General features: G+C 54.2%; 5 protein-coding genes across 12 annotated transcripts in view; 4 read left to right on the forward strand and 1 right to left on the reverse strand.

Moving 5' to 3' along the window:
• KIAA1683 (KIAA1683 ortholog) overlaps window positions 1–5,586 on the forward strand; it is a 12,753-nt gene extending 7,167 nt beyond the window's left edge. Inside the window, exon 2 of the mRNA XM_021083531.1 lies at window positions 4,567–5,586. Coding sequence (XP_020939190.1) covers window positions 4,567–5,502 — 936 coding nt within the window. The 3' untranslated portion in view covers window positions 5,503–5,586. The remainder of the gene's footprint in view (window positions 1–4,566) is intronic.
• On the forward strand, window positions 6,416–11,810 carry LOC100736865 (PLASMODESMATA CALLOSE-BINDING PROTEIN 4-like). 3 transcript variants are annotated; one of them, XM_003480756.4, is made up of 4 exons: window positions 6,416–6,567; window positions 8,955–9,323; window positions 11,419–11,564; window positions 11,670–11,810. In XM_003480756.4, the coding sequence occupies exons 1-4, from the start codon at window positions 6,498–6,500 to the stop codon at window positions 11,715–11,717; spliced, it is 633 nt and encodes a 210-aa protein (XP_003480804.1). In that variant the 5' UTR covers window positions 6,416–6,497; the 3' UTR covers window positions 11,718–11,810. The 3 variants fall into 3 exon arrangements, with proteins under 3 accessions (XP_003480804.1, XP_005654951.1, XP_005654950.1); XM_005654893.3 differs by having other exon boundaries at window positions 6,471–6,593; XM_005654894.3 differs by lacking the exon at window positions 11,419–11,564.
• PDE4C (phosphodiesterase 4C) lies at window positions 15,153–45,907 on the forward strand. 5 transcript variants are annotated; one of them, XM_021083502.1, is made up of 17 exons: window positions 15,153–15,222; window positions 15,606–15,670; window positions 23,121–23,326; window positions 34,847–35,035; window positions 35,594–35,630; window positions 35,718–35,791; window positions 36,073–36,125; window positions 36,401–36,513; window positions 36,594–36,687; window positions 37,489–37,652; window positions 37,845–37,943; window positions 38,721–38,885; window positions 38,972–39,071; window positions 39,979–40,133; window positions 43,154–43,276; window positions 43,802–43,984; window positions 44,508–45,907. In XM_021083502.1, exons 2-17 carry the CDS (start codon window positions 15,629–15,631, stop codon window positions 44,898–44,900), a joined length of 2,190 nt encoding a protein of 729 aa, XP_020939161.1. In that variant the 5' UTR covers window positions 15,153–15,222; window positions 15,606–15,628; the 3' UTR covers window positions 44,901–45,907. The 5 variants fall into 5 exon arrangements, with proteins under 5 accessions (XP_020939161.1, XP_020939160.1, XP_020939162.1 ...); XM_021083501.1 differs by lacking the exon at window positions 15,153–15,222 and having other exon boundaries at window positions 15,587–15,670; XM_021083503.1 differs by lacking the exons at window positions 15,153–15,222; window positions 15,606–15,670; window positions 23,121–23,326 and adding an exon at window positions 31,449–31,644.
• Window positions 50,599–57,282, forward strand: RAB3A (RAB3A, member RAS oncogene family). Of its 2 annotated transcripts, XM_005654887.3 has the most exons (5): window positions 50,599–50,753; window positions 51,898–52,125; window positions 54,057–54,175; window positions 55,438–55,562; window positions 56,422–57,282. In XM_005654887.3, exons 2-5 carry the CDS (start codon window positions 51,898–51,900, stop codon window positions 56,610–56,612), a joined length of 663 nt encoding a protein of 220 aa, XP_005654944.1. In that variant the 5' UTR covers window positions 50,599–50,753; the 3' UTR covers window positions 56,613–57,282. The 2 variants fall into 2 exon arrangements, with proteins under 2 accessions (XP_005654944.1, NP_001116651.1); NM_001123179.1 differs by lacking the exon at window positions 50,599–50,753 and having other exon boundaries at window positions 56,422–56,612.
• Window positions 57,325–60,671, reverse strand: MPV17L2 (MPV17 mitochondrial inner membrane protein like 2). Its single transcript, XM_003123505.3, has 5 exons — window positions 60,190–60,671; window positions 59,461–59,631; window positions 58,432–58,508; window positions 58,173–58,301; window positions 57,325–57,850 (listed from the first exon to the last, which is right to left on the reverse strand). The coding sequence occupies exons 1-5, from the start codon at window positions 60,419–60,421 to the stop codon at window positions 57,752–57,754; spliced, it is 708 nt and encodes a 235-aa protein (XP_003123553.2). The 5' UTR covers window positions 60,422–60,671; the 3' UTR covers window positions 57,325–57,751.

Below are 60,948 nucleotides of genomic sequence, written 5' to 3' on the forward strand. Positions count from 1 at the left end.
TCTGTGACTGGTGAGGGGGCCCCCAGCCTTGCCCAGCCACTTGTGACTGGTGAGGGGGACCCCAGCCTTGCTCAGCCGCTTGTGACTGGTGAGGGGGACCCCAGCCTTGCCCAGCCACTTGTGACTGGTGAGGGGGACCCCAGCCTAGCTCAGCCATCAATGACCGGTGGGGTGGACCCCAGCCTATCTCAGCCATCAATGACCGGTGGGGTGGTCCCCAGCCTAGCTCAGCCATCAATGACCAGTGAGGTGGCCCCCAGCCTAGCTCAGCCACCTGTGACCGGTGGGGTGGCCCCCAGCCTTGCCCAGTCACCGGTGACCAGTGACGGAGTCCCCAGCCTATCTCAGCCATCAATGACCGGTGGGGTGGTCCCCAGCCTAGCTCAGCCATCAATGACCAGTGAGGTGGCCCCCAGCCTAGCTCAGCCACCTGTGACCGGTGGGGTGGCCCCCAGCCTTGCCCAGTCACCGGTGACCAGTGACGGAGTCCCCAGCCTAGCTCAGCCATCAGTGACTGGTGGGGTGGCCCCCAACCTAGCTCAGCCATCAATGACCGGTGGGGTGTCCCCTAGCCTAGCTCAGCCATCAATGCCTGGTGAGGTGGCCCCCAGCCTTGCCCAGCCACCTGTGACCAGTGAGATGGCCCCCAGCCTAGCTCAGCCATCAGTGACTGGTGGGGTGGCCCCCAGCCTAGCTAAGCCACCTGTTACCAGTGGGGGAGCCCCCAGCCTAGCTCAGCCATCAGTGACTGGTGGGGTGGCTCCCAGCCTTACCCAGCCATCCATGACTGGTGAGGGGGCCCCCAGCCTAGCTCAGCCATCAATGACCGGTGGGGTGTCCCCCAGCCTAGCTCAGCCATCAATGACTGGTGGGATAACCCCGAGCCTTGACCAGCCACCTGTGACAAGTGGGGTGCCCCCCAGCTTAGAACAGTCATCTATGACCAGTGAGGTTTACCCCAGCCTAGCCCAGGCACCTATGTTCAGTGGGGGGGCCCCCTACCTTGCCCAGCCATCTGTGGCCAATAGAGTGGCCTCAAACCTAGCCCAGTCACTTGCGACTCATGGGGTGGCCCCCAGCTTGGCTCAGGCGTCTATGACTGGTGGAGTTTACCCCAGCCTAAACCAGTCATCTAGGGTTGGTGGGGTGGCTCCCTGCCTTGCCAAGCTTCCTATGACCAGTAGAGTGACCTCTAGCTTAGCCCAGCCATGTATGACCAGCAGAGTGGCCCCCAGCCTAGGCCAAACATCAGTGGCTGGTGATGTGCTGCCCAGCATGGTCCAGCCATCTAAGATAGATGGGATGACCTGTAGCCTAGCTCATCCACCTGTGACTGGTGGGGTTGGCCTCAGCATAGGCCAGACATCTAGGGTTGGTGGGGCAGCCCCCAGTTTAGCCCAGTCATCTCTGACCACTGGCATGACTCCTAACCTAGGCCATCCGTCTTTGATCATTGGAGTGGCCCCTTGCCTAGCCCAGCCATCCTTTGCCGTTGGGATGGCTCCTGGCTTAGGCCAGCCTTCTATGGAATATAGGGAGGCCCCCTGCCTAGGCCAGCCATCTATGGCTAGTGGGGTGTTCTCCAGCCTAACCCAGCCATCTGTGGCCAGAAGGGGGCCCCCCAGCCTGGCCCAGCCATCTATGATCAGTGGTACGGGTTGTACACTTGGTCAGCCAAGTTGGTCCTCTAGGGTAGGTTCAAATCTGCCATCCTCGAGGGTGAATGCAGTGGCTCCCAGTCTGCACCATTCATCATTTGCCATTGATGTCACATCATGTACACCATATCCAATGGTGGCTAATGGCAGGGGCCGAGGTCTGAGCCAGCCAACTGTGTCTACTAAGGTGGATCCACATCAAGATCCTCTGATGATTAGTGGGGTGGCCTCAAATCCTCAGGCCCCTGAGTTCAGTGAGGTGTCCCTTGGGTTTCATCAGCCACCCAGTGTCAGTGGGAGACCCTTAAACATAACTGAACAACCTTCTGTCACTGTTGCAACGCCAAATCGCTACCAGGCATCTGCGGCCAGTAGAGAGGACCCTGGTCTGGGCCAAGGACCCGGTATGTCTCAGGGGATCCTGTTCAGGGGCATGGCTGCAAGCATGTCCCATGGCACCATGGCTGCTGGCATGCTCCCAAATATGTCTCAGGGGACTCTGGCTGCTGGCATGTTTCTAAGTATGTCTCGGGTACCTGTGTCACCTGGCATGACAGGGAGTATGGGCCGGAGGAGTGTGGCAACTGGTATGAACGCAAGCCAATCGCAGGCGGCCAGAGGCACCACTCCTATTATATCCCGGGCCTCTGTGGCTGGTGCCCCTTTGACCTGTGAACCAGCCTCAGGGAAGGGACCTGGTTTCTCTTGGGCTTCAGGGCCTTGTGGACTAGGTAAGACTTCATCTAAGTTCTCCCTGATCAGCATGGGCCCCAGCACACAGGTCAAGGTGGATCTTCCAGTACCTTTGGACTACCAGTATCCTGGGTCCATGTCTAGCTACCAACCAACACATGCTGTCATCCAGGAGCCTGGAATGGGCATGGCCAGTGCGGTGGTTCCAGGTTCTGTAACCAGTAGGATAACTGCAGCTCTGGTGCCAGGTACTGTGGCTGGTGGCATGGCCCCTAGTTTTTCCCCAGGGTCTGTGGGCAGGGGCATGGGCCAGAGCCTAATTCCTGGGTCCATGATGAGTTCTGTGGCCTCCAGCCTTTCACCAGGTTATATGGTGAATGGTGTGGTTCACACGTTTCCTCCAGGGTCTGTGATTTGTGGCGTCGGCCAGGGCCTTCCTCCAGGGTCTGCGATTGGTGGCATGAGCCAGGGCCTTCCTCTAGATCCCATGACCAACCCTGTAGCCCAGAGCCTACCTCCAGGTTCTGAGGCCAGTGGCATGGCCAGAACCCTGCCTCTGAGTTCGTCGGGAACTGGGGTGTCCCCAGGTCCGATTGCAGCATCTGGTGGTGGTGGGAAGAGGCAAGATTTCTCTGTAGGACCTTCAGTTAGTCTAACTGCTCCAAACTTGCTCCCAGGTTCAGTGGCAGGTGGGGTGGACCCAAGTGTCCCTATAGCCCCTAATGTGGTCCCAGCATCTACGCCTGGGGGACTGAATCAGAACCTGCCTATGGCTAGTGCACCTGGTTCACCCTCCACAACTGGATATGTGGCCCAGAGCCTTCCCCAGGGGTCCATGCTGATCGGGCTCACTCCTCGGCCATATCATGGAGCCCTGGCAGGAGAAGGGCCTACAGCCTCCTTTCATGCACCGCATGACACTGGCCCAGCTCAAGTTCATCCCCAAGCCCTGGAAGCCAATGGCACAGCCAAGGGGGTGGCCCCAGTGCCCACAGTTCTGCAAAGAGCCTCACAGTTGAGCCAAGCTCTTGGGATGATGCCATTTGAGACCATAGGCAGGCAGTCTGTTAAAAAGTCAGAGGACCCAGACAAATCTCTGCCCCAGGGCTCCCTTACTAGGACGGAGTCCGAGATCCTTGAGGCAACCCCGTGGTTGTACCATAGTCCCCTGGCAACTGATATTGACTACAGCCAAGAATTCCCTGCAGAGGATGAGACACTTCCCAAAGGTCAAAGGCCACTGTTGGAGGAGGTGGCTCCCAGCCAAGCTAAGACTGTGACCAGTGGCGTGGCCTCTGTCCCTTCCCAGTCCCCAAGTTTTGCCAAGCACCCCATGGCCAGTGGTGGTCCCCCAACTCTGCAGCAGAGGTCAGCAACCAGCTGGAGGGTCCCCAGTTCCCACTTTGTGGCTGCTAGTGGGGTTCCTGATGTGCAGATGGAGTCTGTCAAGGGCACTGGGGCCCCATTGGCTCATCAGCAGGCATCAGTGCCTCCTGCTGCACCCCAGAGGCCCTCAGTGGCTCACATCACACCCCAGAAACCTTCAGCTTATCAAAAGTCTTTGGTGGCTCACATTGTGCCCCAGCGCCATTCCCATAAGATGATGGCTTCCACCGCGGTCTCAGGGTCACCCAAGCCGGCCCATAGTGATTCTATGGCATCCAGTTTGCACCGAGGGTCTGTGGCTGGGATAGTGACTCCAAGCACCCCCCAGAGATCAGGGTCCACCAGCATGGCCTCACAGGTGCCTCTTCATCCATCTCTGGCTAGAGGGGTAGAGGCCGGGGGGTTCCAGAAGCCAGTGTCCAGGGGTCTGATTCAGAATGGCCATGGGTCCCTTGGCCCTAGAAAGTCCTACAGGGCCATGCATGATATCCCTGCCTCAGAGATGCCAAGCAGTTCTGAGGCCCATACCGTGCCCCCCCATCAGGAGCAGGAGGATGCCCCCAGGTCCTTACAGGAAGTTCCACGCCCTTCCACAGGTGCGGTGCCGGCCATCATGCCAATAATCCGCACTGGTGAGGCGGCACACGGCGTGGCCATCACTAGGCTGAACCCGGGGGTTCGCAGGGTGTCTCTTGGCTATGAGTCTTCACCAGATGGTTCCCGGCGGCCCCTTTTTAGCCACGAGTCGCCGCTGGTGTCTCAGGATTCTCTTAGTTCCAGGGCTCCTTTGGACAGTCACCAGCCATCCCTGACTCCCGCTGTACTCCAGGGCCCTGAGGACGCTGGCGTGTCTGGTGGCCAAGCGTGGAACTCCGCCATCCCCAGTGTCGCAGTCGGGCCCAGGAACAGCACCATAGTCCCTGGTGGCACATGGGAGCCAGCCAGGGGCACTGTGCCATGGGAGGCCACGGGCGGCAAGGCGGCGGTGGATCCCAGCCAGCCAGGGGAGCTGGTGGCGTCGGTGCAGGCTGTGGAGAAGATAATCATCCATGCCGCGGTCATTATCCAGGCGTGTACGCGCGGCTACCTGGTGCGCCGTACCATCAAGGTGTGGCACCAGTGGGCCATCATCATCCAGGCTGCCTGGCGAGGTTACTGCGTGCGGCGGGACTTGGCCCAGCTCTGTAGAGCCGCCACAATCATCCAGGCTGCGTGGAGAGGCTTCTGCGTCCGCCGGAGCCACACCCAGCAGATGCTGCTCCCAGCTGTGTGGGCTGCAGTGGGCGGGGGTGGGGGTGGGGCCAGGTCAATATCTGACCACCGCTGCTACCAGTCCTGCCAGCCACACGCTTGTAGCCTCTGCCAGTCCCTGAGCTCTGGGCTGGGGAGCCCACCCAGCGTGGTGATGCTTGTGGGTTCCAGCCCCCGTACATGCCACATGTGTGGCCACACCCTGCCCACGCGGGTGGTGCAAGGTACCGGCCGGGGTGCTGTAGTCCAGGCCAGCATGCCACGGGGCTGCAGCATCCAGCCAACCTCCCGGAGCCCCCCGCAACCCCATAGCCAGAACAAGGCAGCCACCACCATCCAGTCCTCCTGGAGGGGCTTCAGGGTACGCCGCCAGCTGAAGCAGCAGCAGGTAGCAGCTAAGATGCTTCAAGCGAGCTGGCGTGGTCGCTGCACCCGGGCCTCCCTCACCACGGATGCGCTCTTGGGCCCAGCAGCATGGGACAACTCACGGCACACGCAGTGGCCAGGCGTCTAGGACATTGGCTTACCGGTGGGGGGACACCAGGGCAGGAGCCATGTGGCTCTCTGGGTCTAATGAATAAAGCCCTCCACAGCCTGAGTCTTGGTCTACCTGTGCTTATGGGGCATCTTGGGCATGGTGTGTTGGGGGAATTAGGGGGGCATCTGGAACATCCTGGACAGGAGGGCCCCAAAACTTCCAACCATGGAGTTGGCACTTGGGGTCTGTGGCTGGGGAGCCCACCCCTAAGCCTTTCCTGGAGGTCAGGGCTGCCACTGTGGCCTCAGTGTGCCACGATATCCATCCATGATTACAGGAACAGTGTCAGATGGAGGCCATCCCCAGTGCCTTCCAGAAGCCAGTCTCTGGGGACCTGACCTAGAAGGGCCGTCATGAGTCCCTTGGCCCTTGAAAGTCCTATGGGTGCATGCATGTGTGCCTCATTCAGGAAATACCAGAGAGAGTTCTAGCCACATCTTGATCCAGGGCATGGGGGGGTGGGGGGAGGCTGGGTCTACCTCAAGGGACCCTAGTCTGGGTGAGGGAGAGCCAGACACAGACATCCTTAGTTGGTGGGATCAGGGACAGGGCAGAGAGGGAAGGCAAGGGCTGGGGACACCCAGAAGGGGCAGCCTGCCCAAGAGGAGGTGCAGCGGGCGGTGACAGCATGAGTTTGGAGCAGCCACAGAGGGGGACCAGAGCGGCGGGGGCACCAGGGGGAACTGGAAGGGGTAGAGGTGTCCTGAGGGACTAGGCAGAGTGTAACTGCTTCAGAGTCATGAACCAGGAGAGTTCGTTAGGAGAGGTGGGTAGGCCAGATGGAGAAAGGGGGTCAGGAGTGTCACCTCTGGTGAGCAGTAGCGCCCCCTGGAGGCCCTATGTCCCGAGGGTCCGCCTCTGACGCTCCCCTGAGCAGCCCCGCGTGCTGCCAGCAGGGGACGCGCAGGGGTAAGAAGCCGGCACCTGCCACACACCTGTGCAGAGCCCGCCCTCCGCTTCCCGTCGCAAGAATGGCGGGCTCCCAGCTGCCGCCGCTGCCTCTTCTGCTGTTGGTTCTCTTGCTGCCGCTGATACCTTCTGGTGAGAATTTTCTACTGACATTTCAGGTAAAAACAGGTAAAAAGGAGATCCGGCTTCCACGAAGCCGGAGAGGGCGTATGGCCTAGCCACACATCTGGCGGCTAGACTTCTCCCGCAGGCTGGTCTGCAGGTGCCCCCTATCTCCCAAAGGGCTGTTCTTTCTACCAGAAGTAAGGTGGGGAGGTCACGAGAACAGTGGGAACACTACAGCGTCTCCACCCCCTACCCCAGCCCAGAGAGCTCCCAGTTTTGCCAAGCCAGCGTGACCCGAACCAGGGAGAGGCTAGTTGAGTGCCTCACACCCAGTCTGAGGTTCTATTTCAAACCTCAGTTTCTCCTAGCCAGTCCTCAAAGAGTAGGGACGCCAGGACCATGAGGAGGCGGGGTGGGCAGGAGGAGGGCTCACTTTTTGGTCACTGAGCATCTATGGCCCCTGGGAGTTCTTGGCGCCTGACAGTTACTTTCTGCTTCACTTTGAGACAGTTCCCAGGGCAGAGAAGAAATTATTGCAGCCCTTCCCATCCCACCAAGTCATCATTCCCTCTGACCCACGTCCCCACCCCAAACCTGGAATGTCAGAGTGGCGGCCACCAAGCCTGAGACTCTTACAGCGAAGACTTCACTCAGAAGGCAGTACATTTGTCCCCATTTCATAGCTCAGGAAACTGAGGCTCAGCCTGTGGTGGACCCAGATTAGAACTAGTTGACTTGGCTCATGCCAGCCTCCTGGTCCAGGAGTCTCTGGGCAAGGCAAACTCCTGGCACAGTGTGCAGAAACAGCCCCACTTTACCTTCTGGTCAACTCTGCTCTGTGCCAGGTACTCAGTGGAGCTTGTGCCCCCACCACCACCTCCTCTTTCCAGGTCCATTAGTTTTCCTCCGTTCAATTGAAAAATTTAACTCCTCAGACGTCTGGTTTGGCTTAGGGTCCACTGTGGCCCGAGTCATCTTCATTTCAGCAGAAACCTCTCGTCCTCTGGATTCATCTTCAAATGATGGTGGGAGGCAGTTTGGGGAGGCTGGACTCTTAAGTCCTTGGTTTCTTTGAGGTCCTTAAGGGGCCCTCTTCCCTCTCTCTCTGTCACCTCAGGCCAGATGTTAAACTATTCTAAGCCTCAGTTCCCCACCTGTAAAATGGGGATGAAATAAGGCTAGTGCACCATGCTACTTCTAGACTCATCTGTCATCCCCACAGGGCCTGGGAAATTGGACCGAGAAATGGAGGTCTGTTTATGAACCAAGCTCCCTCCTGGGCCCAGTACTGGATGTTATTTCCGCATTTCTACTGCTTGGGGTGAGGCAGGGTAGAAGCACAAAGATCAGTACAGGGCAGAGTGGGTAGGGGTGGGGCAGGGAGTAGTTGATGAATGAACTTGCAAGCAGTGAAGCTGCCCAGCAGCCTGGAACTGGAAAGGAAGTAATTGTGGGCAGTGAGTCATGAACTCTTTACCCACCCTCAGCCTGGCCCCGGGGCTCAACGTTTAGGATGGGGTAGGAGCTAGGGAGTAGCTGGAGCAAGGCAGTGGGGGCTTCAGAGCCTTGATTCACTCACTGTTCCTTTTGCGTCCCCTTAAAACTCTGAGTTTAGCCATGGGACCTTCCAGGTACCTGGGGAAGAAGGTTAGGGCTGATCCTCCTTGGGTGCTCAGAGGTGGCTCTGTGCCTGCTTGCAGCATTGTGTCGCTATGTGCCAGACACCTGTGTGACTTCTCAGAGTCTCTGACTTCCTGTGATGTCCATTTTACAGACAGAGAAACGGAGTCCCAGAAAGTTTAAAAGAGTTGCCCAGCGTGCTGCCTGCGGGTGTAGCCATTCCCTATATCCAGAGGGCATCTATCTTCAGAGCCCTGAATAGGGGGCAGGGAAGGTCCAAGCCGGATTGGATGTCAGATAAGAGACTTCAGACAAGGGCACTTTGGTTTCCCACTGAGCACTCATATGGTGCACTAAGTCCTCCAGATCACCCTAGGCAGTGGGTGTGTACTGTCTGGTGTAATAGGGAAAGAGGCATCCAGAGGGAGGTGGGGAGTTCCTGTTGTGGCTCAGCGGGTTAAGAACCTGACTAGTATCCATGAGGATGCAGGTTTGACCCCTGGCCTTGCTCAGTGGATTAAGGATCCAGTGTTGCCATGAGCTGTGGTGTAAGTCACAGATGTGGTTCAGATCCCACATTGCTGTGACTGTGGTGTAGGCTGGCAGCTATAGCTTCAATTCGCCCCCTAGCCTGGGAACTTCCATATGCCATGGGTATAGCCCTAAAAAAAGCAAACAAAAAAAAATGAAAAACAAACAAACAAAAACTGCGACAGAGGGTGGTTGGGGCCAGGGTCACACAGTTCTGTTCCTCATCATATGCTTCCTGCACCACAATGGTGTTTCCTTTCCAGATACTATGGCCTCAGATGCTGCAAACTCATCTTCTTCCTTAAGCTACCCAGCAGAAGAGGGCCCAGAGACAAGCGTCATCATGCACCCTAGCACCTCTAGTTCAGAGGCAGATTCCACAACCTCCCACCCTGCTTCAGATTCATGGGCAACCACCACCCTCCAGCCCACTTCCCTACAACCAGAGTTAAGCTCCCACACCAGCTCTGGCTCCCCGAGTACAAAGCTCCCCCTCACCTCCCACTCCAGTCCCCCAAGTTCCATCTCCTTGACCACCCCTCACTGGAGCTCCACTCACTCCAACCCCAGCACAGTGCCTTCCTCCATGTTCCCCGCCTCCACTGACGGGACCACCTTAGCTTCTGGCCTTGGTGAGTATTGACACATGTGGGCAGGGAGGGTGGGGGAGCGAAACAGTTGTGAGTACTTAGTTGCAGTTCTGGGAGTGGACACCAGGGGGAGACACAGTCCAAGAATATGCTGGGGAGGGCCTCTTCCTCCACCCTTCACCCGCCCCCACCCCAGCACCATCTAATCCTTTTCAGGCTTTCTTGGTTCCATACGCATTAGTAAGTGCCTGGTGTGTATCACAGTTATAAGTACATGTTTGTTTATAAAAGAACATGGAGTTCTCTTTTGACCCAGCAGCTTAAGGATCTGGCATTGCCCCTGCTGCATGCAGCTTGGGTTGCTGCTGTGGCTCAGATTTGATCCCTGGCCTGGCCTGGGAGGTTTTATATGCCCCGGGTGCAGCCAAAAAACAAAACCAAAAGGATAAGGAATTGGGATAGGAATGCAAAGGACATGAAAATTTTAAAGACTGTTCAGCAGAGGTCTTGGTTTGAAGGAGATGGAGGGAACCAGGCAGGTGGAGAACAGCCCAGGCAGTGATCACAGCAAGTGCAAAGGCACTGAGGTAGGACTGTAGCTGGTGCATCTGAGGAAGAGTGAGATGGCTGGAATGGGGCTAGTGGTGTACTAGTGGGAGGCAGTGAAGGTGGGGAAGTTGCAAGGTGTGAGTGAATGGGCCCCAAGGCCACACATTTTTGGGGGGTCTAGAAAAATTTATCATTCAAATAATATATTGTCTCCAAAACATGCAAAGAAGAATGCAAACACTATGACATTTTGCTTCAAGTCATAGAATGTAAGCCATCTTCACAGAGTGTCAAATTTTGGGATTTCCCATTGTGGTTCAGTACATTAAGGACCCGATATTGTCTCTGGGAGGATGCGGGTTCAATCCCTGGCCTTGATCAGTGGGTTAAGGATCTGATTGTCCTTGCTGCAAGTCATGGCATAGGTTGCAAATGCTGCTCAGATCTGGTGTTGCTGGTGTGGCTGTGGTGGAGGCCGGCAGCTGCAACTTCAATTCGACCCCTAGCCTGAGAACTTCCATATGCCACAGGTGCAGCCCTAAAAGAAATTTTTTTTGCATGTGTTGAGGGTCACTGCATTTGGGAACAGAGTTCTAGGTTGTTGGATTTTTTTCATTTTGCAAGAACCCCTGAGAGTGGTCAACAGTGGCAGTAGAGGAGTTCCCATAGTGGCTCAATGGTTAACGAATCCGACTAGGAACCATGAGGTTGTGGGTTCGATCCCTGGCCTCGCTCAGTGGGTTAAGGATCTGGCATTGCCATGAGCTGTGCTGTAGGTCGCAGACGCCACTTGGATCCTGCGTTGCTGTGGCTCTGGTGTAGGCTGGCGGCTACAGCTCCAATCAGACCCCTAACCTGCGAACCTCCATATGCCGCAGGTGTGGCTCTAGAAAAGACAAAAAAATAAATAAATAAAATTAAAAAAAAACACCAATGGCAGTGGAAATAGTGATCAGAATGAACTCCTTATAGACAACAGATTCAAAAGAAAAAGAAGGCGTTCCCTGGTGGCTCAGCTGGTTAAGGATCTGGTGTTTTCTCTGCTGTGGCTTGGGTCACTACTGTGGTGCAGGTTCAGTCCCTGGCCCAGGAACTTCCACATGCCATGGGTATGGCCAAAAAGAAAAAAGAAAAAAAAAAAAAAAAAAAAAGGCAAAAGGATAAAATGCGTTTGAGTAATTCCATTTGTGGCTCGTCAAGTTAAGAACCCAACTAGTAACCATGAGAACCTGGGTTTGATCTCTGACCTCATTCAGTGGGGTAAGGGTTCGGCATTGCCATGAGCTGTGGTGTAGGTCACAGACGAGGCTCGGATCTGGCTTTGCTGTGGCTGTGGTGTAGGCCTGCAGCTGCAGCTCTGATTCAGCCCCTAGCCTGGGAACCTCCATGTGCCACGGGTGGGGCCCTAAAAACACACACACACACACAAAAATGTGTTTGAAAAAAACAGTCGCAGCAGCCACCAGAGAGGGAAGGAAGCACAGCTTTCTAAGCTGGGACTTAAAAGGCCCTGGGCCCTGGGTGGGTGTCTCAGCCTTAGGAGGGGTGGGGTCCAGGGCTGACTCAGGGTTCCTCCCCTCAACTCCAGGTGACACTGGGGCCCCCGAGTTGCACAGAGACCCAGGTGTGGTGGTGGCTGTGTGTCTGCTGGTGTCTCTTTTGCTCATTGGGTCTGTGGTAATGGCCGTGAGGCACTGCCACAAGGGCGTGTCTGAGTTCCAGGAGCTGGATGAGGTATCCAGGGTGACGGGAGGCAGGGAGGGGGGCTGGGGGAGTTCCCTCCCCAGCTACGAAGCCCACTGGTGCCTGAACGCCCTCTTGTGTGTGTTCCTCCTTTAGGGGCTTGTGAGTCGAAGGTCATTCTCTGCCCATCACCCGATGGAGTGATCCTCAAGAGCCTGGGAGAGAGGGAAGCTTGGATGGGGCTGGGGGTGTCTGGGGAGGGGCAAGGCTAGTGGGAATAAAGCCCTATTCCTCTGAGGCCTCCTGAGTCATGGATTCATTTGACAAACATTTCTTTTCTTTCTTTCTTTATTTTTTTTTTTTTTTTTTTTTTTTTTTTTGTCTTTTGTTTTTTTAGGGCCACACCCGCAGTATATGGAAGTTCCCAGGCTAGGGGTTGAATCGTAGCTGCAGCCACTGGCTGAACCACAGCCACAGCAACATGGGATCCAAGCTGCATCTGTGATTTACACCACAGCTTATGGCAATGCTGGATCCTTAACCCACTGAGCAAGGGCAGGGATTGAACCTGCAACCTCATGGTTCCTAATCAGGTTCTTAGCCCACTGAGCCACAACAGGAACTCCTGACAAATGTACAAATGTTTCTGAGTGCCTACTCTGTGCTAGAGTCACGGAGACCATTTCTTTCTCCACCCTTATGGGGACAAGTCTCAAGCAGAAGGACTGACGACAGCCAAGGGACCCAATGATAGAATTCCAGATGGTGCTGAGGGCCACACAGTCACAAATTGGGGCTGTGGCTGGATTCCAAGGGCCTGGGTGTCCAGGTTTGCTGAAAGGGTATGGTCTCTCTGGAAGGTGATTTTTGTGCTGAGACCTGAAAGGGGCAAAGGAGCCTCCCTGGGGAAAGCCAGGGAAGCTGTCTCAGGAGGCAGCCACAGCCAGTGCAAAGGCCCTGTGGTAGGGAAAACTTGGGCTATTTGTGATACCAGAAAGATGATACTGGAATCCAGATTCTTGTCCACGGCAGTCAAAGAATGAACTCCATGAACACACAGGCAGCAAGCAAGCACAGTTTTTTTTTTTAACAATTTTTTTTTTTTTGTCTTTTGTCTTTTTTTTGTTGTTGTTGCTATTTCTTGGGCCGCTCCCGCGGCATATGGAGGTTCCCAGGCTAGGGGTCCAATCGGAGTTGTAGCCACCAGCCTACGCCAGAGCCACAGCAACGCGGGATCCGAGCCGCGTCTGCAACCTACACCACAGCTCACGGCAACGCCGGATCGTTAACCCACTGAGCAAGGGCAGGGATCCAACCCGCAACCTCATGGTTCCTAGTCGGATTCGTTAACCACTGCGCCACGAAGGGAACTCCGCAAGCACAGTTTTTATTAAAGGAAAGCAGATAGCTCCCAGGGCTGCTGGGAAGGGGGAGAAGAGCCCCCTTTCTCTATTGTCCTATAGGGGTTTTTATTCCTTAAAGATGGGGGCAGGGGTACCAACATGGGGCCCAGAAAGATGTGGCTTTCTCCCATTGGCCTTGTTCAATTGCCTATATCAGTCCTTGTCCAATAGGGGCTTGGGGCGGAAATGTCCTATAAGTCTCATAGTTTCTTTGTCCTTTTCTTCCCATAAACCGAGGCACAGAGGATTAGGGATTCAAGTCCGTCTGGATGTAGGTACACACCCTACAGTAAACAAGGCCTGTGGGGATGCTACTCCCTGGAGTCCTTAAGCCGCAAATGTTAACCAATGGCCATATCAAAGAATGCATCGAAGCCCATGCTCCTACACTGACTACCTGAGTTAATATTCTGCCTCATTTGGAAAATAAAAAAGAGGTGAGAGCAGGGTCAGTTTGGGATGAGAGAGGGGTCTATGGGACACTGGGTGGGCTATGGTGTGAGTTTGAGCCAGAACACCAAGGGGGAGTTTCTACCCAGCAAGTACCAGAATCCAACTCGTCTTCCTTAAAGTCTTTTGTGTGTGTGTGTGTGTGTGTGTGTGTGTGTGTGTGTAGCTTTTTAGGGCTGCACCCATGGCATGTGGAAGTCCCCAGGCTAGGGATCGAATTGGAGCCGCCACCTACACTGCAGCTTTCAGCAGTGCTAGATCCTTAACCCACTGAGTGAGACCAGGGATCAAACCTGCATCCTCTTGGTTACTAGCCAGGTTCTTAACCCACTGAGCCACAATGGGAACTCCTCTTTAAGTCCTTTTTTTTTTTTTTTAGGTCTGCACCCGTGGCATATGGAAGTTGCCAGGCTAGGGGTCTATATCGGAGCTATAGCTGCTGGCCTACACCACAGCCACAGCAATACAGGATCCAAGCCGTGTCGGCAACCTATACCACAGCTCATGACAACGCTGGATCCTTAACCCACCAAGTGAGGCCAGAGATCTAACCGGCATCCTCATGGTTCCTAGTCGGATTCATTAACCACTGTGCCACGACAGGAACTCCCCCTTTAAGTCTTTAGGAGGATAGACCAGCAGGGTCAGGGATAGCCTCTACAAAGGCTTGGAGGCTGGAAGGGCCCAGAAGCATGCAGAGAACAGGGAGTCAAAATGCATACTCCCCCCAGCACCATTTGTCTCAGTCCTGCTTCCCAGGCTCTGAGCCGGAGTGCCCACGTCCTTCCCTCCCATTTTACAGGAGGCAAAACTGAGTTCGGGGATAGGTAGGCCTGGGGGTGGGGACACTGGTGGGTCTGTGGGCTCTTCATTCTACTCACGCTATCCCCAGGGACCTTCTGGACCCTTTCTGGAGGCTTTAGGCTGGGTCTTGGCCTGGCGCTGACCCCCACCTCCACCAGCTGGGTTTACCCCATAATGAGAGGGGTGGTCAGAGAGGCTGTGGGTCAAGGTCATCCAGCAGGTGGAGGTGAAGCCCACCCAGGGGAGGGTCATGCTCTAATGATTCTTGAGGGCAGAGGAAATGGTGGCAGGGCCTCCCGGGCAGGCAGCAGGTCTGGTGAAACATTAACTTGGGAGCAGCCTGGGAGGCAACAATACCACACGAATCCCTTTTACTGGCCACAGCCCCCCTCACCCCACAGCACCTCCGGGGGGCCCAGTTCCTGCTGCACCTCCAGCCCCGCCACTGTTCATGGAGGGGGGTGTTGACCAGAGATGGTCATCAATCTGCCGGGGGCAGCAGAGCATGGTGGGTAACTTTCCCCGAGCCTCCAGGGACCCCGAAAAGCCATCTTCAAACTCCTGAAGTCACACCTCACAGGCTCTGCTGGGAAGATTATGTCCCAGACTCTGAGCTGGTCAAAACCGTCCATTTTTACCTACAGCCACACCTCTGTCTCTCTGGCTCCTTCCCCACTTGCATAAGAAAACACCAGAACAATTGAACCTGACACCTGCCCACCCTGGGCCCACCCCCCAAACCCCTCGCCCACACAAACACACTTGGTCACCATCCCGGCCACTCTCTCTTACCCTGTCTTGGTGACATCCCCTGGGCCCTCCCAATTGCCCTGTCTGCCACCTCCCAACCCCTAAGGGTAGTATGTGGGTGTGTCCTGCTCAGGCCTGGCACTCAGATAGTTAAGGGGCTGGGGGGCGGGGACCCTGGGCTGGCTCTTGGGCAGGTTTAGTCCTTTTCTCCCTCCCCCGCCCTCCCTGTGAGGTCACGGAACTCAAGAAGGGCTCAGTGGTGGCAGTGAGCTTCAGGCCTACCCAGGCCTCGCAGAGCTTTTGTAAGTTTGCGGGAGTTCCCTGGTGGTAGGCTGGGGTCCCTGAACCCTCCAGTTAGGCTGGGAGTGGAACAGATCCCCCATGAGGTCTGGGGCCAGGAGATTTCTTCCTGAGGATCCTGATGCTCCAAGGCCTGTGACTTGGGAAGGGAGTAGGGAGGGGGCTGGTGGAGTGTGTGGCTGGTGGAGACCTGGATCCAGGCCCCTGCAGAGGGATGGATGGATGTCCCCCACTGGTGGCCCTGGTCTACCTTGGGCTACCTTGATGGAGTGTAGGCTCCAGCGGAGGGTACAGGGTGTGGGAGCGGGCTCCCTGTCTAGTTGAGGGGCTCATAGGGGCATAGCAGGGCTCCTGGAGCCCAAAGGGCTCATGTCCATCTCCCCAGGTTCAGAGACGCATCATGCTGCCATGAGGCGCAATAGAACAGCCCTCTCCTTTCCACTAAGAGAGGTGAGCAGTGGATGTGGGGACGGGGTGGGAGGTGGGTGAACTGGGTTGTCCTGGACAAGGGGGAGGGTGTCCCAGTACTTAGAAACACCCAGAGCTGCCTGGAGACCCACTTATATGTGGGGAACCTGAGGCCCAGAGAGGGCACTAAGGCTTGATCCAAGTATTCAGCCCAGGGCTGCAGCCATTGCTTTTGGGAAGAGCAGGGGATGAGCAGTGGGGGGAGGGGTGGGGACAGCTGGGACCTCTTCGGCCTGGATGCAAGGTTTTAAATTTTTTGTCTTTTCTTTTCATGGCTGCACTTAGGGCATATAGAAGTTCCCAGGCTAGGGGTCAAACGGGAGCTGTAGCTGCTGGCCTAGACCACAGCCACAGCAACGCCAGATCTTTAACCCACTGAGCAAGGCCAGGGATCAAACCCACATCCTCACAGAGACAATGTCAGGTCCTTAACCCGCTGAGCCATAGTGGGAACTCCTGGATACAAGGTTTTTGGTTGCCCAAGGAAAGGGGGCCTGGGTACCTTCAGTCCAGGGTGGGGAGGGTGTGAGGCAGGGCCAGTGGCCCCATTCTGGGAAACTGAGTCAAGAGGAAAAGTGAATAAAAAAACAAAAACAAAAAGGAGTTCCTTTGTGGTGCAGTGTGTTAAGGAGCTGACATTGTCTCTACAGCGGCTTGGATTGCTGCTATGGTATGGTTCCATCCCTGGCCCAGGAACTTCCACATGTCATGGGTATGACCAAAGAAAACCCCAAAAAACAAGAACAAACAAACAAACAAACAAAAGCCAGAGAACAGGGAACTGAGCAGGAGCTGGACTTAAATCCCAGGTTGGTCACTGATGGCTGAGTAGCTGGTACCTGCCTCTCCATATGCTTGTTTGCTTGTTTTAAAAAACAAGAGGCTTGGGAGTTCCCGTTGTGGCTCAGTGGTTAACGAATCCGACTAGGAACCATGAGGTTGTGGGTTCGATCCCTGGCCTTGCTCAGTGGGTTAAGGACCCAGCGTTGCTGTGAGCTGTGGTGTAGGTCCTAGACACGGCTCGGATCCTGCGTTGCTGTGGCTCTGGCCTAGGCCAGCAGCTATAGCTCCGATTAGACCCTTAGCCTGGGAACCTCCATGTGCTACGAGAGCAGACCTAGAAAAGGCAAAAAGACCAAAAACAAAAAAACAAACAAAAAAACCCCAACAGGCTGGGAGTTCCCATTGTGGCTCAGTGGCTAATGAATCAAACTAGAAATCATGAGGTTGTGGGTTCAATCCCTGGCCTTGCTTAGTGGGTTAAGGATCCAGCGTTGCTGTGAGCTGTGGTGTAGGTCAGAGACGCGGCTCGGATCCCGTGTTGCTGTGTCTCTGGCATAGGCCGGCGGCTACAGCTCTGATTAGACCCCTAGCCTGGGTAACCTCCATATGCCGAGGGTGTGGCCCCTAGAAAAGACCAAAAAAACAAAACAACAACAACAAAAAACAGGCTAAAATTGTGTGGCTTGACACACATCAGAAAGAGCTGGTCCCCAGCAGCAAGCAAGGTCTCACATGCCTTAACTCATTCAGCCGCGCTCCAGCTGTCTGTAGGAAGAGAAAGATAAGGGTAGTCCCAGTTTACAGATGAGGAAACTGAGGCACAGGGAGGCTGGCCCTCCATCAAGGTGAGTGTCTGAGTAAGGTTTGAACCCGAGTCCTCAGGGCCCTTGTCTGTGCTCTGTTGAACTGAGCTCCCAACTATTCCAACCACCCAGGACACTCTTTTGCTTTATTTATTTATTTATTTATTTATTTTTGTCCTTTTTTTTTTTTTTTTTAGGGCCACACCCATGGCATGTGGAAGTTCCCAGGGGTCAAATCAGAGCTGCAGCTGCTGGCCTACATCACAGTCATAGCAATACCGGATCTGAGCCACGTCTGGAACCTACACCACAGCTCATGGCAACACGAGATCCTTATCCCCCTAAGCAAGGCCAGGGATTGGACCTGAGTCCTCATGGATACTAGTTGGGTTCGTTCCCACTGAAACACAGCGGGAACTCCCCAGCCTTCCTCTTTAATGGGCAACCCCAGTGAACCCTGGCAGCTGGCTCCCTCTCCAAGTCACACATTCCTCCTCTGCAAAGTGGGGACCCCCTGACATTCCCCCAAACACTCAGTTTACAATATCCAGTTGCATGTGGAGGGCTACTGGGCCTGGGGGATGTGGAGGGTCACAGGCTAAGCAGACAGGTGTTAAACGAGATAAAGAATAACCTGTCGGGGTGGGTGAGTATAAGTGGGGTTACCCAGCCTGGGCTGGAAGGGCTTCTCTGAGGAAGTGACATCTGAGCTGAAGAAGTGATGAACCCGGAGTTGCCGTTGTGGCGCAGCAGAAACGAATCCGACTAGGAACCATGAGGTTGCAGGTTTGATCCCTGGTGACGCAGCTTGGATCCTGCGTTGCTGTGGCTGTGGTGTAGGCCAGCAGCTGTAGCTCTGATTCTACCCCTAGTCTGCTTCCATATGCCGTGGGCACAGCCCTAAAAAGTAAAAAAAAAAAAAAAAAAAAAATTGATGAAACCAAGCAGCCAGCCATGGGGAGAGCTCCGGAAGGGCAGAGGGCACAGCTTGTGCAAAGGCCCTGAGGCAGGTTTAAGGAGCAGCTACAACAAGGGCTGGGGCAGGCTGAGCAAGGGCAGAGGGAAGAAGGTGAGAGGCAGTGGCAGGTAGGGGCCTTGGGGCTGTGGTAAGGGGTGTGGATAGTGATCTAGGGGTGCTGGAAGCTGAGGGGAGGTTAGGAGCAGGCAAGGGACAGATTTAGGGTTTTTCTTAGAAGGAGAACTTGGAGTCGCAGCCAGAGCTAGCACATATCAGGATTTCAGGGACAGCATGGGCAAATCAAAACAGAACTTCTTGGAGTTCCCGTCATAACTCAGTGGTTAACAAATCTGAGTAGGAACCATGAGGTTGCGGGTTTGATCCCTGGCCTCAATCAGTGGGTTAAAGATCCGGTGTTGCCATGAGCTGTGGTATAGGTCAGAGGCGAGGCTCGCATCCCATGTTGCTGTGGCTGTGGTGTAGGCTGGAGGCCGTAGCTCTGATTAGACCCCTAGCCTGGGAACTTCCATATGCCACGGGTGCAGCCCTAGAAAAGATAAAAAGACAAAAAACAAAAACAGAGCTTCTTGGGAATTCCTGTTGTGGTTCCTAGGGTTAAGAACCCAACTAATATCCTTGAGGATGCAAGTTCAATCCCTGGCCTCGCTCAGTGGGTTAAAGATCCCACATTGTCAAGAGCTGTGGGGAAGGTCACAGACACAGCTTGGATCCTGAGTTCCTGTGGCTGTGGCATAGACTGGCACCTGCAACTCCGATTCGAACCCTAGCCTGGGAACTTCCATATGCCATTGGTGTGGCCCTAAAAGGGAAACAAAACAAAACCCAGAAAGACAGCTTCTCAGCTTCTCTGCAATTCCTTCCTCATTCACCCCATCCTCCCACCCCATCCCCTCGGTTCCTGGCTCCAGCCTCTCAGTGAGGAAAGCAATTAGTCTGGAGTGGCAGGTTGATTAATGCTGCAGCTGAGAGGCCTGGAGGACCCTCTACTCCCCTGCTTGCAGCTCTGAGAGCCCTCCCCCTTACCCTACCCTACCCTCACTCTGGATGGGGGCGGGAGGAGCAGCCAGGCTGGATCCTGGGAGTTGGGGCTTTTGCTGAAAAGCCCATCACCCAACCCATGGCAACCAACCCACGGCAGGTGCTGTCAGCTTCTTCCCACAGGGCCTATCTTGTCTGAATCACCCCCAAACCATCCAGGCTCCACACAAGCCCAGACTCAAACATCAAGCTTCCTCCTCTGGCTCATGTTATGCTCAAACAGAAACTGAATTCACTAGATCTTGGTGCTTCCTCCAAAATCTTCCCCATCCAGGTCATGGTGGCCCCACTTATCCAGAGAACTATGACTAGTCACCCATTATGATCATAAGTTATCCCTGAATCTCCTTGAACACCCCATGGTCACGGCTATGGCCCATCTCTCAGCCTCCAAAACATGTCCCCAATCCACTCATGGGCCCCACCCTAGTCCGTGTCCCTCCAAGAGGCTGCACCAGCCTCTATCCTACCCCCAGTGGTCCCTGCTCCCCGATGTAGGCACAGGGGACTTCTTTTTTTTTTTTTTTTTTTGTCTTTTTGCCATTTCTTGGGCCGCTCCCGCAGCATAGGGAGGTTCCCAGGCTAGGGGTCGAATGGGAGCTGCAGCCACCGGCCTACGCCAGAGCCACAGCAACGCGGGATCCGAGCGGTGTTTGCAACCTACACCACAGCTCACGGCAACGCCGGATCCTTAACTCACTGAGGAAGGCCAGGGATCGAACCCTCAACCTCATGGTTCCTAGTCGGATTTGTTAACCACTGAGCCATGACAGGAACTCTGGGGACTTCTTAAAATCATACAGCAAATCACCTCCTTTGAAACCTCTCATTCCACTCCTGGAACTAACTCCCATCCTATCACCCCACCTCAGAGGCCCCCCATCAACTCCCCACCGACTCAGCTTCCTGCACTCCACTCCAATCTCCCCTCCCTGTTCCTCAAACTCGCCAGCTTGTGCCCATTTCAGGGCCTTTGCATGAGTTGTCCGCTTGCCTGGGAGCTATTTTCCTAGCTATCTGCTGGCCAGCTTTCTGTCCTCTTTCTGGTCTCAGCTCAGGGCCATCTCCTCAGAAAACTTCCTAACTATGCCTGAACGACATTATCATCAGCCCCTCCCTGAATTGCTCTGCAGACCCTTACATGATGTAATTTTTTTTTTCTAGCACCATAGGAACTATTTTTGCATTTTTTGTTTGTTTGTTTGTTTTGTCTTTTTTTTTTGGTGGGTATTTTTTATTTTTAGGGCTGCACCATGGCACATGGAAGTTCCCAGGCTAGGGGTTGAATCAGCACTACAGCTGCCGGCCTTCACCACAGCCACAGCAAGGCTGGGGTCCGAGCCACATCTGCCACCTACCCTGCAGCTCATGGCAATGCTGGATCCTCAACCCACTGAGCAGGACCAGGGATGGAACCCACATCCTCGTGGTTGCTAGTGGGTTCGTGACCAGTGAGCCATAACAAGAACTCCCTGGCCAGCTTTCTCTCCTCTTTTCAGTCTCAGCTCAAGGTCATCTCCTTAGAAAGGCCCCTAACTACGCCTATCATCAGCCACTCCCCAAATTGCTCTCCAGGCCCTTACATGGTTTAATTTTCTTTCTAGCACCATATGAGCTATTTTTTGTATTTGTCGAGTGAATAAATGAATGCACATACATGTGGGCAATGGTTTTCCCATCTGGAACTCAGTTTCCTCAAGAATACAGGCAGGTAACATCTCAGCAAGTCTCTATTCTGGAAGAAGCCCAATGTCTCCATGCGCCCCACCCTCATTTTTTCCTGCACTTCCTCCCAGCTGCCAGGAATCCTCTCAGGGGAGGCCTGGGGTGGAACACTTAGCTTTTTGCATTAGAATTGAAGTACCCTTGGGAGAGGGTGGTGATGGTGGAGCTCAAATGGGGTGGGTGTGTGGCAGGGAACATTCGGGTATCCTGGGTCCTAGAAGGATCAGATCTATGGTAAGAGTTGAGGGAAGATGCGGGAGCTGAGTGGCTCTCAGCTGTGTGACACTCAGCAGACCTTTTGCTTTTTAGGGCTGCGCCTGAGGCATATGGAAGTTCCCAGGCTAGGGGTTGAATCGGAGCTGCAGCTGCCAGCCTGCATCACAGCCACAGCCACAGCAACGCCGGATCTGAGCCATGTCTGTGACCTACCTCACAGCTCAGGGCAACGCTGGATCCTTAACCCACTGAACAAGGTCAGGGATTGAACCCCAGTCCTCATGGTTATTAGTCGGGTTCATTACTGCTGAGCCACAACGGGAACTCCCTCCTTTCTGACTTTTAACATCCTCCTCTGTAACACAGGAATGAGAAGCTCCACCTCATAAGAAAGGAAACAAACATAGAAGAACTTCAACTGATGTCCCCTTGTCTCACTTTTTTCCCTGCCCCTGTTGCCCTGGCCCTGATCCTGATTAGCCATGAGGTGTTGGACCTCAGTTTCCCATCTGAATGTTGTCTGATGGTAGAGACAGACTCGCTTGTGAAGCACATGGGAAGAGCCAGAGAAGCTCTGGGCTCCACCTCTCCACCTCCCTCTCTGTTCCTTTGACTCCCACCCTGTGGCTGTGGGTTCCAGTTTTGGTACCACTTCCTGGGGTCAGCACTGTGGACAGCTCCCAGCCAGATCTTTTTCTAGCAACAACCCAGAGGAATCTACATGGATTTCATCCCTGGTTCACAGGATGGGGATACTGAGGCATGCTTGCCCTGAACCACATGGCATGGATTGAACCCAGATCTGTTGGGTTGGAGAGTGCACACCCCCAACTCATCAATTCCATCCTGATTCTGCTTGTTGTTTGTTTGTTTGTTTGTTTTGTTTTTTTTAGGGCCGTCCCCATGGCATATGGAGGTTCCCAGGATAAGGGTTGAATCAGAGCCACAGCCACAGCAGCACGGGATTTGAGCTGTGTCTGCAACCTACACCACAGCTCACGGCAATACCGGATCCTTAATCCACTGAGTGAGGCCAGGGATTGAACCCATAACCTCATGGTTCCTAGTCGGATTTATTTCCCCTGCACCGTGATGGGTACACCTATTCTGTTTGATTTTTATGAGACTGATGAGCTGCCTACTGCACTAAGAAGACAACTTGCTTGCTTTTTAAATGTCTCAAGTGTTTACCCAGAGCATGCTTGCAAACACCATCTCATTTAATTTTCCCTGTTCAGTCCTTCCTTCAAGAAATGAGGAGTCAAACCTCAGAATCCAGAATCCCATCTCCACCATTTACTTACTAACTGCAACCTTGGGAAAGTTACTTAACCTCTGAGCCTCAGTTTTCTTGTTTGTACAAAGAGGCTAATTGTACAAAATGGCCTCATTGTGCCCTTTGAGTTAATCCATGAGGTATCCTTAGAACAGCACCAGTGTGAAGTGAGTGTGCCAGAAAGGTAGCTATTCATACTGTCGTTATTCACTTGTTTACTTACTTCTTGTCTTATTTTTATATTTTAATAAAGAACGTATGATAGAATATCATTATGGTTCATATTATTATCATAAATAGTGGTATATTATATAATGTTATAAATAATGAATACATTGTGTATTAGTTAATTGATAAATATTTTTGCAATGCTTACTGTGGGCCAGGCACTGTTGATATTCTGCAAGGTTAAGATCCACATCCCCATTTCACAGATGAGAAAACTGAGGCTTAGAGAAGGAAATTCACTCAGGGAGAAAGTAGAACTGAGATACAACTCTCTGGGTCAGTCCAGGAATCTGAGTGGGGACATCTTAGAGCCTCCTGGTCTCCAGGGTCCCAGAGAGGCACCATGCCTGGGAACTCACTCATGTTTTGCTGCTGTCTCCCCAGCCAGCCCGAGTGTCGGCAGATTCTGGCTTGGACCCTTTGATCCCCCTTGGCAGTGGTGTCATCCGGAGATGCTTCTCGGGGACCCCATTGCTGCCGCCACTGTTGAGCCACCTTGGGACCTCTGGAGAGGTGGAGCCTAGTGACTGTGTGGTCTTCACCATCGAGGCTCAAGGGAATGAGCAAAGCCACAGCCTGGTCCCAAGCAGGTGAGGAGGTATATGGGAACCAAGGAGTCCTGTCCCAGGAGAGGGAGACCTCCTTATCTAGCTGAACCTTTCTTTAACTTGTTCAGAAAGCATTTATTAAGCACCCACTCTGTGTCAGGCCCTGTCCTGGGAACACAGCCATGGGCAAGCAGGTGTTCATGGGCTGATGGTAGAAATAGACTCATGCCAGCTGGATAGATCAGGGCGATATGGGAGCACTGGGGACTTGGGGGGAGGAAGGAATGCTTGGAAGAAGTGGCAAGCAAGCTTAGCCTGAAGGATGAAGAGATGTCAGCCAGGAGGAGCACAGGGAAGTGTAAGCCAATTAGAAGAAACAGCATGCAGCCTTCCTGCTGTGGTGCAGTGGGTTAAGAATCCAGTGTTGTCTCTTTGGTGGCAAGGGTTCAATCCCCAGCCTGATGCAGTGGGTTAAGGATCCGGCATTGCCATAGCTGTGGCGTACGTTGCAGCTGCAGCTCAGATTTGATTCTGGCCTGGGAACTTCCATATGCTGTGAGTGCAGAAAAAAAAAAAAAAAAGAAAGAAAGAAAGAAAGAAAAAGAAACAAGTTTTGCAGTCTTGGACTCAAGAAGATCAGGTGCATGAGGAATTGAACACAGATCAGTGTAGCTGGAGGGTGGGTGGGGAGCCTGGGGAGATGGGCAGGGGCATGACCACACAAGATCTTATAGGTATAATGGGGAGCCATGGGTGGTTTTTCAAGGGAGTGAGTTAATTAGATTGGAATTTTAAAAATTCCCTACAGCTGCTGTAGGGAGAACTGTCAGGAACCAGGGTGGAAATAGCGGGAGCCCAACAAAGAGGCCTGGGCAGTTCTGAGCAGAAAATGGTGGTACCTGGACCAGGGTGGAAGCCAAGAGCTGGAGAGAGCAAGCATATTCAGAAGTTCAGGCAGATACAAGATTTCTGAAGTGGACACACAGGCACTGGTGGACATCAGCAGAGGGAAAGAGAGAGGGAGGGGTGGTGTGGACAGCTCCTGGTCTTTTAGCCTTCACTTGTGACATTCCTTTTCGTCTTTGCAACAATACTCAGAGGTGGGAACACCATCATTATCCCCATTTTCCAGAATAGAAAACAGGTTTGGGGAGGGGAATTTATAGCAAACCAGTGGTAGAACACACATCTCCCACCATTGGATCAAGTTGTCTCCTACTATCAGCTTTGGAGGGTGGGGGATTGAGCCCTGTGTAATGGACAGAGAGAAATCATTTGTTTTGCATCACCTAGCAAGACATAGTAGTAGTACTGGGGCTTGAGCTCAGTCTATCACATCCAAGCATTTTCCATTCCTCAAACCTGGACACAACTGGGGTAGAGGGTAGACAGTCACCATGGGAAATATTCTTGAGATGTCCTTGTGAGCTCTGAAAAGATCAGGCCTCTTTCTGCCCTCACATCTGCTGCACCAAGTGGCCCCAAGTTCCTCCCTGCCCCAGCCCACACCCAACCACCCACCCACCCACTCAGCCCTGCTCCTGTCCCTGTCTTCTTCCATTATCCATGATAGAAAATGTTCTTGCCCTCCCTTTGCCACTTCCCAGGAAATTACCCCTGAGATTAGACTGCCTGGTGGGCAGGGTTGAGTTTCTAGAACTGGGGAAGGGAGGGGCAGACCTGGAATTTGCGAGCAGGAATTGTGGCTGCGAGGTGGGGCCCGAGGCATCACGGGGCAAATGAGATCCTGCCATTTCTGCTGAGGGGTCTCAGCATTGGTTGTGGCTATAAAAGAGTGCCTCTCTCTACCCACAGCCACTGTCAACATTCCCAACCAGAGGTAGGTTCTGTGTGCCCACCTCAGGCATGGGAGGGCCCTGCCACAGCTCTCTCCAATTCCTCTGTCCTTCCTGGATTCCTGCCTTGTGTGGATAGGGGTTTTAAGACCTCAAAGAGACCTCATCTGAGGCTGAGCTGATAAGCCTACCTTCCTGAGCAGAGAAACCACCGTCTGTGTCTACCTCTGAAGACCAGAGCCCTGGACTCTGCTTCCAGACTTCTCTTTGCTGTAGTCACTGGGGAAAGGCTGAGGACCCACTACTGCTCAGCTTTCAGCACTGTTTGGCATCCTGGTCTGGAGGTGCTTCTGAACACCATCAGTCTTCCTGCTCTGCCTTCAGCACCAACAAGTCACGGACAGTTCCTCTCCGTTTCAACCACCTGGAGCTCCTGAATCTTCTACCTTCTTCCCTTTCAGCATCAGGAGTACGGTCGGTGCCTTAGCTCTGGGGGTCTCCGCAGCCCCCCTTTGTCTGTTCTCCATTTCGCAGCAACCGAGAGGACAATTTTTGTCTTCACTCCGAGTCCATGTGTTGACCCTATTTCCTTCAGCAATAGAGGGGACGGCATATCATTCTTGTCTCCGGGGGTATTCTCAGCTCCAGTTTCCAACCCTCCCCCGCCCCAAGTTCTTCTTCCCGCGCTATCTATCCTTCAGCACCACCACAGCACGGACAGCTACTCGGTGTCAAACCGCACCCCCCAACCTTGAGCCTCTGTTTCCACCTTCTCCCGCCTCAGCACCTCCGGCGCGGACAGCTCCTCGCTATTGTCTCCACCCCTGGCTCTGGCCCGACCCGGCTCAGACACTCCTCGCTCCCGGGACTGCTCCCCTGCTTTGGCGCATGGAGACCCCGGGAGTCCAAGAAGGCGTAGAGGCATTCCGCGAGCTGAACCGCGCTCGCGGCCGCCAAGGCATAGCCAGGGTCCCGAAGCACCTGTGGCGGCAGCCCAGGCGCCCCATCCGCATCCAGCAGCGCTACCACTCAGACCCGGAAAAGTCTGTGGGCCACAGGGAGCGGCACCCGAGCCCGCGGCCGGGGCTCGAGAATTCGCGGCGCTCCTGGCCCATCTCCTTCCACAGGCGGTATGTGGGCGGGGGCAGGGCCCTCCTGCGGGGTAGAGGAGGGGCGCGCAGGGCCTGGCGGGAGTGTGGGGGGTGGTCCTTGTTTCTCTAGGGGCGGGGGTCTCTGCTTTTTGGCTGCGGCCGGCTCTTTAAAGGAAAAAGCTGCTTTTACATCGGGTGGAGCTGGAGGGTGGTAGTGCCACCATTGCTTATGCGTCTGTGTGACCGGGTGTACTCAAGCGTCGCTGCATCTGGATGTGTGTGTGAATCTGAGCAGTTGCGACTCTGTGTGTGCTCTGGTCTGTTGTGTGAATGTCCACAGCTGGCTGTGTCTCTGTGGGTGATGGGATGTGTTTGGGTATGTGTCTACGGGTTACCTACATGCTGTGTTTTTCTCCTTGTCATGCCTGGTGTGTGGCTGGGCATCTGATCTGACCCAGCTGGGTGTCTAAGTGTCCTCCAGACCCTGGAGTGTTCTTGAGTGTTTGTGGGGTTTGTGGCCACTGGCAAGCAGCCAGGGCCTGCTGTCTGCTATGCTGGGGGGAGGAGCCTCCTCTATAGCCTGTCCTGTACTCCCCCATCCCATGTCTCCTGCTGTCAGAGAGAAAGCCTCTTGGGGAGCCTGAGCACAGGATGTTTCTTCCACAGAAGAAAGAATGGGGTGGGGAAGAAGGGAGTACAGATGGGGGAGGGGCTGCTCCTAATTCCTATGAACTGAGGGAGGGGGCAGAATAAGACAAAGACAGAGAGAAACACAGAGAAACTTGGGCTTTAGAGGGACCAGTCAGCCCTCAGTGCTGCTAAGGCAGACGGTCCTGAAGTCCCAGGCCCTACTTGAGTGGGAGGGGAAGGTAAATCTGGCCAGACATAAAGCCTGGGTTTGAGGCCAGATTGGGTGATTTAGGGTGAATTGCTTTCCTCTCTGGACTTTTATCCTGCCTTAGCCCATGGATCTCCCAGTGTCAATGGCTTCTTGATCAACAAACCTGGCCAAACATCTCAGCCTGGCTCTCCAGCAGCCCTGGTTGGTGTCTGGGGCCAATGGGCTTCCAGTGCCAGGAAGGGTTGGATTTTCCCAGGTGACCCAGCAGGCCCCTTATCCCCACCCCCCAAGCCCTCAGCTCCTCCTGCCCTCCCTCCCAGTGACTTGTGATTTTCCATCTTCAAGAAAGAAAAAACAGAGTCTAGCTTTGGGCCCATCTAGCGGGGGAGAATCACATAGCTCCGGATGGCGGGAGTGGTGAATTTTGTTCTTGTGAGTGTGCATGTGTGTGTGTGTCTTGCCCATGCATATATGTACAGATGTCGTAGGAGAGGATCAGCCCTCAAGGAGGCTAGGTTCAAGGCCAATGTGCTGTGCATCTCCAAGCAAGCGGTAGTGGTGGTACTTCCCTGACCGTCAGTGTCATCATGAGATACAAACATAAACTCTTATTTTCTGCATTTTTTTTCCCGTCTTTTTAGGGCTGCACCCTCCAAATATGGAGGTTCCCAGGCTAGGGGTCCAATCGGAGCTACAGCTGCTGGCCTACACCACAGCCACAGCAACACGGGATCTTAGCCACATCTGTGATCTACACCAGAGCTCATGGCAACACCAGATCCTTATTCCACTGAGCAAGGCCAGGGATCGAACCTGCATCCTCATGGATACTAGTCAGATTTGTTTCTGCTGAGCCATGACAGGAACTCCATACTTTCTGCATTTTGTCATGAATTGTCTATATAGGAGCATAATCCTCAGCTATGGCGCTCCTCCCCACCACCCCAGGCAGATCATGTGGGTCTGGGAGGGTCTGAGTGTTGTTCTGCAAGCATTTATTTAGCACCTACTGTGTGCCAGGCCCTGTATTGGGGAAACAGCCCAGGGACAAGCAGGTGCTCATATGCTAATGGTAGAGACAGACTGACACCAGCTGGAGAAAACACAGAGTGATCTGTGCTGTGATGGAGAGAGATCGGGGTGCCATGGAGGCCAAAGGAGGCTTCTGACCCAGCATTTGGGGGTAGAGGATGAGAAAGGACTGCTTGGAAGAAGTGACATCTAAGCTTAGCCTGAAGGATAAAGAGAAGTCAGCTGGGAGGAGTGCAGGGAAGGGTATGCCAAACAGGATGAACAGAACATGCAAAGCCTCAGATTCAAGAGGATCTGGTTATGAGGAGCTGAACACAGATAGTGTGGCTGGAGGGTGGGAGGGGAGGCTCTCTATTCATTTCACAAGCATTTACTGAGCACCTATTGTGTGCTGGGCACTGAGGGCACAACTGGGAGCAAGTTCCTGCCTTTGAGGGGCTAGGGGGCAAGGCAGAGACAGATCAAATAATCATGACAGTCAGTGTGATATTGTGCCATTGAGAGGAAGGTGCTCTGAGAAGATTTGCTTGTCTGTCCAGGGAGGGCTTCCTGAAGTGGGTGGTGCTTCAACTGTGACCTGAAAGACCAAAAGTTAGCAAGGGAAGAGCATTTGGGCAAGGGCATGGGGATAGGGCTGAGCCTAGCTGCTTCCAAAAATAGCAAGGAGGGAGGGGCGATGAGGCTGGAGTGGAGTGAGCTGAGGAGTGGGGCCTGGGGAGGTGTGGATTCAGAAGTGCAGGCAGTGGGGAGCCACAGGAGGATCTGGAGCAGAGGAGGGTGAGACCCAACCCATGTGAGCATCTGTACATGTGATTCATCCTCCACCCTCCTCTTTCTATCCAAATTCTTCATGAGAACTTGGGCAAGTCCTCTCTCCTCTCCAGACCCTGGTATATAGCTCTCTGTAAAATGGGTGGAACAGCACCATCTCACTGGAGCCACCTGGTGGCAGTTGAGAAAACTGTTTGCCCAGGGAAAAGGGGCTCAAATGGGGGAAATGGAGACAGTGATGTGCTAAGGGTGCTAGAAACGGCTGGGCACTTCCTCGGGTCACACAGTATGCAGGGACAAAGCCAGCGTGAGACGAAATCATGTCAACTCTTCCTTTAGCCTATGCCCCTTCCCAGGCAAAGCTTGGGGTCTTCCAGAGTCAGGCAGACCAGACTTAAAAGCTGAGGCTTGGCTCTGTGGCTCAGTTTCTGCATCCAACAAGTTATCAATAATGCATTACTGTTATAATTGGTTATAAATATTTTAAAATTGAATCTATCAATGAAGCACTAATATTAAAATATTAAAATTATTGATGGGCGTTCCCTTGGGGCACAGTGGGTTAAGCATCTGATGTTGTCACTGCAGTGGCTCAGGATGCTGCTGTGGCATGGGTTCGATCCCTGGCCCGGGAACTTCCATATGCCATGGGCACAGCAAAAACAAAACAAAAACAAAAGACTACTGATAAAGCATTAATGTCAGAGTAGCATCTGGGACTGTAGATGGGATGGAGCCAGTTAAACATTAAGAGGGATGGGCACAGGCTGCAATGCCTGCTGGCCTAGGCTTGAATGACCTTGGGCAAGTAATACACCTCTCTGTGCCTCAGTATCCCCATCCAAAAAAGGGGAATAATAGTCCCCACTTTACAGAGTTGCTCTGAAAATCAAATGACTTTTCACAGCCCTTGGCTCAGCACCAGAAGAGCAGAAAGCGCTCCGTTTGCATCCATGTGTTGTTTAGTCTTAACCTTCCATTTTTTGTTCGTGAATTCAGGGGAGGGACTGAATCTCCCTGTGCCTCAGTTTCTTCTTGGGGACAAGAGAGTATTGTGAGCCTTTCCCATGGGGCCGAGGTGGTGTCAAGGCTCCTTGGACCCAGCCCCAGTCTCTCCACCAGGCCAGTCCTGGTGACCTCTATCCCCTGGGGACCAGCTATAATTAGGTCCAGCCACAGCAGCCACAGATGGTATTTTTGTCTTGGGGACAGCGCGTCTGATTCCCACCAGGTGTCCGGTTGCAGAGCCACAGGAACAGAAGGGGGTTCCCAGCCAGACCCTTGAGACTCTCTGTCCTCCTGGGCCCCAGTGTAACCCTTCTTTGAGCCTCCCCTTTCTCATCTATATGATGGGGACCATAGCATGATTGAGATGTTAGGGGAGGGTCAGGGTCTCCTCCCTGTAGAGCCTTAGGATCCCCCATTGAAGTCCTGATCTCCAAAGTTGTATCTCACATTTCCCCAGGATTGCCAGAAACCTGAGTGGCATTTGTCTGGGGACCCCAAAATGGGTGCAGTCCCCAGGGGGGTTGTTATCCCACAGCAGGACACAGTCGGGCCCTAAGCTTCTGTGTGGCCTCATTTGGGAGGCCCAGGCTTCCTGGGCCTTTGTCGCTTCCGCCTGAACTGTGGGTATTCCAGGTCCTGCCTCCCAGTGTGATACTCTTCAAAGGCTTATTGCCTTTTAATGTAAAATAAAGCAGGACCACCAGACCCCAGCAGAGCCCCGAATGTCTTCCCATGCCCCAGACACCAGAGACAAGGCTTCTCTTTTCAGGGGTCTTTTGGGGGTCAGGGGCGGGGGGTGGGGGTGGGGGGGAGGCAGCTGAAGTGTCACAAGACGGAAGACCTGGCAGGAGGCAAGTGCGGATGTTTGTGCAGTGGAGACAGCAGGAGAAGGGAAAAGATCCAGAGACGGGGCCTGGGGAATGTCAGAGCAGGTGCGGGTTATGTGAGGACTTGGGGAGGGGGACCCGGGTGTGTGTGTGTGTGTGTGCTGCCTTAAAGTGAAGAATTTTCCAATTACCACCCTTCTCCAAGTCTCAGTTTCCCCACCTGGCAAAGAATTAAAGGTTCATAGTTTATGTGAGGACTTGGGGAGGGGGACCTGGGGTGTGTGTGTGTGTGTGTGTGTGTGCGCGCGCACTGCCTTAAAGTGAAGAATTTTCCAATTACCACCCTTCTTCAAGTCTCAGTTTCCCCACCTGGCAAAGAATTAAAGGTTCATAGTTTCTGGGTAGCCTCTTGGTGGCCCCGGCCTCAGTTCTCTCCATCTGGAAAATGGGTAGAGGGGGTTGAAAGCACCATGTGGGATCTGGGCAGCCCCTCAGCAAGCTCTGCATCTGGGTGACTCCCTGATAATGGAGGGCACTTCTCTTTCTGACTTCCCTCTCTTTTTTCAGCTAAGCTCTCAGCAGAGCGAGCTGCACTAATGGAGGACATGCTGGCAGAGGGAAGTGGTATAAGATGAGGTTTCTGAGCTCCCCAGAGAGAAGCAGAGTCACGGCTAGCTCGGTGCCTCAGTTTCCCCATTTGTCCCGATGGGGGCGTCCCTGAGCCGTCCCACTGTGAGGCGGGGCGGGTGCGCCTTCTGCCCTCTCCCTGCCGAGCCCCGCCCCCGTGGCTGTCCAGAAAAGGTCTCTGCGCAGCCCGCGCTGGGTCCAGCCTCCGCGCGGTCTTCGCGATGCAGGGTCCCCCTGCGCCCTCCCCGGCCCCAGGGCCCAGCTCCCCCCGGGGCTCCCCGCGCGGCTCCCCGGGGCTCTTCAGGAAGCTCCTGGTGAACCAGAGCATCCGCCTGCAGCGACGCTTCACCGTGGCCCATCCGCTGTGGTGAGGCGAGACAGTGGGCCTCGCAGGGGTCATCGGAACCGCCGGGCTGGAGGTGGGAAGGGCAGAGTCAAGGACAGCTGGGACCAGGTTAGGGGTCAGGGCCTAAAAGCTCTGCCCCTCTTCCCTTTGTCGGTATCTTTCCCTGCCCTATCTCTGTCTCTTATAGTTGGTGACTGTTTCTCTCTCTCCATCTCTGTTTCCCTCCACCCGCCTCCTGGACACGTGCCCAAGGGATCAGCCGTCTGTCCCTTTCCAGCTGTGCGTCCTGGAGCAGGACGGGCTGAGGCTCACGTCCCCTTCTGACTCTTGCCAACCCAGGACAGGCGAGCTGAGCGTCCCAGCGGTAGTAGAGGCGGGAGGGTCACTCCTCCCCTCGGTCTGCCCCCACCATCTGTCCCGGCGCCAGCAACGGATGGCCCGGTGGTCTCACACTAAGCCCTCGGTGTCCGCGGAGGAATACGGGATTTGATGGGGGCCTTTGAGTCGGGGTGTTCGCGGTGTAAGAGGGTTTGTTGCAAGTTCCAAGCTTGTGAGCTGACCCGCGCTGAGCTCGGCTCTGTGCAGCCCCAGTTGGTTGAGTCCTCCAAAGATTCGTTCCATCGCTCTGGGTTCGAATTCCGACGCTTCAAGAAGTGACTATGACTTCCGCGGTTGCGGGGGCGAGGCTGGGATTGGAGGTGGGGCTGGTGGGCGCCGACTAGGTCTGGTAGTCGCGCTCAGTTCGTGCCGCTTTTGCATCCACTTGGTAATTTGGCACCTGGTGGCTCAGAGACTAAAGGTCCTTTCTCCAAGGTCGCATGGCCAGTACAGCCGGTGGAGGGGGTGCAGTCGTGATCGTGGTCCCTGATGGCGTCATTTCAGGCCAGGAGTGGGGTCCCGGGTCCGGGAGAGCGCCTCCAGGGTCTACAAAGATGGGTCCCTGCCGAGGGATCAGGAGTGAGCACAAGAGCGTCGAAGACGTCGAAGGCTTGAGGCTGGAAGAGGGCGGGTCTCTCTGAGGGCTTCGTACCTCAGTTTACCTGTCTAGCTGCTGGACAGACACGCCGTTCCCGCAGTCCGGGCCACCTCCTCCCCGCCGCCCACGTCATGAAACCACCGCCTGACCTCGCCGCTCTCGGCTAAGTTTAGAGCAGAAAGAAAAACAGCTTCCCCCGCAGCTGGAACACCCCCGGCTCAGCTCTTAACTCTCGATGTTCACTACTTGGAGTCGAACCCAGCACTCCGTGGCCTCTCCTGGCCTCAGTTTCTCTATATATCCATAGGCGCGCTTTCCCAGAATCTTTGTTGAGAGAAGAGGGAGCGGAAGGTTGTGGCCAAGCCCTTGCCTCCTCCGAGCACCGGCTTAGGGCTTCCACCCTAGCCCGCCCCCAGGAACGTCTCTCCGGGAGTCACAGCGCCCACTCCAAGGCCTGGGAAGTGCGAAGAAGCCCCGCCCCGGGGGACGTGACCAAGCGGGAACTCAGAACCCCTGGACTTAAAGGCGTCTTCAGGAGCCTCGGATCCCGAACAAAACCAAGAGCGATCGAACATAGCCGAACACGCCCGAACCTACCCGAGTAAGGCCGGACTAAGCCGAACATGTCCGACCTGGCCCGAGCACCCCGCCGGACTTTCTTGAAAACCTAGTACGGCCAAACAGAGCCGAACGCGCCCGAACGTGTCTGAACCCACCCGAGCGCGGTCGGATGTAGCCGAATTCTACCGGACTCACCCGACGGAACTCCACTGGAAGAAGCCCAACCCTGTGTGATCACACCCAACTTCGGCAAACCCCGCTGTGCTTGACCGAGCCGGACCGAAGCCAGCTGAACTGGACAGAATCCTGCCGAATTCCCCACTCCCAACCCTGTTCAGAGCCTTTGGGCAGGCGCCAGTCCCAGCCTGTGGACTCGGATGGGGTGACCTGGCAGGGGACCAGGTGGACACTGGCCCTTGGCCAGCAGTCCCATGTCTAGGGGTGGCCCCTAGGGTCTTCCTGTTTCGCTTCTCCTGCTTGCTCCCTTTTCAAAAGCCTGTGACCCACTTGCAGCCCTGGTGGCAAACTCCCTCTCCTGCACTTCTAGCACCCTCCCCCGTCTCTGACTTCTGACTCCAAAGGGGAGATGGGTTGATCCTCTCTTATCCCGTCGGGGTGTTGTTAGAAGGAGAGAAGGGGCTGAGAGATGGAAGGGAGGACTGAGGATTGCCTAGAACAGGAGAAGAATGGTACTCGGGGCGGAGGGTATATCCTGTGCAAAGGCCCTGAGGTGGAAGAGAACAGGCAGAGCGTTCGGGACCCAAATAAAGCAGGTTAGGGCTCAGCGGGCTGGAAGCGTGGTTGATGAGACTGGGGCGGGGCCGTGTGGACTGAGGGTGGGGACCTGGATCTGGGGGAGATGACAGTGATCCAGCAGGTAGCCAAAGCTGGCTGGGAGTTGGCCCTCTCCTGGGGCTGGGAGCCTTGGAATGTGCCGGGTTTAGGACCCAGGTCCTCTCCCAAGAGGAGAGCCCAAGAAGTCGTTTCCAATCCCTGTGAACTTACCCTGTGACCTGAACCTCAGTTTACTCCTTAGAAATATGGGTGCCCAGGGAGCTCCCACTGTGGCACAGTGGCCTAAGGACTGACTGCAGCTTCTCCTGTTGCTGCGAAGTTGTGGGTTTGATCCCTGGCCCAGCACAGTGGGTTAAAGATCCCGCGTTGTGGCAACTGTGGTCTCAGCAGCTGTGGCTAGGATTCAGTCCCTGGCTGGGAACTTCCATATGCCCATGGGTGCAGCTGAAAAAGAAAAAAAAAAGGGGGGGGGAAGAAATATGGGGGCCTAGTCATTCTCCTCAGGTGCTTGCTTGTAGTTCCCTAAAACTGCCCTCTGGGATGAGATCTACCACACCCATATTAGAAACAGGGTGGTTGATATCCACAGAAAAGCTGAGACCTACCCATGGTCACACAGCCTCTTAGGGATAGATCTAAAACTCAAGTCCTGGAGTCCAGATTAGTAGTTCCAGTAGAAAAGGCTCTGGGTACAGAGGTGGAGATGGAGGCGGTGAAGGGCGTGGCTCCCTGAGTGGGGGGTGTGGCTGTGGGACAGATGGACCATTTGGTGGCTATTCCTGCCCAGCCCTCTGTGTGGCCCCAGGGAGGATGTTACAAAACAGATATAGTCCATATCTTGGCATCCACATGCCAGGATCCACGACTCTGACTCTGCATCTTTGCCTCCAGCTTTGACCTGGAAAATGGGCTCCCCTGTGGGAGAAGCACCCTGGATCCTCAGGCCGGGTCTGGCCTTGGCAGAATCATCCACTCTGCCCAGCACAGCCAGAGGCGGGAGTCCTTCCTGTACCGCTCAGACAGTGACTACGACCTGTCTTCCAAGACCCTGTCCCGGAACTCTTCCGCGGCTAGCGACCTGTGAGTCTGGCCTGAAGCTGGTGGGATAATACCTCCTTGTACCTTCTTCCATCCTTTATTCCCCCACTCAGTACACCTCCTTCAAGTGACCATTTGAACTGGGCTTTGAAGTTTACATAGGAGTTTGCCAGGCAGCTCACTTATTCAGTCAAGAATACAGAGAATGATATTTCTGTGACCCTCTGTGTTTGACTTTGGGCCGGGGTTGGATGGCAATCCAGAAACATTAAAACCAATCAACAGCAACTGAACAGACACCTTGATTTGAGCTCCCTTGTAGTCATAATTTCCTGCCTCTACTAAGACTGTTTCCTCCTGGAACTCAGGTTCTCTATTTGTGAGATAGGGATAAAGTGAGTGATTGGTCAGAGGGACTATGGCGGCTTTCAGAGAAGAGTCGGGTGAGGAGAGCCCAGGAACTACCAGGGGGATACCCAAAAGAGGTGTCAGGACAAGAGGACGCGCTCAGCTGAGGGCGCAGTGTGGGTAAAAGCTGGAAGATAGGAATGCGTGGGAGGGCTCCTCCTGACCGCCCTTCTATGTCTGGTCTACCCGCAGACACGGAGAAGACCTGATTGTGACGCCCTTTGCCCAAGTGGGTGCCCACCCCTTCCTTCTCCCGTGTGCCTAGCGGGCAGAGCGGAGCCCTCCTTTCCAGTGCTGACCAGCCCGCTCCCGACAGGTCCTGGCCAGTCTGCGGACGGTTCGGAGCAATGTTGCAGCCCTTGCCCACCTGCAAAGCGGTGGGACAGCCAAGTACGCAGAGGGAGGGGATGGGGCGGGGCCTTGCGGAGAGAGGCGGGGCCGAGAACTGGAGAGGGCTGCGCAGGGCTTGTGAAAGAGAAGGGCAGAGCCTGGCGGAGAGGGGCGGGATCAGAAGATAAGGCGGGCCAAGCAGAGGCGGCAAGGGCGGAAAGAGCTCAGCAGGCAACTCGCAGGGAGGGGACGCGGCAGAGGGCGGAGGGGTGGGGCCTGGAGGGCTTGGGGGCGGGGCCATATCGATGGGGCGGGCCACTCCTGAGCGGACTGTACTGCAGGCAGGCATGCGTCGGGAACACCCCGTCTGGCAGTCAGCCCCCTCCACCAACAGGTAATGCTCTTGCTCCAATCCCCTCCTTCTACTGTGGGACAGCTGTGAACTTCCTCTCTAGGGCGACCTCCTCAGCTCATGAATCCTGAGGTGGTGCTGATTGTAAACCACTCCCCCTCCCCGTCCCCCAAATACCCTTGGTGATGAAGAGATCCTGGGGTCCTGAGTGGCCTCGCTGGGAAAGGCTCCAGGATCCAGATGCAGAAATGGGAGCAGGAAGGGCGCTGGGTGACCACGTGGGGGTGGGGCAGGACCCTGACCAGCTTGGCCCCCAGAGGAGACTGGGCAGAAGTTGGCTTTGGAGACACTGGATGAGCTGGACTGGTGTCTGGATCAGCTGGAGACACTGCAGACGCGGCACTCGGTGGGGGAGATGGCCTCCAACAAGGTGAGGAGGGCGGGAACACTGAGCTCACTCGCCTCTGTCCACAGTGCCCCCATCTTCACTGTTCTCACCTTCCCCGGCAGTTCAAGCGAATGCTGAACCGGGAGTTGACTCACCTGTCTGAAACCAGCCGCTCTGGGAACCAGGTGTCCGAGTACATATCCCAGACCTTCCTGGGTGAGCTGTGGTGGGTCGCTGCTTAGGTCACACTGTAGAGATAGGAAGATGGAGGAGAAAGAAAGACTTCTACTACAGACCACAACAGGGAAAGACAGAACCGGACATGGACACCCCTAGCCCCATGGGGCAGGGCTGGACCAGAGGGAAGAACAGAAGGAACTTCCAGGAAGAGGGGGACATTGAAGTTAGGATTTTGAAGCATGAGTAGAAGCTTACCAAGGAGGAGCTGGAGGGAATTGGCTGCATCTCCAGCCTGGGAGATGGAAAGGACTTTTTTTTTTTTTTTTTTTTTTGGTCTTTTTAGGGCTGCACCCGCAGCATATGGAGGTTCCCAGGCTAGGGGGTCTAAGTGGAGCTGTAGCCACCGGTCTACACCACAGCCACAGCAAAGCCAGATCCAAGCCGCGTCTGCAATCTACACCACAGCTCACGGCAATGCTGGATCCTTAGCCCACTGAGCAAGGCCAGGGATCGAACATACAACCTCATGGTTTCTAGTCGGATTCATTTCTGCTGCACCATGGGAACTCCAAGGAAAAGACATTTGACTGGGGAAAAATAGTAAGTTACAGGTGCCCAATTGGCCATGTCCAACAGAAGGGGTCACTGAGGTCAGCCTTGAACAGAGAAGAAGGGTAACTATAGGCCAGATAGCACTTGACTCTGGGATTACATTGGTCAGGGTAAAAAGGATATTGGTTCATCTCGAGACTTGGCAAGGTGTGGTACCTGAGGCCAAGCAGGCCAACCCTAGCAGGTGAATCAGCTTCTCTGAGCCCTACTCTGCTCCATCCACAGACCAGCAGACTGAGGTGGAGTTGCCCAGGGTGACCTTCACAGAGCCCCCAAGGCCCATGTCTCAGATCAGCGGCCTACATGGGGTCCCCCACAGTCCCAGCATTTCTGCAGCCACTGTCCCACGCTTTGGGGTCCAGACGGACCAGGAAGGGCAACTGGCCAAGGTGGGTTTCCAATGGGAGTGCTGAAACCCAGATTTGAGTCCTGGCTCTGTGTGAATACCCTATCTCGGGCCTCAGTTTGCCCATCTGTATTGTGCCTAGGTGGGGCTCAATGTAGGATCTGAGGCCTGGGGAGGAGGTTCCAGAGTCTGGGGAAGCTAAGCTGGAGTTAAGCTCTAATCCTTCACATTTCAGGAGCTGGAAGACACCAACAAATGGGGGCTTGATGTGTTCAAGGTGGCGGAACTAAGTGGTAACCGACCCCTCACAGCCATCACATTCAACATCTTTCAGGTACCTCTCCTGCCCTTGGCTTCCTACCTCAGGATCTCAGGGGACACCGATTCTTCAAATATTCCCTAGCATCCCTGAATGAGGTCATTTGAGCAGGGCGTTGAAGGATGAATAGGAGTTCAATAGGTTTATTTATTTATTTTATATTCTTTTCTTATTTATTTATTTATTTATTTATTTATTTAGTCTTCTTATCTTTTCTAGGCCCGCACCTGTGGCATATGGAGTTTCCAGGGCCAGGGGTCTAATCAGAGCTATAGCCGCCGGCCTACGCCAAAGCCACAGCAACACCAGATCTGAGCCACGTCTGCAACCTACACCATAGCTGACGGCAAGGCTGGATCCTTAACCCACTGAGCAAGGCCAGGGAATGAACCCGCAACCTCATGGTTCCTAGTCAGATTCATTAACCACTGTGCCATGACGGGAACTCCTTTTTCATTTATTTATTTTTTTTATTTTTTATTATAGTTGATTTACAATGTTCTGTTAAGGAGTTCGGTAAGTTTAAAAGGTCTTTGCTGATTGTCCACAAGTCTCAGCCTTGGGCCAGGCCTGAAGAGACCCAGTTTGGAGGGAACAACTGTGGGATCAGGGATGAGCCAGAGGGGAAGGACAAAGACCGAAGGAGGTCAGAGGGAGATCAGGGAGGGCGTCCTGAAAGAGGAGGCACTTGAGAGATGGATAGGGATTCAGAAGGAGAAAAGGCATAGGAACAGTGTGTGCCGCCACCCAGAGGCCGAGACCCTGACGGGGGGTGCGTCTGTAATGGACCAGGAACGGGACCTGCTCAAGACATTTCAGATCCCAGCAGACACGCTTGTCACCTACCTACTGACACTGGAGGGTCACTACCACAACGACGTGGCCTACCACAACAGCCTACACGCCGCCGACGTGGCCCAGTCCACACATGTGCTGCTGGGCACACCTGCACTTGAGGTAGGGCCCTACAGCTACAAGCTGTCCTGGTGGGTGCAGGGTGCAGAGAACCTGCCCCTCACTTTTTATGCTCCGTGCCCACTCAGGCCGTGTTCACAGACCTGGAAGTCCTGGCTGCCATCTTTGCAAGCGCCATCCATGATGTGGACCATCCTGGGGTCTCCAATCAGTTTCTCATTAACACCAGTGAGTTAGAGGGCTGGGCCCAGCCACCACCTGTCAATCAAGTGACCTTAGGTGGTCCCATCCCTGTTCTGAGTCTCCCTGTTTGTGAAATAGCTGCTACACTCTTCCCTCCCTAAGGTGCTCAGAGCAGGTCCAGGTACACACAGTAAAAACTCAATAAATGAGAGAATTAAAAAAAAAAAAAAAAAGCAACCGAGATGGTCTTGGCCCACTGAGATTTTTTTTTTTATTTTTAATTAAAAAAATTTTTTTTGTCTTTTGAGGGCCACACCCACGGCATATGAACGTTCTCAGGCTAGGGGTCTAATTGGAGCTGTAGCCACTGGCCTACACCACAGCCGCAGCAACACGGGATCCGAGCCGCGTCGACGACCTACACCACAGCTCATGGCAACACCGGACCTTTAACCCACTGAGTAAGGCCAGGAATCAAAACTGAATCCTCATGGATGCTAGTCAGATTCATTTCCACTGAGCCATGACGGGAACTCCTGGGCCCACCGAAAATTTAAAGTTATGATCCTTTGAGGTGTCAGAAAAACAGCCAACACGTAATTATTGGGCAACTCTTATATACATCCCTAGAGAGCTGGAGATAAGAGTAGGCCCTCTTTTGAGGATCCAGGGGCTGATAGGACACAGACTTATTAGTTCATTCAATGAGCACTGTGTCCTGCCATGCCAAGTCCCCCAGGCAGTTGCCATTCTTGAGGAGGTAGAGCTGAACACAGATGCCCCCCAGCCCTATAGAGTTAGAGCAGAGCCACTGAGAGAGACATTCCTAGAAGGCTTCCTGGAGGAGGGGGCATTAGAGTTGGGGCTTCAGTGCATGAGTAGGAGTTTGCCAAGAATTCACAAAATTGGCCTTTGGGTGGGCAGGTCTTGAGGCTTTCCACTTCCCCCACAGACTCAGAGCTTGCTCTTATGTACAATGATGCCTCCGTGTTGGAGAACCACCACCTGGCTGTGGGCTTTAAGTTGCTGCAGGTAGAGAACTGTGACATCTTCCAGAACCTCAGTACCAAGCAGCGGCTAAGTCTGCGCAGGATGGTCATCGACATGGTGAGACCACAGCGATGGATGGGGTGGGGCACTCCTGGCCTGTCTGAGGGTTCAGTTGAACCAGGGCATGTCACTATTCAGAGCCTGAGCTTCCTGATCTGTAAAATAGGGCGATGACTGGAGTTCCCGTCTTGGCTCAGCGGAAATGAATCTGACTAGCATCCATGAGGACGCAGGTTCGATCTCTGGCCTCAGTGGGTTAAGGATCCAGTGTTGCCTTGAGCTGTAGTGTAGGTCACAGACATGGCTAGGATCCTGTGTCGCTGTGTCTGTGGTGTAGGCCAGCAGCTGTAGCTCTGATTGGACCCCTAGCCTGGGAACCTCTATAGGCTGCAGGTGCGGCCCTAAAAAGACAAAAGAAAAAAAAAAAAATGGGGCAATGACCGCCCAAGCCCTAAGTGGGGGTGACTGGATCCTTGGTCAGGCCATCATGTCCTGGATGTAATTCACATGTGAGTGTTGTGGAACGTGTTTCTGGGGTTTCAAGTGCAAGTTTTTCTGAGCCTTAATTCTGGGCATTTGATACTTCTCAAGTTATGAGACATCATAAACATAGGTTTTAGGGTCTTGTGCCTCATTCATTCATTTAACAAGCATTTATTGAGCACCTATTGTGTGCTTGTTCTGTGCCAATGGCCATTAGAGTTCTGGTCTTTTTTTTTTTTTTTTAGGGCTGCAGGTGTGGCCTATGGACGTTCCCAGGCTAGGGGTCTTATTGGAGCTGTAGGAGTACCTGTCTTGGTGCAGTGGTTAACGTATCCGACTAGGAACCATGAGGTCACGGGTTCAATCCCTGCCCTTGCTCAGTGGGTTAAGGATCCGGTGTTGCCGTGAGCTGTAGTGTAGGTTGCAGACGCGGCTCGGATCCCGTGTTGCTGTGGCTGTGGTGTAGGCCAGTGGCTACAGCTCTGATTCAACCCCTAGCCTGGGAACATCCATATGCTGTGGGAGTGGCCCTAGAAAAAGGCAGAGACAAAAAAAAAAAAAAATTATTGGAGCTGCAACTGCTGGCCTATGCCACAGCCAGAGCAACGGACAGATCTGAGCTTCATCTGCAACCTACACCACAGCTCACAGCAACGCTGGATCCTTAACCCACTGATCGAGGCCAGGGATTGAACCCTTGTCCTCATGGATACTAGTCGGGTTTGTAACCTGCTGTGTCACAATGGGAACTCCGAGTTCTGGTCTTTCTGAAACTCACAGTCAGTGGAGAGTTGACATATCGGTGAGAGCCATGATTGGACATCCATAGACAGAGGTATGAAGGGGACCTGTAGGCAGAGCTCTAAGGGGGGAGTATGCTCAAAGTTGGGGAGGGCTTCCTCAGGAGGGAACACTGAAGCAGGGGCCTTCGGGGTGTGGAGGATCATGGGGTGGGGAGGAGTGTTCCCTACAGAGGGAACAGTATGTGGGGAGGGCTCAGAGGAAACCAAGGCTCCAAGTGAAGAGGAACTAAAAAGTTTGGTGAGTCAAGGAGTTCCTGGTGGCTCAGCAGATTAAGGATTCAGTGTTGTCGCTGCTGTGGGATGAATTCAATCCCTGGCCCAAGGAACTTTTGCATGCTGTGGGCATGGCCAAAAGAATAAAAATAGTTTGGTTCAGAAGATTTGGAGCTTTGGACCATGGGCACCCCCAGCAGGAGCATCATTTGGGCCGGGAGGTATGGGGAGAAATTTTGAGACTTCTGCCTGATACTCAAAAAAGCCTGTGGGGGAGTTCCTGCTGTGGCTCAGAGGAGACAAACCGGACTAGTATCCATGAAGATGTGGGTTCAATCCCTGGCCTCACTCAGTGGGTTAAGGATCCAGCATTGCTGTGGGCTGTGGTGTAGGTTGCAGACTCACCTCGGATCTTGCCTGGCTGTAGGGTAGGCTGGCAGCTACAGCTCCGATTTGACCCCTAGCCTGGGACCTTCCACATGCTGTGGGCTGCCATTGGTGTGCCATGCCATTCCTGGGCAGGGACCACATGAGTCTAGCTCAGTGACTTTTATTTACTTATTTATTTATTTTATTTATTTTTGGCCACCTTGTGGCATATGGAGTTCCAGGGCCAGGGATCAGATCTGAGCTACAGTTGCAACCTATACCACCACTGCAGCAGCGCCCGATCCTTTAACCCACTTTGCTGGGCTGGAGATTGAACCACTGCTGATCCCTTTATGCCACAAGGACAACTCCAGCTCAGTGACTTTGAAACAGCTGGGCTCAGGCTGAACGTCCCTCCCAAGGGCAGCCACAGGGAGGTTTGGAGAGCACCAAGTTGGGTCCCTCGTTGCTTCAAGTCCACTTGTGGCTCCCATAACCCTATACCCTACTCCTCTGTGAGGCCCTCACCACCCTTGTCACCCTCACTTGCTCCAGCCTTAACCGTCTCCTCCATGTTCCTCAGCTTATTCAGCCTCAGGGCCTTTGCACCTGCTGTATCATCTGCTGGGCCTCTCTGCTGCCCTCAGGCACAACCCACCTCAGCCCCCAGGTTTTCTCTCCCTCCCCCATGCCCTGCCCCACATGTAGATGTGCCCCACAAGCCTGACAACCTTGGAGAAGGGTCTATTGACTCAGCCTCTTTTGTGAGGTGAGAATCTTGTTACATCCCCACACCCCCATTTAAATTTTTTTTTTTCTTTTTCTTTTTTAGGGCTGCACCTGCGGCATATGGAAGTTCCCAGGCTAGGGGTCAAATCAGAGCTGTAGCTCCTGGTCTTGTGCCACAGCCACAGCAATGCCAGATCTGAGCCTCATCCGCAGTCTACACCATAGCTCATAGCCATGCTGGATCCTTAACCCACTGAACGAGGGCAGAGATTGATCCTGCATCCTCGTGGATACTAGTCAGGTTCTTAACCCACTGAGCCACAACGGGAATGCCCACATCCCCCTATTTGACAGATGAGGACACTGAGGCTCAGAGGGCTGAGGGTCCAAGGGTAGCATCTGGGGGTGGGGTGGGGTGGGGAGGGAGGGATGGGGCAAGCACTACCTCCATCCCTGACATTCTCCCTCGCTTGTCCCCAGGTGCTGGCCACGGACATGTCCAAACATATGAATCTCCTGGCTGACCTCAAGACTATGGTGGAGACCAAGAAGGTGACGAGCCTTGGTGTCCTGCTGCTAGACAACTACTCTGACCGCATCCAGGTATGTGGCTGGGCCAGCCCTGGGGCCTTGGTTTCCAATGGCTCTCATTTAGCTGCACTTATGAAGCACCAACTTGAAGAAATGGAGGCACTTCCACTCACGTGCCTGTGCCTTGGCCACTACTCCCCCTCCTGGGCCTCAGTCTCCTCACCTGCAAGATGGGTGTGTCGCAGTTCCCGTCATGGCTTAGTGGTTAATGAATCTGACTAGGAACCATGAGGTTTCGGTTTCGATCCCTGACCTTGCTCAGTGGGTTAAGGATCCCGCATGGCTGTGGCTGTGGTGTAGGCTGGCAGCTACAGCTCCGATTAGACCCCTAGCCTGGGAACCTCCATGTGCTGTGGGAGCAGCCCTAGAAAAGGCAAAAGGACAAAAAAAAAACAAACAAAAAACAAACAAACCCAAAAAGCAAACAAAAAAAACCCCCAAAAAAGATGGGTGTGTCCATGACGCCAGCCCAAGGCAGGCAGGCACCAGTCCTGGGGGTGGCCTGGCCTGAGCCCTCCTGAGCCTCTGTCTCACTAGGTCTTGCAGAGCCTGGTGCACTGTGCCGACCTCAGCAACCCCACCAAGCCGCTGCCGCTGTACCGCCAGTGGACAGACCGTATCATGGCCGAGTTCTTCCAGCAGGGTGACCGTGAGCGCGATTCAGGCCTGGATATCAGCCCCATGTGTGATAAGCATACAGCCTCTGTGGAGAAGTCCCAGGTCTGAGAGGGACTGAGTCGAGCTGGTGGTGGGGGGCACTGCGGAGAGAGGAGGGAAAGGAATGGCTGAGAACCCCACAAGTCCTGGCTTGACTCCTGGCACGCACATGAGGGGATGTGGCCTAAGGGTCTGTACTTAGAGTCAGGCCTGGGATGTATTCCCTTTGGGCTGCTGGAAGAGAGATCTTCACCTGTAGAGTTTCAAGATACCTGTTTTGGGTGACATGGGGTGTCCTACAGGGTCTTCCAGTCTGGGGGACACATTCACCCAGCCCTGAGGCTCAGTCAGGGCTGAGATGGAGAGACAGGCTTAGGGGTTGGAGGTGCCTAGAAGGGGCAGGGGAAGCTTCCTAGAGGAGGGGTTATTTGAAGAGGGTTTTGAAGGATGAGTAGGAGGTGGGAAAAATGTCATTCCTGGCAGAAGGAACAACCTGGGTAAAGCTCTGGAGGCTGGACTTGGTCCAGGTTCCACAGTAACTCACCACACAGCAACTTCTGCCCCCCAACTCTGTATCACTGCACAGGTGGGTTTCATTGACTACATCGCCCATCCACTGTGGGAGACATGGGCTGACCTGGTACACCCAGATGCACAGGACCTGCTGGACACTCTGGAGGACAACCGCGAGTGGTACCAGAGCAAGATCCCCCACAGCCCCCCTGTGGACCCTACCAGCCCCAAGCAAGGTGGCCCTGACAGATTCCAGTTTCACCTGACTCTGGAGGAGGCAGAAGAAGAGGAGGAAGAGGAGGCAGGGGCATTGGATGGGGAGGTCTCGCAGTCAGCTGACACTGAGCTCTTGTCCCCCGAAGACAGTCCAGACCCTGGGGCCCTACCCTTGGACGATCAGAGGACTGAGGGCAAGCCGTGCGTGGACCATAAGGGCAATGTGATAGCTGAGACTTTGGGCACCTAACCGCCCCTAGTGGATGGGCAGACTTTCCAAGAAGAGGTCCCAGGTGGCCCTTGCTTTGCCTTCCCCATTCACTGAGGGAGAAAACTTTTAGTTACAGGCAGGTCTCAGGGTTGAATTAGAGGCACCTGGCTGTGGTTCACTCTGACCCTGGGCTTGGCTGAGAGAGCTCTCCAAGGAGCTGGGCTGGGGGCAGCCTCTTCCAGGGCCCTTGAGTGCTCGCTCCTGGACTTTCAGCCCTGGCGTAGAAAGGGGGTGTTTGCCAGGCCCCTTGTTCTTCTCCAGTGATCACTCTTGAGCCATGTCCATCACTTAATTCTTTCATTCTTTAGTAGATATTTGCTGTGCACCTACTATGTGCCAGACCTGTGCCTGTTATGTGCCTCTGGGGTAGCCCGACACAAGGAGGTGGGGAGTCGCCTCGAGGAGATGCCCCCCTTCCCCAGACTCCTTCATCTGCCAGGCAGCTCATTGTAAGAGAACAGGAATTTGAATGGAGGAATTTGCAGCACCAAAGCTTCATCCAGACCCAATTCTGGCTCTGGAGCTCCGGGGATTGGGGAGGCAGGGCCAAGAAAGACAGGGTTCTGTGTCAGGGACTGCCTCTGAAAACTGATTTAGCCTGTCACCGCTTGTGCTTTGGTTGTTGCTTTGAATCACTGTAGTGTCTGTCTTTAGGCCTAAGGATCCTTGTTCTCCCTGGTCCCAGGACCCCCTGCAGCCCCCCTCTTCCCTCTTCTAGAATAGCAACAAAAGCACAGAATTCTCCCCCATGGAAGGTCACTCCACCTCCTGATTCTGAGGCTACCCCAGGCTCTCCATAGGGAAAAGGAGGCCTCTGACACTTTCTTGCAAGTCACAGCCCCTTCTGGGCCTCAGTTTCTCCTTTATGGCCCCCTCCTGGTACCTGGGTAAACTTGGCTTGGAGGGTGGTGTCTGTGACCTCCGTGAAATATCTTAGCAATTTGGGGCATTCTCTGGGGTTAAATAAACTTTATTACCAAAAATTAGTACCGTGCCCATTTCACAGATGGGGAAACAGGAATGGAGAGGTCCGGTGGCCTGAGGGCTCACGACCCTGGGGTTGGGCGCCCCCTGGTGGCGGGAGGCGCGGAGGGGAGGCGGGAGATTTCTCCTCGCTTTGCCGGAAGTCTCTCCAGCGCAGGGCTTGGTCCACATCATTCTGACCCTGCGGGCCTGGCACAGAACGATGAGGCGACTCTGCTCAAGTCTCAGGTTCACTTGCGCTTCCGGAGCCCTCAGTATCCCCCACCCTCGCCCCAAGCCTTCCTCCACACCGGTCCGAAGACTTATACATGACACATGTAATCGCAGCAGCCCCCGGCTCCAAAAACAGCTAGCTTCATGCCTAAATAATTTCATTAGTAATTCCATTCCACTGAGAATGCATCATCATTATAATTAATGATCAAATTCCACAGAGGGAGAATGAAAGGGCATCTGGATCACGAACTTGGTGCATTTCCTTCCAGACTTTTAAAAGGCAGAGATTTATGGGATTTATATTTATCTTTTTTTTTTTTTTGCCATTTCTTGGGCCGCTCCTGTGGCATATGGAGGTTCCCTGGCTAGGGGTCGAATCGGAGCTGCAGCCACCGGCCTACGCCAGAGCCACAGCAACGCGGGATCCGAGCCACGTCTGCAGCCCACACCACAGCTCACGGCAACGCCAGATCCTTAACCCACTGAGCAAGGGCAGGGATCGAACCTGCAATCTCATGGTTCCTAGTCGGATTCGTTAACCACTGCGCCACGACGGGAACTCCGGGATTTATATTTATAACATTTTTTATTCTTACCCCTTTACTTGCAAGTAATACATATTTACTGAGGAGAATTTGGAAATGATAGAAACACGTAGAGAAGAAAATAAAATTCTTCTAAAACCTCACCTATAGATCACCTGCCTTCAGCATTTCACCTTATTTCCCTCTGTTTTTTCCCCCACCCATTCATTAGAACATTCATATGTTTCCCTTCAACTTGGGCCACAGATATTCGCCCATCTCCCCATTACTGAATGCATGCTACCAACACTGGCATTTTAACATTCCAAGCACAGTCCACCTCCGGCCCTTTGCACATGCTGTGCCGGCCACCTGGAATATTTCTCTTCTCCCTCATCCTCACCCTTTGGGCCTCAGTTTAGCATCCCCTCCTCCAGGAAGTCCTTGACTCTCCTCCTCTCACCTGGGCCAGGAATTGAACTGGAGCCACTGCAGTAACCAGAACCACTGATGTGAGATTGCCAGATCTTTAAGTGGCTAAGCCACAAGGGAACTCCAGCTTCAACATATCTCTCATCCTCTCTGAGCCTCTGTCATTTCATGGGTAAAATGGGTCCTTGCGAAGATCACAAAATTGTAACAACAGGTAATGTTTAAAAAAAGCATGTCCTGAGCTCTTTCTTCTTTCCATTTCACAGATGTAGAAAATGAGGCCCACAGAAAGGGCAAGTAGGAAGTCACAGGCTCCAGGTCCCCCATTTTCTCCTGTTTAGGGGCCTTCCTGAGGGACATAGTCCTTGCCTTTGTGGCTCACCCTAGTCCCTGAAGAAGGTCTTCAGGGCCCCTGGAAACTTCAAGCCCTTGTGAACTCCTAAGGTGATTTTGGGGGCCTCAGTTTGCCTTCTGTTGAGGAACAAAATGCTGCCTGCCTCCACCTCCCTCACAGAGCTGGAGAGGGGCTGTCTCTTGAGCTTGTTAAGTTCTAGCCCCAGGGCCTTTGCACCTGCTGTTTCTTCTGTCTGGAGCATTGTTTCCTCACCTCTCCCAGTGGCCAGCTTCTCCTCCTCCTCCTTCAGGTTCCTGCTCAAATGTCACCTGCTCAGAGAGATCTTCCCTAACCTCCGTGGCCAAAGTCCCTCCCTCCAATCATTCATTTTTTCATTCATCATGTCATAGCATCACAGACCACCTACTGTGTCCACAGGTATAGTTGCCGAGGACAGCAATCCCTGCCTCTGAGCTCATGGCTGCCTATGGGATAAATAAGTCAACATGATCATTGCTGATGGGGATGTGTCAGGAAGGAGAAACATGGGGACATAATAGGAGGTGGCAGAGTGAAATGGAAACTTCCAGAGGGAGGTAGGTGTTGATTGGAGAACTGAAGGGGATGAGAGAGCCAGGTACAGGGAGAGCTGGGGAAATAACTCAAGCAGAGGAAAAAGCAGGTGCAAAGGCCCTGAGGCAAGATTTCACTTGGAAGTGACTCACCAAAGGAGAAAGATGAAAAAGGTGGGGAGGTAGTGGTGTGGGACCTGAAAGGGTTTACCGTCCTTCTCCCACCTATCGGTCCCCTGTCACGCAGGACACCTCTCCTCAGGTCTGCAGCCCCCACTCCTAATTCAACTACCCCTAATTTCAGAGCTTCTTTTTTTTTTTTTTTTGTCTTTTGTCTTTTTGTTGTTGTTGTTGCTATTTCTTGGGCCGCTCCCGCGGCATATGGAGGTTCCCAGGCTAGGGGTCGAATCGGAGCTGCAGCCACCGGCCTACGCCAGAGCCACAGCAACGCAGGATCCGAGCCGCGTCTGCAACCTACACCACAGCTCACGGCAACGCCGGATCGTTCACCCACTGAGCAAGGGCAGGGACCGAACCCTCAACCTCATGGTTCCTAGTCGGATTCGTTAACCACTGCGCCACGACGGGAACTCCCCATTTTTTTTTTTTTTTTTTTTTTTTTGCCTTTTTGTCTTTTTAGGGCCACATCTGTGGCACATGGAGGTTCCTGGGCTAGGGGTCCAGTCAGAGCTGTAGCCAATACTCCAGAGCCACAGCAACTCGGGATCAGAGCCATGTCTGCCACCTACACCACAGCTCATGGCAACGCGAGATCCTTAACTCACTGAGTGAGGCCAGTGATCGAACCGGAGTCCTTACGGATGCTAGTCGGGTTCCTTAACCGCTGAGCCACGAAGGAAACTCCAGAGCTTCATTCTTAACAATGGAGGCCTTCCACTATTTTTATTTTATTTTTATTTTAAAATACAAATTCCTTTGTGCAGAAGGTGGTACATATTGCTGTGAGTGTTTACCCTTGGGGCGGGGGATAAGTAGGTATTTCCTTGTTCTCTCCATGTACAAAGCCCAAAATATGCACTTGGGAAATTAGGGAGCCTAGCGGCCACGTGCGCCCTCATCTCCACCGCGGCCGCGCCCAGAGGCGCCCCTCCCCCCCGGCCCCCACCTCTCCTAGCCCAAAGTGGGAACTCTACTGCTGTCCTCTGGGAGGCGGATATTGCAGGTGGATTTTATATTTATTTACGATGTTTTTTGAAATTTCCTAATTCTCCGTAGTAGGTTTGTGATACTTTCATGGTCAGAGTGAGGGAGAGGGACACAAATGCTACTTTTAGGGAAAAGAAACCCCAACAGATTTCCCAATTACAAGGAGGGCGGGAGGGAGCACTTCCAGGGGGCTGGGGGCGGCTTCTAGGCGCGAGGTTATTCTGGTATCTAGGAGCCTCTGCAGCTGGAGAGCTTTTTATAAACAGAGCAGGCCCCGCCCCTCGTCTCCTGAGGAGGAATCAGGGAGATCAGAATTTTCCTGGGGCCACGCGCTCCCTGCCGGGTGTGGGGACCGGAGTTGGCGAGGCAGCGATCGGCAGTGGGGGCCAAGGTCTCCTTCTTCCACCGCCCCCCTCCTCATTCTGACTTTTTCACAAGATTTGGCGGAAAAACGGTGGAACATCTTTGACCCCAAACTCCATCTCTGAGTCTCCTTTTGCCAGGAAGGAGGAGGGAGGATTCTTGAGTCTCCGTCTCTTAACTCAGGAACCAGGGAGGGGTAAAGCATCTCCGACCCTGCATCGTTATTGTTGGTTTTTAAACCTTGTTCGTATCCTCCCTGTTTCCCATGCCTTTTACTGCAGGCTTTGCGAGTTTGGGGGACAGGCCGTCTCTCCGCCCTGCTTCCGCCATTTCTTCGAATTTTTCTCTGGAAAATGGGGCACAGGAACGAGAGGGGTTCCCGGAGCGTCCATCAGCTCTTTCCTTCCTTCTGGGAATTGGGGAAGGGTGGCTCTCTTGGTCCCAATTGCTTCTTTCTCCATCTCATTAACAGGGTGGAGCATCCACCAGCCCGGCTCCCTTTGGGGATCTAACATCTCAGAAATTAGACAGGGTCTATCTTTACCCCTATTTCTGTTTTTTCTTCTTTTGCACTTATTTTGAAATAGGAGACATGGAGCATCTTCTCGGTTCCTTTTTTCTGAAACTGGGGTGTTTAACGAGAGGTCACGGCACTCAGGACTGGGCGGGGACCCCCTGATCCCGGACCTGGGGTGCGCGGGGGTGGGGAAGGGGAACGCCCCCAGAAGACCAAGGCTCCGCCAAAGCCTCAACCTCTCCGCCCTTCAACCACTCGGGAACCAACGCTGGACGAGAGGAGGGCCGTGACAATCTTTTATTGGCTATTTAGCAAATCGCTTGAACACTTAAGCCAATCATAAGGCGCCGTGAAACCCCGCCTCCCTAACACTGGAGAGAGGTGGCCCCAGCAGGCGATTCCTCCCCTCCGGCACTGCTTTCGCTAGCTACTGGATGCGCTCGCTGGGCCCCGCCCCATTCTCGCGTCAATCTGCGTGGGGAGCCTCGCCCCTCCCCGCTCTGCGTGTGACAGTGGACCCTATCTCAATGCGTGGCTCCGCCCCAGGATGGCGTCACGGCCGTATCTGCATGTGAGGCCCCGCCCTGCTCTTTGCAGGACGTCACCAAGGACTGCAGGGGCCTGAGCCGCTGCCGCCGCCTCCGCTGCCGCGCAGCCCCACATCAACGCACTGGGGGCCCCGTCGCCACCGCTAGGGTCACCACCACATCACTGCAGGGCAAGGTGAGCTCCCGAGTGTCCCTGTGCACTCCCGCTCGGAGTACCTACATAACCTTCATTTGACTGATGGGCTGGCTGGGGTGAGAGACGAGGTTGGCAGGTGTTAAATGAGGGGAAGGATGCGGCGGTCGCGAGCCTGGGGAGGGGTAGGTTCCCCTTACCTGCTGGATCCTCCTCCCCACCCCCACCTCTCCACCCCGGTTCTGCGGCGGAGGGGGAGGGGAGACGAGACGGGTGCCTTGCGGGAAGCTGTGCGCGCGGGAGGCTCCATGCGTGCGCGTGCGCGTGGTGTGCACACGCGTGTGCGCGCCCGCCTGTACCGGCCGATTTGTGTGTACCCTTGCTTGGGTCCCAGGGTATGCTCTTGTGACCCCCCCGGGTTTCCCTACTCAAGTTTGTGCATGTTGCACGCGTGTGGAGGGGGACGCGTGGACTATGCGTGTGCGTGCACAGCAAAGTGCATACATGTACAGAGATGCGTGCCCATGTGGGTGACGTGTACTCGGCTGCATAGGTGGAGGACACAGTGCGCACGGGTGGATTTGCTCATTGGTATATGCATGTCGGTGTGCAGACAGGTGTCTGCCTCTGTCCTGTGCGCCGAGTGTGTTCGATGCTCAGATATGCACGAATGTGCCCTGGTGTGTGCCCTGCTGTGTGCACGTGAGCGTGAGCACGCCCTGCTCCTATCACGTGGGGTAGCTGCTTCAGCCCGAGCTCTCCCAGCCTGGGAATCTGGGAGGACTGCAGATACGCGTCCCCGCGGGTACCGTACACGCGTGTGCACGTGCGCTAGCGCCGCTCAGTTCTGAGGAACGTGAATGATTGATAGGGGGCGGGGCCGGCCGCAGTCACTCCCCTAGGCACAGCTGTAGGGCTTAGGTTGCTGTCGGACCAGGGGCTCCGGCCTGCAGCGATGTCTCCATCCCTTTCGGTCTGAAAGTCCTCCCCTGAAACCTTGGGCCTTTCAAGGTCAAGGCCCGCCCTCTGCTGTGGGCCCCACCATTAGTACTGGGGCTCCTGACGGGATAAAGGTAATCTCTGTCTCACTCTGGGAGCTCTGGAGTTCTTCCATCCTGAGTCTGGGCTTGGGCGTTTGGAGTTGGAGGGCGACCCTCTCACGCTCGCCTATGCCCCGTACCCCCAGATGGCATCTGCCACAGACTCGCGCTATGGGCAGAAGGAGTCCTCGGACCAGAACTTTGACTACATGTTTAAGATCCTCATCATTGGAAACAGCAGTGTGGGCAAGACATCCTTCCTCTTCCGCTATGCAGACGACTCCTTCACGCCTGCCTTTGTCAGCACTGTAGGAATCGACTTCAAGGTCAAGACCATCTACCGGAATGATAAGAGGATCAAGCTGCAGATCTGGGTGGGTCCAGCTGGGGGAATTCTGTCTCCATCACTCCCTCTCTGTCCCAAAGAGCAGCCCAGCTTTCCCTATTGCTTTCCTGTCTAGATTCATTCATTACACACTGAGCATTTTTTCAGGCCCTTACTGTGTACCACAGGATAGAGGCACAGAAGAGGGTATCTCGGTTCTTTCAGTGTGTCATCGGTGCTCTCCAAGGGTGGGGAAGTAGCAAATGCCAGGTAGGTCCTCTCCTACCTCTGACATCATTGGACACATCATTTGCTTGGTGCCTCAGCTTCTCTCCCCATCTTCAGCTTCCTCCATGTGGCTCTGTATGAGGTTTCAGAGAAATCTTGACCCCCCCCCCCACCTCATTCTCCGAGACAGGAACAGGCTCCTCTAGCCACCTCCCTCAGTGCCTCTGAGACATGAGGGAGCCTGCTAAATCCAAAGTCAGAACCATCCCTTCTCTGTTCACAGTTCTGCCAAGGCTCCCACCTCATCTGGGTTAAACCTGTGCCTTCTCCCCCTGGCTAAGATCCTGTGTGGTCTATCCTTGTTGATACCCAATCTCATTTGTATCCCTCCATCTCTACCTCAGCCTCTTCACTGTCTCACTGTTCCTCAAATATACCAGACATAGTCCACATCTGGGCCTTTCCCTGGGCTGTGCCTTCTGCCTGGATTACCTTTCTTCTTATCTCTGCAGGGCTCCCTCCCTCATCCTTCAAGTTTTTTGTTTTTTGTTTTTTTTTTTTTGTCTTTTTAGGGCCACACCCTCAGCATATGGAGGGTCCCAGGCTAGGGGTCTAATCAGAGCTGCAGCTGCCTGCCTACACCACAGCCACAGCAATGCCAGATCCAAGCCATATCTGCAACCTACACCACAGCTCATGGCAACACATCCCCAACTCACTGAGCTTGGCCAGGGATCAAACCCACATCCTCTTGGATACTAGGTGGATTTGTTTTCGCTGCACCATGACAGGAACTCCTGATTTTGGTCTATTTTGGTTTTTTGTTTTGTTTTTGTCTCTCTCTCTCTTTTTCCTCTTTTGTTCTACCCAGTTATGTGGTGGGTTTCTTGCCCTTTTTGGAGGTTTAAGATCTTCTGTCAGCATTCAGTAGATGTCTTGTACGAATCTTTCTACATGTAGATGGGTTTTTGTTTTTGTTTTGTTTTTTTTGATGTGTTCATTGGAGAAGATGAGTACCTTGTCTTACTCCTCTGCCATCTCAATCCCGATGCTATTGGTTTTTGTTTTTTGCCCACACCCAGGGGCATGTGGAAGTTCCCAGGCCAGGGGTTGAACCCATGCCACAGTGGCAGCCCAAACCACTGCAGTGACAACGCTAGATCCTTAACCATTTGTGCCACAAGAGAACTCTCTGGTGCTTTTTTTTTTGGTCTTTTTGTCTTTTTGCCATTTCTAGGGCCGCTCCTGCGGCATATGGAGGTTCCCAGGCTAGGGGTCCAATCGGAGCTGTAGCTGCCGGCCTACACCAGAGCCACAGCAACGCGGGATCCGAGCCGCGTCTGCAACCTACACCACAGCTCACGGCAATGCCAGATCCTTAACCCACTAAGCAAGGCCAGGGATCGAACCTGCAACCTCATGGTTCCTAGTTGGATTCGTTAACCACTGAGCCACGACAGGAACTCTACTCCCTGGTCCATTTTGTTAACACCTAGGTCCCTAGTGCCTGGCACAGGTCAGTGCCCAGCACATATGTGCTGAATGAATGAAGGAACGATTCTGTAGCTACCTTGGGATGACTGGGTACCACATTCCCGGTGCAGGCAGCCTACTCACTCTCCCTGACCCACTGTGCTCCTAGGCAAGCCCCTACTCCTCTGGGCCTCAAGGGGGTGGATGATTTCAGAGTTCATTTCCACTCTTAGGAGCTTCTGTGTGTGTCCTCTCTGCCACTCATCTCTTCTTCCCCAGGACACAGCGGGGCAAGAGCGGTACCGGACCATCACGACAGCCTATTACCGGGGCGCCATGGGCTTCATCCTCATGTATGACATCACCAATGAAGAGTCCTTCAATGCAGTGCAGGACTGGTGAGCATGCCCCACCCACTCTCAGGTGGTTTTCAAGCCAGGCTTGATGCAAAGCCTGGGGTGCAGCCTGAGACTAGGGAGCCCCAGCCCCCTATCAGAAATATAAATAACAATATTGGGGGTCCCAGCCCTGCTATCAATCTATAATCATTAAAACCATATGACACCAGCTTGAAATAATGGGAAAAGAAGATTTCAGGAGTTCCCTGGTGGCCTAGCTATTGAAGGATCTAGTGTTGTCACCCCAATGGCTCAGGTTAGATCCCTGGTTTGGAAACTTACATATGCTGTGGGCATAGCCAAAAAAAAAAAGTTTTCAGGAGTTCCTGTTGTGGCACAGCAGAAACGAATCCGACTAGGAACCATGAGGTTCGATCTCTGGCCTCGCTCAGTGGGTTAAGGATCTAGCGTTGCCCTGAACTGTGGTGTAGGTCACAGACTTGACTTGGATCTCACATTGCTCTGTGACTGTGGCATAGGCCAGTAGCTGTAGCTCCGATTAGACCCCTCGCCTGGGAACCTCCATATGCTGCAAGTGTGGCCCATAAAAAAAAAAAGATTTCAGATGGAAAAATGAAATAGTGAACATCAAGGAAAAAAAAAGCCTGAGAGGGACAGAAAACATAAAGGCAGTTTGTATAGATTAGAGGATATAAACATTTAAAATTTTTGCCCAGAGTAAGGATAACGTTTAAAATGTAATGTTTGAATTTGCTCAAGAGGGAGAAATTCTTCTGGGGCTGATATGGGGTGATCTGGGAAGGGTAAGCTGCTTGAAAAAGAGGGATCTCCCAGAGTTCCCGTTGTGGCTCAGCATTAACAGACTCGACTAGTATCCCTGAGGTCACAGGTTTGATTCCTGGCCTCACTCAGTGGGTTAAAGATCTGGCAATGCTGTGAGCTGTGGTGTAGGTTGCAGATTTGGCTCGGACCCCTCATTGCTGTGGCTGTGGTGTAGGCTAGCAGCTACAGCTCCAATTTGACCCCTAGCCTGGGAACTGCCATGTGCCATGGTGCAGCCCTAAAAAAGACAAAAAAAAAAAAAAAAAAAAAAAAAGAAAGAAAGAAAGAGGGACTCCCAAGATCATTGAACTGCAGGAGCAGGAGCAGATACATGGCAGGACAGAGGGACCAAGCCTGCTTCTCTCAAGGAATAAATGAGTTGTGGGGCTCTGGAGTTGGGTGAATAAGGCAGGGGAAGATGGAGACGGGTAGAGCTTAGATTCTCCAAGTCCTAACCTGCCTGTCACCACCTCCTCCAGGTCAACCCAGATCAAGACATACTCATGGGACAATGCCCAGGTGCTGCTGGTGGGGAACAAGTGTGACATGGAGGATGAGCGGGTGGTGTCATCAGAACGTGGCCGGCAGCTGGCTGACCACCTGGGTGAGTGCCTAGAGGGGCTGGACACCTACAGGCCAGGAAAGGGACACTGAGGGCCTGGAAAGGGGAGGAGACACACCCAAGGTCTCACAGCAAAACCAGGATGGGGCCTGTATTCAAATCTGAGTTTTTCGTACTTTTTGCAAACCGACCTTGATTCTAGGGGCCATGTGAGGTGGATCTTGATGGCTGCTTAGGAGTCTACTCTGCAGGAAGTTACTGATACCCTCACTGCCCAGCCTTGTACTGGGTGCTCCTGAGCCCTTGAGAAGTCTCCAGCTTTGTGAGACTGAGGGAGGGACCTGGGCTGGGCAAGACCATGGGGGAAGCCAGGCTCACACTGGCATAGGTAAGGCTTCCTGGAAGTGGGGCCATTGGAGCTGGTACTTGAAGACAAAGGGTGGGCTTTCAGACAGAAGAAACAGTGTGGGCAAAGGCAGATGTGGGAACTACCCTTTTGGAGAATAGTTTTATGTGACTGGAACACGAGGGTCACTTGGAGGAAATATGGCTGATCATGCAGGACCTGAACCATGAGTTGAGGAGCCAGACTCTTCAGAGGACAATAGGGAGCCATGGTGGGTGCGGGAGCATGGAAAGGCCTTGATCTGAATGTCAAAAGCCACTAGGGCCAGGGTTGAGCTGGATAGTAGGAGCAGGGAAGTGGGTCTTACCAGGGCAGTTTGAGCGTGAAGAGATGCGGGAAATAAAGGCTGACTTAGTCCAGCGTCCTTCCTGTCAGAGCCTTTAACGTGCGGTTGGCACTAGGAATCTCCCAGTGTTACCTGCTCTCGGAGGAGTGTCTCTAGGATTGCGGGGGTGGGGGAATCAGGGTCCTCACCCCTCCCTTCTCCGACCACAGGGTTCGAGTTCTTTGAGGCAAGCGCCAAGGACAACATTAACGTCAAGCAGACCTTTGAGCGCCTGGTGGATGTCATCTGCGAGAAGATGTCGGAGTCACTGGACACGGCCGACCCCGCAGTCACGGGCGCCAAGCAGGGCCCACAGCTCACGGACCAGCAGGCACCCCCGCACCAGGACTGCGCCTGCTGAGAGCTGCCCCGCCCCAGCCTGGCCCCGCCCCCTGCCCGCCCCCTGGGCCTGAGCCAGGGCCCCCTATTGGCCGTGGGCGTGAGTCCCCTGCCCTGATTTAGCCCCTTACCCTATTTATTATCGTAGCTATTTATTTATTTATTGGAGATGTCCCCCAGGGGCTTGGGCGCCCCATCTGCTCTGCGCCCCACCCTGTACATACAGCCCTATTCCCGCTCTGCCGTGGCGTGTTGTGGCCCTGTGAACTCACCACTCACCCTTCTCTCCAGACCCCACCTTTTTATAAATTCACCCCCATCAACAGTTATCGGTTTTGAAGAGGGGGCCAGAGGACACCCCAGGGCAGGCTGATCCGGTGATGGGAGGTAGCCAGGCCTGCCAGCCCCCAGCTTCGACAGGGTGGGCCAAGGTAGCTGCGGGCTTCTTAGCATGGACCATGGAGTGGGTCAGAGGCGGGAAACGGTCTGCCTGGCTTCTCGCCCCCAAGGTTGTACCTATTTTGGGGTTTAGGGGGGATGGCTGCTGTGGGTATTCAGCACCTTGAGACAGCCCCCTGCACCAGACCTGTTCTGATGTCATGAGTGTCAAACATGCCCCCCAGTCCCCCCAGGAGATGTCATGACAACACTACACACACCCAATAAAGCAAATGGACGATGCAGTGTCCCTGTGAGCGCCGGCCTGCCAGTGCTGGCTTTGGTCATCCACATGATTTTCCATTACAAAGAGAATTTAATGTTATTTTCACAGTCCATGACCCTGAGGCTGCCCAGCTACCCACCTGAGGCTCTGGATTCTAAGGGCCAAGTCCAGGCTGGGTCCTGCTCTAAGGGGATGGGTGATGTCCCCACCTTGATCACAGAACCCAGTCCACAGTAGTGTTGAGGGCTTGGCACTGGCTGGCTGGCTGGGGCCCAGTGCTGAGGATGGAACATCTGTCACCAGTCACTTGAGGCTCCCTGGCAAGGGCTGGGGGATGACTGTTCATCTTCATGGCTGTGTTCCAGATTCCCCAAACTGAGGCCTGGCAGTGGGCTTGGAAGGGGCAGCCCAACCAGATGCCTGGGAATCAGGACTGGGTTAAGACTTGGCCCAGGAGCCTGTTCCCCTTCCTTCCCAGGTGGTGGGTCAGCTGAGGGTCAGTCTTGCCCTGTCTGGCATCTGGTGGGGGTAGGGGGCAGCTCAGTCTGCACGGTGCCCAGGACCACACAGCCTGGGGGCGTCAGGGGGCTTGGGACCTGTCCACACAAGAAGGTCTGGTTACATACCCTGTTCATCCCTCCAGGCTCCTCCTCACTGAACCCTCCTCCACCCATCAGGGCTGGGGTCAGTCTCACTGGACTGATGTGACAGGGACCTGTCCAAGGCCATAGCAGACAGCAAAGGTGAGCTTGGTTTTCACCCCGCTGGTGATCAGCAACCTGCCTACCCACCATAGGGTGCGGGTTGTTACCAGCACAGGAGGCCCTCACCCTGGAGAGTAGCTGAATTGCTGCTTGGGGCTCACACATGTGGCCCCCCAGGAGTCCCCTCGGTACTTGGTCCACCCACTGTGCTCACCCGGTATTTCAGATAGGAGAGGTACGTGTCCCAGCCCAGCGTCAGGCCGTTGATATAGGTGACTCGGAACTGGGGGGGCACGAAGAGGAAATTCACCAGCTGCGCAGCAGGCCACACGCACCAGTCAGCCTATGGGAGGGGAATATGGTGAGGGGCGGGGCCAGGAGGGACCTGGGTGAGTCCTTGAGAGGGAGGGGCGGGACAGATCAGAGGGGGCGGAGAATGAGGAAATAAGCGGGGCCTGGGCAGACATGCCCACCTTGTAGAATTCCCAGAACTTGTCCCGTAGCTCCTGGCAACTCTCATCCAGGGTCTGGCCCTCCAGGCATCCAAGGCCTAGGAAGGAAACCAAGAAATGAGAGTGTCAGAGGCTGGGGAGTAGGATTGCCGAGAGGTTGGGGTGGGACCTGTGAGGGGCGGAGGAACCAGGACTTTTAAAAGCATTGCCGTGGGCAGGGTGGCACAGCAGGGTGGCTAGGGGCAAACAACAGAACAAGTTGGAAAGAGGTATGTTGTAAATAAATGCTACCCTGAGGGATGGAGGCACACTCTTGCTGAGGCTGAAGGTGTTTTATTACCAGTCCTTTACAGATAAGGAAAGTGACCCAGGGGACAAAGAATAGGGACTCTGCAGAGTCAAGGCTGGGATAACTATGCCCGGTCAACCCGTCTCAGCTCCTCTTCCTTCAGCCTCAGGGCCTTTGCACAGTCTGTTTCTCCTGGCTACTGGCTCCTTCTTCAAGTCTCAGCTAAGTGTCCTCTCCTTTGGGAAGCCCTTCCAACTACTGTCCAGGGAAGCCCCAGGAGAGAGTCCTCATCCTTCCTACACCATTGTCTGTGAATCTGCTATTCACACCTGCTCCCACTGGGTCTGACCTGTCATCACTGTAACCCAGCCTCCAGTCCAAGGCCACCTACACAGGAGGTGCACATACACATCCTTTTTTTTTTTTTTTTTTTTTTTTTTTTGGTCTTTTTAGGGCCACACTTGTGGCATATGGAGGTTTCCAGGCTAGGGGCCGAATTAGAGCTGTAGCCACTGGCCTGTGTCACAGAAACAGCAACACCAGATCTGAGACGCATCTGCAAGCTACACCACAGCTCACGGCAATGCTGGATCCTTAACCCACTGAGCGAGGCCAGGAATTGAACCTTCGTCCTCATGGATTCTAATCAGATTCGTTTCCACTGGGCCACGATGGGAACTCCCACATCCTTCTTAATACAAAGCTGGCTCTGCCTCTCTCAACCTATGAGAGGAAAAACCCAAGATCACAGGGCTCCTTACCCAAGAAATACCAGACGCCCAGCATGGGAGAGGCCACTACTTGGTCGACGAGGACCTTCCGGAGGACGTTTGGGAGGCCACGGAAGCCGGATGCAGGGAGCAGGCGGTCCAGCCAGAGGTACCAGTAGTGCAGGAAGGGGCCCATGCTGCAGCCCACCGCAAACATGCTCGCTGTGGGCAGTCCAAGAGTCAGGGGCACCATATTACACAAGCAAACCCTCCATTCCACTCCCTCCCTAGCGAATACCTAGGTAGGCCTGACACTTTCCCAGAGCCTAACCATAAATTTTTCCATTACTAGCCTCAGCACCAAGCACCATTCCAAGGGCTGCTTTTGTATCTTCTTGCCTCATCCCTTACCACCCTGTCAGAGGGTTCTATCATCACCCCGCTTTCCAGGGGCAGAAACAGAGTCACTGAAGGTAGGGAAGGTAGGGTGTGATCCTAGGCTGGCTGGGGCCTGACGCTGCGCCCTTTACTATTTGGGGGTCAGCATCCTGTACTCAATGTGAGTGGACAGAAACCCTACGTATGGGTGGAGATTAAGAGTCCTAAGGGAGAGGGGATGGAGACCTGGGCAAGGGCTGTTTAGGATGCACGTGGGGTCAAAAGTCTTGCGGGGGACTGAGGCCACAGGTTAGGGGTCACGGCGCACGGGTCTGATCTCCGAATCTGAGGTCGGGCCAAAGGCCCTCTGAAGTTAAAAGCCATCTGCCCTGGACCTCTCACCTGAACGCCGAGGGTCGAACTTCTGGCCCGGCCGGGCGCGGATCTCCCAGGACTGGCGCACGCCGTCTCCGGCCGCCATGAGAGCGCCGCAGCCCAGCGTGTTGGTGACGAGCAGCGCACGGCCTTGGAACAGAGGCTGCCCCGCGGCCAACAGGCTGCGGAGCCAGCGCCAGCCACCAGACGCCATCGTCCGCTGGGACCCGGGAACCGGCGCACCGGCCGCCCATCCCATGCCGACCAATCGCAAGTGATTGCCGCGCCGGGGATGCCTGCCCTGTGCAGTGCTTGCCAATCGCACGCTGTCTTCCTGATTTGCATGCCCTCCTCCAGTCACCCGCGTCAATCGCCGACCGATGGGCGTGTCACTTTACCAGGTATTATCGAATCAAAGCTCCGGATCCCGTCCTGGGGCCAATCGCCGAAAGAAGCCTCGCTCAGCCTTCCGCGTCTTTACAGATCAATCGAAAGTAAGCTTCGAGTCACTACGCGAAAGCTGATTGCTGACCTTCCAGCCTCGTTTCCCCGCCCCTTTCTGCTCTGGCCTATGGGTAACTGCCGCTACACTCTTTCTACCCTACCCAGCAAGGCACTGACCAATCGGAGACTCCCTCAGACTAGCATTATGCTGGCAAATCACTGTCATCTTGCCTATAGCGTTGAGATAGCAGATTTTAGTTACCGAGTTCTCTTGTCTAGTTGCCCTCCATATTTACAGATTCTCCCGGAATTCTTTTTTTTTTTTTTTGTCTTTTTGCCATT

This window comes from Sus scrofa, chromosome 2 (genome assembly GCF_000003025.6).
Source record: "Sus scrofa isolate TJ Tabasco breed Duroc chromosome 2, Sscrofa11.1, whole genome shotgun sequence".
In the NCBI taxonomy this organism is placed as follows: Eukaryota; Metazoa; Chordata; class Mammalia; order Artiodactyla; family Suidae; genus Sus; species Sus scrofa.

Excerpts from the sequence above, each read along its gene's own strand:
- RAB3A (XM_005654887.3), top strand. The coding sequence starts at position 51,898 with ATGGCATCTGCCACAGACTCGCGCTATGGGCAGAAGGAGTCCTCGGAC. Across the intron at positions 52,126-54,056 it reads GGATCAAGCTGCAGATCTGG|GACACAGCGGGGCAAGAGCG; the intron begins GTGGGTCCAGCT and ends CTTCTTCCCCAG. Across the intron at positions 55,563-56,421 it reads GCAGCTGGCTGACCACCTGG|GGTTCGAGTTCTTTGAGGCA; the intron begins GTGAGTGCCTAG and ends CTCCGACCACAG.
- LOC100736865 (XM_003480756.4), top strand. The coding sequence starts at position 6,498 with ATGGCGGGCTCCCAGCTGCCGCCGCTGCCTCTTCTGCTGTTGGTTCTC. Across the intron at positions 6,568-8,954 it reads GCTGCCGCTGATACCTTCTG|ATACTATGGCCTCAGATGCT; the intron begins GTGAGAATTTTC and ends TTTCCTTTCCAG. Across the intron at positions 9,324-11,418 it reads CACCTTAGCTTCTGGCCTTG|GTGACACTGGGGCCCCCGAG; the intron begins GTGAGTATTGAC and ends CCTCAACTCCAG.
- MPV17L2 (XM_003123505.3), bottom strand. The coding sequence starts at position 60,421 with ATGGGATGGGCGGCCGGTGCGCCGGTTCCCGGGTCCCAGCGGACGATG. Across the intron at positions 59,632-60,189 it reads GTTCGACCCTCGGCGTTCAG|CGAGCATGTTTGCGGTGGGC; the intron begins GTGAGAGGTCCA and ends GACTGCCCACAG. Across the intron at positions 58,302-58,431 it reads AGTTCTGGGAATTCTACAAG|GCTGACTGGTGCGTGTGGCC; the intron begins GTGGGCATGTCT and ends CCCCTCCCATAG.
- PDE4C (XM_021083501.1), top strand. The coding sequence starts at position 15,590 with ATGTCCATCTCCCCAGGTTCAGAGACGCATCATGCTGCCATGAGGCGC. Across the intron at positions 37,653-37,844 it reads AGGAAGGGCAACTGGCCAAG|GAGCTGGAAGACACCAACAA; the intron begins GTGGGTTTCCAA and ends TTCACATTTCAG. Across the intron at positions 37,944-38,720 it reads TCACATTCAACATCTTTCAG|GAACGGGACCTGCTCAAGAC; the intron begins GTACCTCTCCTG and ends GTAATGGACCAG.